The sequence below is a fragment of the Amphibalanus amphitrite genome, unplaced genomic scaffold (genome assembly GCF_019059575.1).
Source record: "Amphibalanus amphitrite isolate SeventyFive unplaced genomic scaffold, NRLGWU_Aamphi_draft 001634F_arrow, whole genome shotgun sequence".
NCBI classification, from domain to species: Eukaryota; Metazoa; Arthropoda; class Thecostraca; order Balanomorpha; family Balanidae; genus Amphibalanus; species Amphibalanus amphitrite.
Window position 1 is genome coordinate 27,494 of NW_024883127.1, and position 71,354 is coordinate 98,847.

General features: G+C 46.5%; 5 protein-coding genes across 5 annotated transcripts; 2 read left to right on the plus strand and 3 right to left on the minus strand.

Moving 5' to 3' along the window:
• Positions 1-8,035: 8,035 nt before the first annotated feature.
• Positions 8,036-16,633, plus strand: LOC122374278. Its single transcript, XM_043352921.1, has 7 exons — positions 8,036-8,181; positions 8,401-8,501; positions 9,151-9,378; positions 10,051-10,114; positions 12,999-13,037; positions 15,943-16,043; positions 16,402-16,633. The coding sequence occupies exons 1-7, from the start codon at positions 8,173-8,175 to the stop codon at positions 16,631-16,633; spliced, it is 774 nt and encodes a 257-aa protein (XP_043208856.1). The 5' UTR covers positions 8,036-8,172.
• On the minus strand, positions 10,683-12,046 carry LOC122374279 (cuticle protein CP14.6-like). The gene is made up of 3 exons (XM_043352922.1): positions 11,941-12,046; positions 11,637-11,737; positions 10,683-11,325 (listed from the first exon to the last, which is right to left on the minus strand). The coding sequence occupies exons 1-3, from the start codon at positions 11,947-11,949 to the stop codon at positions 11,094-11,096; spliced, it is 342 nt and encodes a 113-aa protein (XP_043208857.1). The 5' UTR covers positions 11,950-12,046; the 3' UTR covers positions 10,683-11,093.
• A 3,880-nt stretch (positions 16,634-20,513) lies between the features above and the next one.
• On the minus strand, positions 20,514-21,621 carry LOC122374281 (cuticle protein CP14.6-like). The gene is made up of 3 exons (XM_043352924.1): positions 21,595-21,621; positions 21,191-21,291; positions 20,514-20,893 (listed from the first exon to the last, which is right to left on the minus strand). The coding sequence occupies exons 1-3, from the start codon at positions 21,601-21,603 to the stop codon at positions 20,662-20,664; spliced, it is 342 nt and encodes a 113-aa protein (XP_043208859.1). The 5' UTR covers positions 21,604-21,621; the 3' UTR covers positions 20,514-20,661.
• A 6,312-nt stretch (positions 21,622-27,933) lies between these two features.
• LOC122374280 (flexible cuticle protein 12-like) lies at positions 27,934-30,795 on the minus strand. The gene is made up of 3 exons (XM_043352923.1): positions 30,662-30,795; positions 29,749-29,849; positions 27,934-28,439 (listed from the first exon to the last, which is right to left on the minus strand). The coding sequence occupies exons 1-3, from the start codon at positions 30,668-30,670 to the stop codon at positions 28,208-28,210; spliced, it is 342 nt and encodes a 113-aa protein (XP_043208858.1). The 5' UTR covers positions 30,671-30,795; the 3' UTR covers positions 27,934-28,207.
• A 35,017-nt stretch (positions 30,796-65,812) lies between these two features.
• Positions 65,813-66,959, plus strand: LOC122374284 (cuticle protein CP14.6-like). The gene is made up of 3 exons (XM_043352930.1): positions 65,813-65,908; positions 66,257-66,357; positions 66,529-66,959. The coding sequence occupies exons 1-3, from the start codon at positions 65,858-65,860 to the stop codon at positions 66,758-66,760; spliced, it is 384 nt and encodes a 127-aa protein (XP_043208865.1). The 5' UTR covers positions 65,813-65,857; the 3' UTR covers positions 66,761-66,959.
• Positions 66,960-71,354: the final 4,395 nt, after the last annotated feature.

Genomic DNA, 71,354 nt, shown 5'->3' on the forward strand with positions numbered 1-71,354 from the left:
TCAATCAATCGCTCGTCCGAGCGAGGCGTTCAGCTGCATTATTCATTAGATGCAGGTCATTGGGTGCAACGGTCCGCGAAAAATCACCCTATCTCTTGATGTCGCGGGCGCATTTTGTTATCGCTTTATTGTTGCTGTGCATTAGGCCAACCTTTGGTTTTAGCTGTTAACATTGAAACAGTATTAAACGATCAAGCATCGTTAAATTGCAATTCTTTCTGGTCTCCTTAAGCCCTTAGCTTGTAATAAAGTCAGCTGTCGATGTTTTTTATTATTTTAATTTCAAAGTAACTTGAACTCGATGTACGGATTGACATAGGTAGCCCTAGCCTACACCAACACCAAGCAGGCGCAGGCCCTGCTACCACCAACGTTCGGGCAAATATGTCTTGCATCGGGAGACTGGATGCTAAGATTTAACGTGCCAATCAAAGCCGGACACGGTTCGTCCCACTTGACTTGATTTCTACTGGCCGGTCCCACCAATCGCGACCATCCCCGTCTGTCTCAGAGACGAGTGACCTCTCACTGCACTCTATGCTGTACCAACCATGGGCCACGGACGTATATCTCTTTTTCATTCCAGTGGCTTCCATCTAGTTTCTAGCTTTAATAATGGGGAATTGGGGATCATATTCATAGGTGGCGGAACGGACGGGGGGGGGGAGTGCACCGGGGCACCGTGTTCCCCTTGATTTTGCCATTTTAATAGCCCTATGGATATTGGATGGAAATAATGGGACCAAAAGTCGGCAGTGCTCGCCCCCTTAATTGAAGGTGTTCCGCCGCTACTGTCATATTATCCTAGCACTGCACTTTGACGCTATAATTATTTGTAAAATGCAGTGATATTAGTGAAATAGCATTGGCTCCAATGCCGTAAGATGAGTTGAAAATCATAATCTCCTGGCCTATGAGCCATAACGTAATGATCCCGTAAGTCACGTCGAGTCTGAACCATTCGATTCGATATGTTCAATAATTCGTGCACCTGAACTCCCCGACTAAGACGCAGCCTGTCAGGCCCGACACCTGTAAGGCCGCTGTAGGCTCACCGCAGGAACTCGGATCGCAGTCAGCCGCCTTTGTGGCCAGGTGTTCCCAGAATCTGAGCGGTTTTCGCCCGCAGCCGACCACGTGTTGTGACTGTGTGGCGGTCAATTTACGATGGTGGCTGCGTGCTCGTGGTATTACGTCCGACTCTGGGTGGATATCACGTGAAAGCGAATGTGCTCCACCGCCCACTGCATGGCCGGTCGATTTAGGAGCAGGAAGAAAACAAGTTATTCGTGATGCCGTGATGGTGAGTATTGGTGATCCGATCGTATGCTATCTGATTATTCACTCATGACTCGAATATGTTCACTCTTTTTTGTGACAAGTTATATGCTTCGATACCTCATGATGGTAGTAGGGAAGTTTCAAGCTGCTTTGCCTTACGCGCCGGACCAAAGGCCTTCATCGCGAGTATAAGGTGCTTCTCTCTACTGTATTGTTGTTTTTATTTAAAATATGCAATTTTTGTTAGGTACCAAATGCCATCAATCCATCTTTTTACGTCCTGAAGTATTCATTGTTTTTCATATTTGTTACATCCAGCCATTTTTATACAAGTCTATGGACGGTCGATCGCGGTTCGATCGCACGTCTTGTATCATTCGACCTTGTCGATTAGCGTGCCATGGTAACGAAACAATGGTCTGCGTGCCTAGCTCGCAGGTATTTGGGCCAGGGTCTCGGTTCATCAGGAACTTATGTTGTTGCACTGATATGGGGTGCACAGTTTGAAGGACCGGTGCCATTTTTTTAGAGATATGAAGTCATACCCAGGCTGGCATGGTTATTAATTATTTCATCTGTCTCGAAATGGCAGTTATTTATTTCACACGACAGCGTCATGTGGTCGCTACAGTTAGTGCAGTTACCATGCGTTGAACTTATGGATCGTCGTCAGAAACCTTGAAGATAAATATCGGAATGTTTGCGTTGACTATCTCGGTAAAAATACTTCCGATTGATAAATCACGAAACCAAAATAAGGAATGCGGTGAGTTCTCGTACCTAATTAAATGTGTCAATCAGACCGTTATTTTGGTTTCATATTTTCCCTTTCTTAATTAGAACTTTGATCATTTCACAATAGATTAACCTTCGCCGGACCTATATTGGTTTTCGACATACGCTTCGCCCGAAGGGAGGGTACGACCCCTCTCGCCGTTTCTCCCCAATGGAGCTAGAGCCTCGCGAAAAAAGAGCGTGTGCATCGCTACTAGATGCAGCGATTAGTACACAATTTTAAGGTCTCAGGTCAGCCATTGACCTCTGAGGTCGGGTCAAGTGCTTCAATGTACGGCTTCGGTTTTTGGTAAAAAAACTTTGCCAAAATAGTCGCAGAACCGCGATTTTGGCACCATCGTGTTTGTTCTATGATTAAGCGCGTCGTATGATATACATAGGCATAGGAACAGGGGGGGGCAGGGAGCTATGCCCCCCACTTTTCAGCCATTTAAAAAAGAAAAATCTTATTTTTGATTTAAATACAAAACTAAGAGCAGAAAATGGTCCAACAAGGTGAGATGAGCACAAAACTGCAAATAATTTCTTCATATGGATATTGGGCTCCCACAAAGTGACATTGAAGTTTCGCTGTCCCCCTCCCCCCCCCCAGACACACACCACTTTTCGTGAGGTTCCTACGCCCATGATGATTTAGATACTTTTTCGTTTGGGTGAGATCAACTTTAAGTGTTGACCTTGGGTCAAGGTCAGGTCAGAACCGCTCAGGTCACAAAGCTGCTGAAAGGACGTCATATTTCATATCATTCGATTCGGCAGGCCTTCCCGAGTCCATTGTTGGCTTTCCCGACTCGCTAGCTCAATTTGATCGGGAGTTATTAACGGAAAACTCTTATGGCGTTGGTGACATCATGGGTAACGTCACGCAAGGTCAAGGATACACAAGTTGAACATGAGACCTTGCGAGGAGTTCATGTTATCACGTTCCATGTGCTTGAGATAGGTAGTTTTACATCATTCTCAGCGCCAAAATAATAATTTCCATAGTTCCCCCATCGACTTATAATGGTGAGGTCATGTCACCAAGCTGACCTCAGATAACCTTTAGGAGAAATCTGAGAAAAACAAGTTGTGGGACCTCTAAAGAATACTAACTCCTCTAAATTTTCAACCTCCTGTGAAAGCTACTCTGGCTCTGAGGGTGTTTCAAAGTTGCGACATCTTAGGACCGTGCAGAGGTTTACTTACGACGACATAGGTCATTGATCTGACCTGACCTGAAAATTCAGTTGTTGTCATAAGATCCGGCTTGAGTCAAAGGTCAGGTATGCCCCGTTTCAACTCTTTATCCCCGACGTGTGCCGAGCTATTGCGAAAAAAACGTGTTGGGGTCGGCACCCCCATCGGCCGGCGAGAATTAACGATGAATTATGATATACATACTTACAATCAGGGATGCGGAGCCGTGGAAATTTCAGACGGCTCCGGCTCCGGCTCCGGCTCCGGAGAAAAAAATCGGCTCCGGCTCCGGCTCCGGCTCCGGGTGAAATGTCATGGCGGCTCCGGCTCCGGCTCGGGCTCCGAGTAAAATGATCCGGCTCCGGCGGCTCCGGCTCCGGCGGCTCCGGCTCCGGCTTCTACTCAGTACATCCCCTATGCGATCAATTAAATACGGGTGGAAGAAAAAAGGCGATGGGATTGGTACACGTTGCTTCTGTATTTGTATAACAAGGCTATTTTGAATACCACATTGTTTTACGCCTTGTACTGTCAAACCGAACTAGGTAAATAATTGTTTCCTCTTGAGAAAAGGAGCCGGAGTCGCCCCCTTTTTTGACGGCTCCGGCTCCGGCTCCGGCTCCGGGCTATATTGTTTCACGGCTCCGGCTCCGGCTCCGGCTCCGGGCAAAATATGCCGGCTCCGGCGGCTCCGGCTCCGGCTCCGGCTCCGGCTCCGCATCCCTGCGTAAGATAATCGATAATACCATGGATGAAATATCTGGTCTGCACCAAGCTCACTTGAATGACCTAACCACCGCTTGGAACTGTGCCTACCTATGAATCCAAAAGTGGCTTCGCCTGTGTGATGTCATGATTGTCCGATCCTTTTCTTTTACAGCATGCTTCGGTGTATTCAAATGCGCATAATCTGCTGAGATGTGTGCCTAATGCTGACACATTAAAGACGCGCGCGGCGGGCCGTGTCGGGCTGGGGCAGACAGGATGGCTGCCATACACACACTATTCAACTCGAGGCCGGTGATATTTATCCCCTCCCATCCCCTGCTGGATGGGCTGTCAACCAAGCCCTTACTGCGGCCCGTTTCATGCAACGTCGACCATCGATTCTACGCGCTACTTTAATTAGCTTGTTTTCTATCGCTGTCATAGGTATGTTCGTGTTGCTGTGCATTCACTCGCCTTTTATATGCAGTTTCACTGCAATGGTGAGTCAGAATGCACACAGACGTGAATGTCCAAAGGATCAGCCCTTCGGACACGCAGGCGTCCTGCACGGCTGGAGGCGGCCGATGGGGGCAGTGTCCGCTGGCCGCCGTCTTCATCAGACGTCCCCGCTGAGGTCGGCGTGCCGCCGCTCTGACGTCACTGGTCCGCCTGATGACGTCAGAGGTCGCGGCGGGAGGCCGGCCGCCACGGCTGCCGGATGCCTGCCGACCCCGGATGGCCGGGTGAGGTGAGGACGGTATCCGCCAGCGTCCCCGCTAAGGACACCTCACGGTCCCATCCCGTCCACGAGCGCGAGCTAGTGCCGTTATGATGAATTGGCCAGCGTTACCGCCCGGCCAGGGGTGCTCTGGTGTGGAGGAGCCTTGGAGAGGTCTTCACCGTGCAACGCCTTACTGCGACGCGCTTTTGATCAACAGAAAAATGAAGATTGGTTTTTTCGCGACAAGGCGGATCGCGTTGATTTACTATGAACTTAACGCGCATGACTCCATCATATATACCTACGATCACAGCAGATGAGCTTGACTCAAAGGCTCACCTGTCCGCCCAATGACTCGGGAGTCATTTCTTATGGCATTACACTGGCCGCAGTAGTGGACGTACAATGAATGAAAGCAGAGGATACACGTCTCGGGCAATTTCGCTAAGACGGCTGTGATATCATCCTCGGCAAAGTCCGACTTGTGGCGGAGCGGGCGAGTCAGACGCCGGCTTATGTCGAGGTTCCGGTTTTCTGTCATCGTCAGTCACTGGCATAGACGTCGGTCCGAATGGTATGCGGAATGCGTATTGAGTTTATAAACACCCAAATGAGGCGTTGGGAAGGTATGTGCGTGCACGAAAATTTTAATATGCGGAGCACTCACATTTAATTTTTGATTTTACTTAGCCGGTGCTTAAGTACCTATCTGTTCAATCCAGACTTTTTCCCTAAACATCAAAGACCAGCTTGACAACGAAACATACCTATATTTGCTTGTCAAGCCATTGCTTGTCAAGTTTCCTAACTAGTTACTTGTCCAATAAGTAATGGCCGATGGCAATTGATTTCTGAAAGGCAAGCCTTGAGATGTATGGATCATATCAAATATCTATAATATCATCATTCATCGTGCCATGGTATCTCGGGATTGCTATTTTCTGAAGATGGTCAGGTCAGTAATCATCTCTAGAAATAGAAATGATCCATACGATTACCTTCTGCCATCATTAAACATTCTTCCCGATAACATCTCTATTGAACATCGGCTCACCGCTGTCACCACCACCTGAGGCGCGTTTTACCTGGTCGATAATTAGCCGATATTCGGCCGCGGACGGCGGCTGAGAATCCAGTCAGAGAGGAGGGGCGTCCCACACGCCCTCCCCGTTCTCTCTCGCTCTCCTGTCGACCTTTCTCTGCAGCGGTTCGTCACGAAGGATCGCACTCCCCAGCGCCCCCTCACTTGCAGAGCACCGCGGCCGCCCCAGATTGTATCCGCCGGTAAAGAATGGTGGTACAGAGAGGCCACTCGAGTTCCCAGCGGTGGGTGACGGCTGCGGGACGGAACTGACAGGTTACAACAGCCCAGGGGCGATTTTTCGCTGATTTACACAGTGCCGAAAGCATGGGAGGTAGTACCTTGTGTCCGTCTTTTTGTGCTACGAATTTCCTTTGATGACCATGGGAATGAAGAATTCGAATGCTTTGTCGAATATGGTGAAGTTGGTATATTTACATTTGAATATGCATGTGTTTTGCCGGTTAGATGAGGTACACAGCTGCACAGTACCCCAGCTAAGAGCCTTATTCCAACTGTGCTTACCACTGTGTCCATTGTCAATCCATATAACTAACCTAATATAAAGATGGTCGATGGTTATTCAGGGGTGTCAACTGCCTATAGCACTAGTAATCCCAAGCACCAATAATAGATTACCAACATGGATGCTCTCCTTGACCTGGGCATGTAACGCCTCATCCTTAAGCTGGTTAGCTAAGGAGGGGCATTCGACATTAATCTAACGCCCCGGGTGTTCACTGTTGGTCTCCTTTCGCAACTTCAGCATGGTTTTGTCTCCCCTCGCGCATGGGATAAAACGGCCTAAGATGTGTGACACTCCTTATTGAGAGCATGTAGACTGTGGTGCGCAGCGCTCGCTAGTGTCGTAACTACTGGATCATGGTCGGGAGGACATGCTGGATACTGCAGGGCAGGACCTGCTGGATCTGATCCAGCTGCTATGGCTTGTCAAACTGCTACGAACTTCTGCGCAATGAAATATTTACGGCAGTATAACCGGGTTGATGCACCTGTTGAACCAGTCTTGCGCCGAATTAGGAGTAAAATCTTATAATTTCCATAGAGCTGTTGTTTTCTTACCTTTGTGCATCAGTTGTCTTGTTTACAAGCTACAACAGCAAACATATTCGGACGGTTTTGATCTTTATTGCAATACTTACAGCTTGAGTTGATTCAACTAGGGGCTAATATCCATCTCCCTCTTTTTTAAAACGGTTGACAAAGTCCACCGGAATAGGTATAAGTGGGCCAATACACTGCGTATTGCGAAGTGCATGTAGTCACGACTCACAAGCAATGATGCAAAGCCCAGACACGAGCGCGGTGCCCCTATGCAGAGCACAACAAGGATAATCTTGTATCGGATGGATGACCTGCTGGGAACAGTGCTGGACCCCATAGATATCGTCGCACCGAGCAACTGTATCTCGAAAGGTTTGCGTTGTCTGTTTGATGTCATGTACTTGAAGTTTCAAAAATGAAATGTTGGATCTTCTAAAGGTCCGAAACACTAATGAAATTACGCCTTAAGATATACCCAGATAGAACGTACAGCTATGGTGATGCATAATAGAAACTAAAAATCGAGCTATTAACATCACTTCATAGCCGATTATGCACAATGTTCCAAGATTTAGCTAAGGTCGGGGAGCAGGCACTTATGGCTACTTTTGCCTCATTTTTTATGCTTAATGGTTTTATTATTGTGTTGATACTGTTGCCATACTTATTGGTTTTTTATCTTTGGCTGTTTTAACTCGCCTCTGAATGAATTGAGCTGGTGAAATTTGACGTTGGGATATTTAATGGAAATAATAGAGGCAAACGAATGTTTATTGCTCATGCGCATGTGTTTATGTGTTTTTAAGAAAGATACACACAATATCATGCCTTGCAAAAGATCAAATTTGTACCCGTAGATGATTTTAGAATACAGGCGTTACTTGTATCTTCACAAAGAAGAGCGATTTGCGTGACTCACGACGGTTTGCCTTCTCACTTGGATTAGGCATGAGGACAAGTTGTTGACTCACTATGTTCAGCTAAGTGCTGACGCATGGCAGAGTCGCATTTCACACTGCCTGGTTTGGTTAGCCGAGTATCAGCGGTGTGCTATCCAACACCCCCGAGTCACCCCAGAGCCACTGCTGTGTGTGTGAGAAGAGAGGGAGCCCAGGCGGCCGCGCCGGACGGAAAAGCCCCCGACCTTAGCGGACACAGCAACCGTGCGACCGGACTCGGGCGCCAAAGGCAGGCGATGGCTTAATTCTTCAGAAAACCCGGTGGCTGACCCTGAAATGCAGTGATCTAGCTTTTCTGCGGCGGTCGGCAGTGGCGGGTATTTAAGCCATGTGCCGCCGGAGACCGGCATCAGAGCAGCAGCCGATCACCCCACTGAAACACCATGAAAGCCGTACGTGCTCCTGTGTCTACTATAATCGTTTGATAGAGCTCATGATCATGACAAGGCTGTAGTCAGTCCTATGGTTGTTGAAACTGTAACAGACTTATGTGGCGTAGCTTTTCTGACGCATTGCTGATGCCATATTTAGCTGAAGCTGAGATAAATGTACGAATTGATGACACTGTGACACTGTTGGAGTTACGGTCACCGTGATCCGCATTTTTCCAGATCGTTCTCCTGTGCTTGGTGGCTCTCGCCGTGGCGGACAAGAGTGCCCGGATTGTCAACTACCAGTCGGGCATCGAGGAGGATGGATCGTACGCCACTGAGTAAGTAAAACATGCTTATAACATGCTTGTAGTATTTAGGCGTGTTGACTTAAGTAGCTAAGTAGCTTGTGCGAAATATTTGTTTCAAAAAGCATGGCGTGTGAGCAAATAGCTGTGATGAATTTTGCAATGAATTTGTTACAAATTTGATGGTACTGTTTGAATTAAATTGGACCGGTTGCATAATGGTTCGAGCCTCGGGAAGCTAGTTGCCGACTCAGGAAGCAACGAAGTTTTTGTCGTGGCTAAAGAGTCCTCAGTTATAGAAGTAAAACTATCCAAGAAACGCAGAAAATTAGTTCAACATTTGCCCATTTTGGGCGTAAGAGATAATTGTTCCAATAAATCTGTCCCGGCCAGCAAAACTGGGCGACCACCATGGACCCCTGCACATCACCAAAAACCATCCCATTCCTCGCTTCTTTTCATTGTCCTACCGATTGCAGTCAGGCCTTTGTCATGTTCCCTTCTCTGCATGTCCCGATTATGTGCAGGTGCTATTAATATGCCTAGATCGCAATGAAGACAATGTCGAACCATATGTAATAAAATGAAAGCCTACTGATGTACATATTTAAGCTCACAACAGCTGGTTCAGTTGTATCACGGGTTCCTTCATCAATTGATGCCAACCGTTCCATCCTTACAGGTTTGAGACGACGAACGGCATCAAGGCCAAGGGAGACGGCATCTCCTACCCCGGCAACGCACCCAATACCGGCAACTACGTAATGACTGGCTCGTACTCTTATACTTGGGAGGGCGTCACCTACACTGTGAACTGGACTGCCGACGAGAACGGCTTCCACCCTGTCGGAGATCATCTCCCCGACTTCAGTCACACCCGGGAGCACATCGGCTTCGTCGACGATCATCTGTAATCACGGAGAGATGTTCCGTGGTTCTGCTCTGACCAAAAATCTATGATTGATCTACATTAGTGTTCTTTATTTATCCATGCGTAAATAAAATATACGTGAGCAATAATGTTTTATCCTGGTGATAAGCTCAGTTTTGGCTTTTGAGAGCGCCGCGAGTGCCAGCTAGCTCAGCTTTGAACCCTTCGAAGCATCATGCATATTTAAAATCAGTAGTTTTGTTTTCGGGCAGACATTGTATTTTCATGATAATGTTTGTTCCTTTGGTTTCTACCAATTGGACCACAAACTTTAAAAGGAACATCATGATGCGTACATACGAAGATATGAATAGAAGATAATATGTACGTATAGCCTTATTTTGGGTGGGTATGAATCCATACTTTTTATATATGAACTAGTTTTTTGTTAGTTGTCAAGCTCATAAACATTATTTATCTTTCTTTCTGAAGCCCCGATTGAATTCTCCTGCGAAGCTGTAGTACGTCTGCGTACCATGAGGAGCGTTTCAATTCAGCATTGCTAGATGTAGGAAGCTCTCGTGCGTCATATACTCTTTGCGAGAGGGTGGTGTCCCCAGGACAACTACTACCCTTGCTGGATTATCGCTGGCACACTGCGGTACCTAACATATCCGTTTGAAACTGGACATATACACCTGAACTGTCCAGTCGTGTTCCTGCGCTGTCGACGGATGTCAAACAGCTCAGAAAGTCTGTTCACCACTCCACTCCCGTGAGACACGCGTCTGCGCGCCGGCCAGAGGTCAAGGTCAAGGTGTTTGACCCCGCGTGCAATGACTGACAGATAATCCCACAATAAACGCCCCGGGTGCAGGACATCGGACGCACCTTTGACACACGACCCCTGCCTTGACCTCATTCCGACTGCGTTGTCTGCGAATTTCTGATAACTGCCGCCCAGGTGCGAATTAGAAAAGGCACTTAGGTGTTGGCGGGGCGCACTGTTATGGACCATGTGGCCCAGCCCCAGGTGGCAGCGACCGTACATTAGTTTGGAAATGGGCGGGCTGACAGTCATGACTGTCTGCAACGGAGTGTCCTCTAACAGAAAGTGTCCAAGGCACATGCAACACTACTGCGGGGCTGGCTGGGAAGCATTGCTGGGCTCCTGAAATCATTTAAAAGATCAGCAAAGCAATGTTTTGATCTATTCGATTAACATTTATTTGAAAGAAAGGCTGCCTTAAAGTCAGGGAAAAGCTGCTACTATTGAAATAGATAAGCTATATTATAGATATGCACGTCAAAACTAGTGGTAATAGGGTCCCGTAAATACAAGCTGGCTGAGGAAAATATATTTTGATCACTTTATGACGATAACAGTTTTTTATGGCATATTATGAAGTGCATGAAGTTCACATGTAGGACAAAGGACACACATTACGTTGACGAGGACCTTCACATATAACACGAGGGAAACAAGTATGATGCATCAGGGACGACGACAAAACATTGACACTAAGTACAGATCAAACAAACACACATGAAAAATAATGAAACTAAAAACAAATGTTAACATCATCAACACTGAAAAATTGTCGAGCTGCTTAAAATTCGGGCGAAATAAACACTATCAAATATAGTATGCAGAAGGATCGGGGGAGTGGGATGCAGGTCGGTGTCTTCTCTTGAAAGCATCGGAATCTAATATCATGCGGAGTCGTTCTGGCCCCGATTGGTGTTGTTCTGTTTTACTGGAATTCGTCAATACCACCGATGTGTTCACGCGTAAAACTGAAGTCGGGCAGGTGATCGCCAACAGGATGGAAGCCGTTCTCGTCGGCCGTCCAGGTGACCGTGTAGGTGACGCCCTCCCATTCGTACGAGTACGAGCCGCTCCTCACGTAGTTGCCAGACTCGGGGACGTTGCCGGGGTAGGAGATGCCGTCCTCCTGAGCCTTGATGCCATTGGTTGTCTCGTACCTGGAGAAGGTATAAGATAGGATAACGTAAAAGAAAACACAAGGAAAAATGACTAAAACACACACACACAAAAAACTGCGAGCTGTAAGATACAATGTAAATGCTGATGCATTTCCCATGGTAAGCGTCAATATTCGGCTTGCAAATTATTTCTATGAATTTCAAGCAAAATACTGCAAGCAACACAATATTACATTATAGGTATGTATTAATGAAATGGTTTCCAAAATTGTTCTCAACTCATGCTAGTTAGGCCGGACAGAATTAGGCATTTATTTGCTTTAAAATAAAACCCTCGGTGCGCCACTTACTCGGTTTTGTATGATCCATCCTCTTCAATGTTGGATTGGTAGTTCACTATTTTAGCCTCTTTGTCAGCCACGACCAGAGCCACGGCACAGAAAAGCAGAACCTGAGAACACCGGGCAACGCTGAGCTGGCGGCGAATGGCACGGGCATGCTCTTTTAGAAATAAAAAGGTCTATATAAAACTGCATTTTACCGAACAACATTTTAACGTTACACTTCACTTCCAACTTCCAATTTTACGGTTATAGGCATCACTATCGCACAGACAGCACACCACAAGCACAGATGCAGCGGAGTCAGACTCACGATCTTCATGGTGGAGCACTGTGGTCGGCTTTGGGGTGATCGGGTGTTGCACTGATGCCGGAGTGTGGTGTCGGTGAGCTTTTATACAGCATCCCCCGCCTCCGATGAGAGGCTAGATCAGAGAGCCCCAGGGCCGTCTGCCAATATTGCGATGTAATTAGGCTGCCTCCTGCCTATCTAAGTGGTCACTTACCCAATGGGGATGTGTCTGAGTAGGCAACACTCGATATCTGGCTCCACACAACTAGCCAAACGGGGGAGGAAGCTAATGGGGCCACGTCCTTGCCAGGTGAGACCCGCAGACACATTTCTGATCCGGGATTAACCACTGGTTACATGCATATACCGATCTATCAGGAAAGGAGGGACGAAGAGCGTGATGAACATTATTGTTTTTTATACATTTAACGTAGATCATGGCCAAAAGAACTTAGCTTGAATTCTTTTACATATGTGAGTTGTCGATAAGATAAACGATGGTTAATCAACAAAATGTTATCCTTCATTTTTCCTGTCTTACTCGTTATGTGCTCACTCTCCAGGATTCAGTGCTACAGTTGAAATTTGGATGGGTTTCAAAATGTAGGTACTGCTGTCGCACTTCCTCAGGCTCTGTATCGTGAACTTCTTTTATTTGTTTTTTTTTGTTTTGTTTTGTTTTGTTTTGTTTTGTTTTGTTTTGTTTTGTTTTGTTTTGATGTTTGTTTTTGTGACTATGTGAATACTTTAGTGCTAGCTCGATATTTTACGTAACTTTCCGATCAACAACAGTTCGATCCAGAATATCATTCGTTGCCTGTCAACACCCCCATGTCCTTCAATCCCTCGCCCCTGACGGCCACAACTCGAGCCGTCTGCCCGGTCGAGAGCCTGGCTCAGATCATGCAGTCATGGACTGCGGAGCTAATCCGATGTCGGTGTGATTTCCGGAGAGCGGAGTACCGTGTTTCCTCTCTGTGGGCTGCTCTGCTGACCCTGAATTCCTGCGCTGATCTGGTTTGGTCACCTGGCCAGAGAGTGGACTATATAAGCGCGCCTGGCCCGGTCTGTGACATCAGTGTTCCGGCACATCTGATCACGGCACCACCATGAGGACCGTGAGTGCTCCGGCTGTGCTCGTGTGCGGTGATTCGGCTGGTGCTCACAGTGCGCTATGCGTGCTCAGCGCGTGACCTGTGCTCCGCCCGTGCTGCGCCAGTGATCTGACGGAGAAACCGGGCTTATCGGACTGTGATATACCATTTGGTGTTATATACGTTGGAAAGGCACCATTGGGCGTGAAGTCAGCCTTTGATGAGTGATGATCGCTGGCCATGGTTATTTTTCAAAGATTTAAAGAGCAAAGAGAAGTGCTAAGTGGAAGTGGCTAAACCGCGAATGCTGCTTGCTACCCGTGACATGAAGTCATTTGATCAAGTAAAATAATCGTACTCTCATTTATGAGAGTACGGTTATATTAATTATAATTAATATCCAAAATTCGTAATGAAAAGGCCTGATAATTCCGAGGAGGTTTCGGCTTACGCCTTCTTCAACTCGCTTTCAACAGCCACCTCTCAACTACTTGATTATATGTTTAAGCAGGTCTCTCAAAACAATGCTGGTGCATTCCACGATAGATCGTACTAGGCCCGCCACCCTCATCTCTCAGATTTTAATGAAAATCGGTCCTAGGGGTAATCATAGGCCCCAAAGACGCCTGGCAAAATATCAGACTTCTCAGATCAAAACTTTTTGGGTTACCTATATTGCATTACATTTTTTTAACTTCGGTATGTAACGGTGAGTTTGATGGCCTATAGGTAACTCAAGAACGGGTTAAGCAACCAACAAAAAGTAAACAACACTAAGCTTGCGATGAATCAAAAATTAATATTACTATTTAAAAATTCCAAAGAAAAAATTTCATTGTTGAGCAAAAACCATAAACTTTTTTCATTTGCCTCTAATGACTTTTGGGACCAAAATTTTTCACATTTTTATTTTTTCAAAATAAACTTCATGTCATTGCAAATCGACATGCAAAAAATTAGAAAGGTGTTCTTTCTATAAGTTCCTCATTTTCCCGCAAACAAAATGGGTTTCGGAGGGGTTGATACGACCCCAGCACGCCGTTTCGCTTCTAATAGAGCTAGAGCCTCGCGGAAAAAACGAGCGTGTGTGCCGTTACAAGTCGCAGCGATTGGTACCCGATTTTAAGGTCTCAGGTGAACCGGTATTGTCTGAGGTCAGGTCACGTGACTGAAGTTACGAGTTCGGTTTTTAGTAAATAACTTCGCAAAAAAATGGCCGCAGAATCGCGATTTTGGCATCATTGTGTTCGCCTAGCTCAGGTGCATCGAATGGTATACTTTTGGCTAGGGTGAGGTCAACTTAAGTAGTTGACCTCGGGTCAAGGTCAGGTCAGAGACCCTCAGGCCACGAAGCTAGGCAAAGGGTATCATATGGCATATCATTCGATTCGGAAGGTCTTTCCGAGTCCATTGGTGGCTTTCCCGACTCTCTAGCTCCATTTGATCGGAAGTTATTGACGAAAAACTCGTACGACCCTAGTGACGTCATAAATGACGTCACGCAAGGTTAACAATCCAAAAGTAAAGCATTGAACTTTGGAAGGAGTGCATGAAATCACGATACCATGTACGTGGGATAGTTTTAGATCATTCTTGGCGCCAAAATAACAGTTTTTATATTTCCCCATTGATTTATAACAGTGATGTCACGTGACCGACCTGACCTCATGTAACCTTGAAAAATTCCCAGATATACAAGTTGTGAGACCTCTGGAGGACACCATGTATGAGTCCTGTAACTTTCATCTCGGACAGCTATGGTCATTGGCGTCCAAAACAATGTCAGAACCAAACAGCCTTTTTCACCCTCGCGCTTATATGAAAGAGGGTTGAATGAACCCTCTTTTCACTTTTTTCAGATGACTCAGACTTGAATTGAAATTTCAGTAACCCGTGATGTCACTAGGCAGCTTTACCACGCCATTTGTAAGCTCCCCTCCCGAAATCACTATTCGAAACCGTTATCGTGACGTAAAATAAATACATTTATAGAAAGAACACCTTCCTAATTTTTTGCATACTTCTTAACAATGAGCCAAATATTTTTTTAAAGAAATAAAAATTAAAAAAAAATTTGGTCCCAAAGTCCAAAAATACAAATAAAAGAAAACTCGATATGTCATATATCAAAAATAGCGTATTTTTCGAAATTTCAAAAATACATATTAATCTCTGTTTCATTGCAAGTTCAATGTCATATAACATTTGGCATTTTAATAATCCGTCTTAGAGTTACAGCCCGCCAAACTTAGCGCTGCAAAGCAAGATCCAAAAAATGTTATACACCATAACTCAAAAAATACTTATCTGATAAGCCTGAAATTGTTACAGGTGGATTCAGAGCCCCTGATTACCCCTGAGACCAATTCTCGTCAAATTCCGAGAGATGAGGGTGTCAAATTGGAAAAAAGTGGTACGATCTATCGTGGAATGCCCCGGCCCTGCTAACAACAATTCAGACATGAAGTCATTCATCAATCGAGAAGATGGTGATGCCATCATTCCCATTTCTAGTTACAACCATCAGCGCTCAGTCGTTGTGTTGTGTTGTGTTGTGTTGTGTTGTGTTGTGTTGTGTTGCTATATGCTTGTGAAGTCCTAATATTGTATCTCAAGTAAAAACAAAAAATTTCGGTGCTACATGCTCAAGCGACACAAGCAGCGCACCAAAATGGACAACAATAGCAGCGGGATCAAACAGAATGTGGGTCAAAATTGTGGGTTTAGCCTTCTCGCACGCAGCAAAATGGCTAAAGATAACTTTAGTCTTAACTTTAGCCGTTACTTGCGCTGAAGGGAAGTGTTTGAGCACCTTTCAAGAAGTCTCCTTACGTTATAAAAGTAGTTTTCATATAAAACGCAGATTGTTGGACTGACTTATACACGGTAACATTGCCCTGTGGTGTTTGACAAAAACTCTTCCTCTCAGGTTCTGCTCATTTGCTTCATTTCTCTGGCCTTTGCCGATGAATATGCCAGGATCGTGAACTACCAATCCAGAATTGATGAAGACGGGGCATACAAATCCACGTAAGTTCGCTCTAATAACGCCAATAATTCTTAAGATTTAGTCCAAATAACTGTCTCCTGTGTGCATAGTTTTCACGTTTCTTGCTATTGCGTGCTTGTGACATAAAGAAGTGGTGATTGATTATTTTTCCTATTGAAAATCGCATTTTTGTGATATCAGCGTTGCAAGCTCGCTTAGAATCGTGGTATTTTAATGTTGTAAAGCTACTTGAATCACACTGATTGTCTTACAATATTATAATGTAATATAAAATAACATTTCTTGGTACTTGTGTACCAAGAATCTATAGTGCCATAGTGGAGATCTATTCAAGAACACCTTACGGACTGATACGTTCTGTTTTTCCATGCAATACAGGTTCGAGACGACCAACGGCATCAAAGCAAGCGAGGAAGGCATCTCCTACCCCGGCAACGTCCCCGAGTCGGGCAACTACGTGAGGAGCGGCTCGTACTCGTACGAATGGGAGGGCGTCACATACACGGTGAACTGGACGGCCGACGAGAACGGCTTCCATCCTGTTGGAGATCACCTGCCCGACTTCAGTCACACCAGACAGCATATCGGCTATGTATCCGACTATGAATAACGCGTAAACAATTAGACATAAAATGGTGTGGCAGTGGAATGTTTCGTGGAACTTGTCTTCGATATGAGCTTAAGTGACGTTGTGTATTCATGTGCTGGTGTCCTGTCACGGTCAACTGTGTGAATACTGTGTGTCTTTCAATGTTATTTGTCGCCATCAATGCTGCCAATAGAACTCCGCGTGCCCCAATCTGTTTTTTTTTCATTGATGATTTATGGCTCTTTGTCCATTCTGAATAAATCATTTAGCTGTCATTATTAGGCACACCATACTTCATAATCGAATAGGTCAAACTTCCGAGTGAATCGTGTGTCTTCTATCGTAGATGGAAACATACGCAAGAATTAGTTTGTCAAAGAATATGTAGGAATCCACCTTTGACTTATTGCATTCCCTTCATTCGTATGTTTTAATGAGCTAATGTGGTTCGATATGCAACACGGAGATGTTTTACAAAGCTGCATTTCCTTGCGCCACTCGCTCCGGGGTTACGTTTTCATAAAAAATAGGGGCTGAATGCGCAATGGTTATTGTCCCGTGATGGGATTGGTACGCCTAGAACGTATGCTATACCGCAAGACACGGCGCCCGTGAGGAAGAAAAACTGCACTGCAGATCACAGTGACACATGGCAGTGGCAGACTCACCTGAAAACTACCCATGGGGATCACGATAGAATAGTAGCTGGTTCCTGTTTGTCTCGTCGCTCGTCGTGTTGAAGTGCTGCGGCAATAAGGTTTTTTTCTTGCTTTAACTTATTCTGAATTTTTTGGTTGTAGATTGACTGAAAAGCCTAAATTGCAACATTTCCGTGTTTCTCCTGATGATATAATCATTTGTGCGATTGACGGAATCATTTTGCGATTTGTTTTTTTCCATCCCATCCTCCAAGCTTTCCTATTGCCATTGAAAGCCTTCTAAAACGAGCTGTAGCTTTAATGTCATTCGATTTTCTAGAGGATTCTCACCACTGTTTCCAAGCATCCTACGTCAAGCGTGCGTTGAATTAACTTTACAAAGAACGTCACAGGGGGAACCAGGAGTAACAAGGCTTAATCCGAAGCGTACATGCCATGACCTAACCCGAAATAAATCTGTTTAAGCACTCGGATGCCGCCATTAGTCAGTGTACGGCGGCCACTGTAGATCAGGCTTACGGCGGCCTCCCAAGGTAGCGACCTTGCAGAGCCGCTGGCGCAGAGCACTAACAGCTGGGAATTTCGGGCGGCGTTAAAGGTAGTGTGCCACCTTCGAATGATTTCCCATTTTATTTTTCCTATGATAAGAAGCTTCTGTTTTTACCTAATATCGCAAAAAAAAAATAAAAGATGGGCCTAAAATAGTGCTTTTTTCGCCTAAAAGTTTATCGGTTTTTCGATATGTACAGGGATGTTCACGAAAAACTGACACATTTTAAAACGACTTTGTGAGCATGTGAGAGCTCACGGAGACTTGACTTGCATGCCATTCGAAAGTCTGTTGAAAAAAGTTTTGTATCTGCATAGCTCCTTTAGTTAGCATCACATGAGCTTCCAAATAAATAAGAAAGCGTTAAAATGGGAAATTTGACTTGGCGACAAAACTTAACGGAAAAACAATGAAGCTCTCGCGGCTGCCATCTGCCACCACGACTGAACCAGTCTACGAATTCGTCTAAAATTTGACATATTAATGTTTCGATGGATTATGTTTTATACTATTGGCATATTGTGGGCAAATTCCTAAGGAATGCCAAAATTGGCAGGCTTGGAAGTGCTGATGTCAGAAACCATGGCCGCATGCTGGCAGTCACTGTAGAGTGGTACCGTGCCATCTTTTAACAGCTTCTGTTAGCTACTGTAGCGGAAATGGGTCGGCGTCTACACCATTTGGTGGTTCTGGCACGTCAGGGCCACCCTACGTACAGTAACGGCGATCATCGGTCTCACACGAGAACAGGGGGGAGGGGGCACTTGTCTCGCGCATCACCTCTCACCCATAGCCGGCCATTTCGCTCTACCTCAACTCCGTGGACTATTCCTGTGGGGTCACGTGAGTGACATGATCTGTAGCAGCGGCCCAAAGGACATCAAACCTCCCGACGAGTGCAGTGAGAGGTGTTGCAATTCTCCAGGCACGTGCCCAAAAACGGGGAATAATTTCCTGTTTCGGGCTGAGTCGTGCACTGCTCCGTGCCAAAAACTCGTCATCTGCAAAATACGCTGTAACTTCTTAGAAACGAAAATGACATGATCCCAAAATATGTCAATACAAACTTAGAAGTCCACTCTATTTGCCCATAGCATGATCACCGTTCTGAGGGCAAGTGTTTTCTCGTAATTCGGAAATAAAATGTGTCAGTTTTTCGTGAACATCCCTGTATAACAATTATGGTGGGCTGACCTGCAAACAGGCGTCGGCAACAATCACGAATGCGGCGCACATGTGACAATAAGCAAAGGTCATTGTAGAGTTACGACGTACGGGAATGAGTTATCAGCTGTCTAATCGTAGACAACACAATGTCGAATTTAAACTGTAAGCCTGTATTGGTATTGTTTCTTTAATTTGGCTGTCGAACATTAATTTATGGTTTGAAATGTTATTTTATGTAAAATAATTGATATGAAACAGCCGTCTCTAAAGTTATGACCCCATCTCACCACATGAAAGTGGCAGAAATGACAATGATCAGCTGACGCATTTTTCTTGGCCGAAGTCAGAGCGCGCGGCCCGACGCACCACCACCGTGCACCACAAAGTATGAGCAGAAGCCGCGCCCAAAGCCAAGGCCCCGGTAACGTGAGGTAGCCGAGTCGGGGCAGCGTGCGCTGACCCAAGCCGGGGCCGCGGCTTTGGGCGCGGTCTACCGCATCCCCGCGGGCAGCCCCGGGCTATCACATGACACCGGGAGGACGCGCGGCCCCGGCTTGGGTCAGCACACGCTGCCCCGACTCGTCTACCTCACGTTACCGGGGCCCTGGCTTTGGGCGCGGTCTACCGCACCACCTAACAGGCGTGTTCGAAACCGCAGGAGATGATGATGAACGGGTTTATCGAACTTGATTGGATGAGCCTATCGGTAATAGCGATTTCAGTGTGTGCATTTATTGTTCATAGTGGTGTGAAATGTGGTTGGGGTACGACCGACAACCCGTCGGGGCGAATTTCGCACTGGGGTACTCAAAATTTGAAGAATTTAAGACGTTTCCATGAGTTTTGAAGGTATGGATAAGTTCTAAAAATCCGGTTCTTTTATCTGGGCCATTAACTCCATACGGTCCAGGAAAGCTGGCACACTACCTTTAAGCATCCTTGGTTTGTGTTCGAGTATATCGTATAATACGCAATCCAAGAGCCGAGATAGGTCTAGGTGTTTCATCTAGTTATTAAGAAGTCAGTTCCAAATATATATGTGAAATTTATATTGCCAATCTTTTATGTTTTTTTTTGTCAGTTTTTCTTCGTACCAGGATGAATCATTTTTTTTTATATCTATGACCACGTTTCCATGGGCATCACTGATCCGGATCAGTAAAAATGAATCAGCTAATCCGGTATAGTTAGACAATATATGAACATGAAAGTAAGAGATTAACTGATTATATATAAGCCTAATCCACTTGGAATTATATCATGTAACGAAGAGTTCGAGAAATATGTATAATACGATTTAAATTTGCTGATCCGGATCAGGGATGTCCATTGAAACGGGGTCTATGTATGCTTCTCTGTTGTGGACTTGAACCCATGCGTATTGCGCGCGATATTTTACCCCTATTGGCATGCGTGTGATGAAGTGGAATGACTACAAATAAGAAGTACCATTTTTCAACACCTTGTATAATCTTTATTTCGGCTGTTCTTCTTGCAACATGACACCATGGCAAGTATGGTAGTATCTGATGATCAATTTATTGAGCCTCAAATCATAAAGTAACATTCGTAAACAGACATGTCATTATGCAACCTTCAGAGATTCATCTATCACACACATGCTCTCGATGCCAACAAGTTCGCACTTCACCATTAAATAATAACTTCCTAGCCTACTCGTAATCCGACACACTCCCGATGTGTTCCCGGGTGTGGCTGAAGTCTGGAAGGTGGTCGCCGACGGGCTGGAAACCATTTTCGTCGGCAATCCAGTGCACAGTGTAGGTGACGCCCTCCCATTCGTACGAGTAGGAGCCGCTCCTCACGTAGTTGCCGGTTTCCGGTAAGTTGCCGGGGTAGGAGATGCCTTCCTCGCTTGCTTTGATGCCGTTCGTCGTCTCGAATCTGCACAGAAATATCAGTTGCCGGTAGTGTGTTGATAGTATTATGCATTAGGTCGTTTGGTGTTTATGTTAGGTCATGTAATCTTGCATAATATCGTTCTTTTTGACTTATGATTGATACAATTTCAGTATTATTTTATTTTTATCATGTATACCCTTATTTTAGCTATTGTGCACTCTAATCACCTTAGTTTCTGTATGCTTTTATTGATACTACTGATGGATTGCTGGTAAAGTAAGAACTTGCACGTGATGGAAGCTGTCCCTTGCAGTCACGTTTCGGTTTGTCGTCACTTACTCTGATTTGTAGGATCCGTCCTCTTCGATTCCAGCCTGGTAGTTGGCAATTCTAGCATCGCGGTCGGCGAAGGCCGATGCGATCAAGCAAACGAGAAGAATCTGAAAAAGTTTCGGGCTGATATTAAACCAAGCTCCGTGACGTCGGTGTGTCCTTCATCATCATAGGTTTAAGATGCAGGTGCTTACACAAATATGGTAGTTAACGTTTTAGATTAACTAACGATATTGATTATCTTGTTTACCAGTATACTCTTTAAAAAATAAAAATAAACTATACGTTGGAACAAAATTGCCGTTCATTCTCAACACCAGATCACTAATGTTGCTGTTATCGCACTTTGGACCCGCTGGTCAAACTGCACTTTATCATCACTGCACTGGGTCGCTCTGTGGGTCACTCACGGTCTTCATGGCTGCCTTTGATGAGCTGTGTGAGCGAACTGATGTAGAGGAACAGAAGCTACCTGGTTATATAGTGGCAGCTGCTGCTCGTGCACGCCCGAACCAGATCACTGGCCGGCGCTCAGGGTCAGCTGACCTGCTCGTGCGCGGCCGCCGCCCCCCGCGCAGCGCAGTGCCCCGTCCGGAAATTTCACCACCCCCTCCCGCGCGCGCCCCGGTCATTGTTCGTAGGTGGAAACGGAAACCAGAAAACACATAGACCAAATAGCTTGGAGGCTTCATTGACTGTCGCACAAGGAAGCGGAACGTCATTCCATGCCTTGCACGTGTAGGAAATACATTGAAGTAGCAGCCGCGCCCATTCAGGTGAAGTGCCATGTTCGACACCCGGGACTGTTGTACATACTTGCTTTTTCATATGGTGAAGTAGTAAGGATAGGAAAAAGGTGCATACAGGGTGATCAGTACTTGGCGATCATGCTTTTTCGTCTGCTACAGAGAAAAAAGTGGTCGACCTGCCCTATGAGTGGCAAGGTGGCGGCGTATTCACTATCAATGGATAGTTTAGATCTTTTTCGTTATGCAGGATTGACGCATCGAATAACCTATCTATGAAAGCACTTTAGAAGAACGATTAAGGATTATGACTCTACTGGAAAAGGAAATGATGCGTCAAGTCAATCCGTCTTGTTGTCATATACACATTTAAGTTGTTTTCGTTGCTCTTGCATGCGGCCGAAGGGGGGGGGGGCGGGTACGACCCCCTCGCCGTTCGCCCCTGGTGGAGCTAGCGCGTCGGGGGAAAAAAACGAGCATATGCGCCGTTACGAGGCGCAGATATTGATACCCGATTTAAAGGTCCTAGGTCAACCGGTGACCTCTGAGGTCAGGTCAAGTGTCCCAAGGTACGGCTCCGTTTTTGGTGAAGACCTTCGCAAAACACGGCCGCAGAGCCGCGATTTTGGCAGCATCGTGTGTTCGTCTTGCTCAGGCGCGTCGAATGATACCTATACTTTTTGTTTGGGTAAGGTCAACTTAGGGTGTTGACCTCGGGTCACGGTCAGGTCAGCGCCCCCAGGTCACAAAATCGAAGGAGGTCATGTCGCACATCATTCGATTCGGCAGGTCTTCCGGAGTCGGCCATTGGTGGCTTTTCCGACTCGCTAACTCAATTTGATCGGGAATTATTGGCGATCAACTACTATGACCCTAATGACGTCATAAATGACGTCACACAAGGTCAACATTGCAAAAGTGACGCATCAAACCTTGCAAGGAGTGCATAAAATCACGAATCTGTGTGCTTGAGATAGTTGGAAATCGTTCTCGGCGCCAGAATAGCAGTCTTCATTTTCCCCATTGACTTATAATGGTGAGGTCACGAAAATGACCTAACCTCATATGACATTTAGGACAAATACAAGATATACAAGTTGTGAAGCTACTAATGAATACTAGGTCCCGCAAGTTTCATTTCCCTGTAAAAGCTCCTCTGGCAGTGAGGGCGTTGCGAAGTTGCAACATCTAAAGACCGTGCAGAGGTTCACTTATGACGTCATAGGTCAGTGACCTGACCTGACCCGAAAATGCGGTTGGTGTCAAAAGATCCGGCTTGAAGCAAAAGTCAGGTATGCTAAGTTTCAGCTCTCTATTACTGGCGTGTTCGGAACTATCGCTTAACTCGCGCCCCACTGGGGGGGGGGGCTATTATAGCCCCCCTCCCGTTTTTCTGCAATAACTTCCAAACCGCTTGACGTATCGACGCCAAACTTTCAGAACCTTCGGCTGCATCAATTTGACACCTTGTGTGAAAATTTGAACTTCGTACCTACCATAGGTCGGCCGGAAATGACGTCAGAGTGACGTCATGTTCGGCCGATTTCGACGCAAAACATTGAACCACGGCAATCGCTCCCAAGAGCTTAGTTTTTAAGCTAGATCCAATTTCTTTGCTTGAGAGGACTCAAAATAGACTGCGCTATCAAACTGCTATCTCGGATTTTCGAAATTTTGAAAATTTCGAAAATTGTTAATAATAAAATTTAAAATTTATATTTTTACATTTTTTTCAAAAAGTTTTTGACTTTTCGAAAAAACCGGAATATATGTGATAGAACGCATTATTATGACTAACTGTAGCAGGTTTTAGCTAAATATCTTCAAAAATGGCCAAGTTATACGCATTATTGCAAAAAATTAACAATTATTAATTTTTCAAATCAATTTTTCAGCACGAATTTGACATCGTACGCCAATATAAATAGCACCATCGTGTTCCTGAGCTCAAACTGCATCCAATAGACACCTTTTTTGTTGAAAAATTTTTACTTTAAAATTTGACCTTTTTTGACCTGAAAGTGACCTGACCTAAGCTAAATTTGACTAAAAATGACCTCGAATGACGCAGACGACATCAAATTCGAAATGTTTGGCCTAAATGGACCATAAAACATGTGTCACGTGACCGACGGATGATATAATATTTTCGTGACCTGTGATGACCTGACCTTGACCTGAAAATCAAAGTACAAGTTTGGTACCCTCAGAGTATCTAGAGCATCTGTTCACGAGTGTGGAAACCAAAAATGAGCCTGATCTGACTTGTAAGACGGTGGCCAGAGCCCAAAACGTGAAGAAGCCAAAATGCTAATAATATTTACTTTGACCTGACCTGTGACGTCATCGGTGACCTCGAGGTAAATGAAATTAGGTTTCGCTCGACAGTTTTTCCGGGGCTATCAGACGCCGTTTGAATTTTGACGATCGGCCCAGTAGTTTCGGAGTTAGGAGGGGGGCTATGAATAGCCCCCCCCCCCCAGTAGAGCGTGTTATACGCAGACCCCAGTGGGGCGCGGGTTAACCCTCGGCCGACGAGGGTTAAGGAGGATCTAAAATGACATCAAAGTTGTGTTGATGACTGCTGGGTAACCGGCAAAATATGTTTGTTCAGTATTCAACAAATTAAGATATTTTATAAATAGACGCGTAATTAAAATGATTTAGAAAATAAGATTGACCCGAAAGGGGCACTTTTTCATTTGTCATTGATTCATAGTAGGAAGGTCGCAAAATGACCTCGCCCTCCTATGTCACGTACATTATTTTTGATACAAACGTTCCATTTCGTCTCTATCATTTGCTGAAAACGTCCACGTAATTGATATGTTAGTGTAGCCAGTGCAGAGCGTATTTGATAAATGCATACGTAGGATTATCACAATGTGACATTAAAGGTAGTGTGCCACCTTTGAAAGATTTCCCATTTTATTTTTCCTAGGATAAGAAGCTTCTGTTTTTACCTAATATCGCAAAAAAAATCAAAAATGGGCCTGGAATAGTGCCTTTTTCGCCTAAAAGTTTTTCGGTTTTTAGATATGTATAACAACTGTAGTGGGCTCACCTGCAAACAGGCGTCGGGCAACAATCGCGAATGCGGCGCACTTGTGACAATAAGCAAAGGTCATTATAGTGTTACGACCATACGACGTACGGGAATGAGTTATCAGCTGTCTAATCGTAGACAACACAATGTCGAGCCTTAAACTGTAAGCCCGTATTGGTATTGTTTCTTTTATTTGGCTGTCGAACATTATTTATGGTTTGAAATATGATTTTATGTAAAATAATTTATATGAAAAAGCCGTCTTATAAGTTATGACCCCATTTCACCACACGCAAGTGGCAGAAATGACAATGATCAGCTGACGCATTTTTCTTGGCCGAAGTCAGAGCGCGCGGCCCGACGCACCACGCGTATTTGGAAATTCCGACCTCGACGAGCATCAGAAGCCACCTAACAGGCGTGTTCGAAACCGCAGGAGATGATGATGAACGGGTTTATCGAAACTTGATTGGATGAGCATATCGGTAATAGCGATTTCAGTGTGTGCATTTATTGTTCATAGTGGTGTGAAATGTGGTTGGGGTACGACCGACAACCCGTCGGGGCGAATTTCGCACTGGGGTACTCAAAATTTGAAGAATTTAAGACGTTTCCATGAGTTTTGAAGGTATGGATAAGTTCTAAAAATCCGGTTCTCCTTATCTGGGCCATTAACTCCATACGGTCCAAGAAAGCTGGCACACTACCTTTAAAATGCGCTTTATCCATTTTCGTGCTTCTCGATTTTATTCAAAGCTATGTATCTTCAGTGCCCATTAAGGTATACATATGTATGTAATATCAAGCAGCCGTATACTAATTTACGAGTTTTCCTGTTGTCCTAGGCTCTTCTGTTACAACACTTCCTGCCATCACACACATTTTCCACTCTTTTGATTCTTTCTTAGAACCGTAAGTCTTACCTGAACGTGTCTCTGGATACCTGACCTTGCATATAAAACCTCGCACCTTTCAACACACTTAGCTATGTAAGTCCAAGTATCCTAGCAACAGGACGAAGTGCTGAGGTATGTTAATAGCCTCGTGGTTAGACACGCACAATTCTTGCACGGATTTGTGTGAGGCCAGACCCTGTTCGTGAGTCACTTACTGTGATTACTGTGACACAGGCATGTGAATGAGGGATAAGTCGGTGGGTATTATAGATATGGAACACTCCGGAAGATTGCCTTGTGTAATTTTAAAACTGGTCTATGACTCCTTCGAACCGCTAGCGTAACAAATGGAAGCTGAACAGTTTCAAGTGTTACGCAATAAAACCGGAGAACGAAATGGAGTTATCAGTATGTTCGATGCTAAAATACCGAAGTTTGTTTTGGGTTAATCGGATCGGTTAAGATAGGTACTAATTGTATTGTAAACGAGGGAGACATAGTTAATATAAATTTTGTCGCAATTAGACAAAAACGTTTTGATCGATTAATTACATATACGTGTACTACGCACATTGCCACGCGTAAAAAAGATTGTGTTGCAGCGGATTGGATAAGTGCAATCGATTCATAATTTCAAGTAATCCAGTCTTATCTGACCTGACCTAATGTATGGATCCTACCATTGCGTTGGTGAATCAAATAGGCACTTTTTCACATCGAGCTCAAGAAACTGTATTTATGAAGCATTTGTCAGCCATTGATATGAACAACAATATGTACAAGATTCTGTCTCGAAATTTTGATATCGGTGACCTAAAGGTCAGGTCAGTTTTGCGACCTCTCCATTATAAGTCAATGGGAGAAAATTGACAGGCGCCTCTTTTAGACCAACGTCATTCTAAACACTTCCAGACACCGAATTACAAGTAAGCATGACACACTGAACCGGAAAATGGGACCCGTGACCCCTCGTTATGTTCCCGAGGTCATCTCAGGTCACGAAATACGAATGGTAACTGTTTTTCGCTAATAACTTATGATAGAGGCGTGCTAGAGCGATGAGGACGTCTTAGGTGTGTTCGGCTCGACGTTGCGGATAGTGATATGCAACATGTCCTTTTCCGGTCAGGTCATGACCCTGACCGGAGGCCAACTTTTCAAGTTGACTTTTAAGATCAAATTATGGTTCATTCGACGCGTCTCAACGAGAGGAATACGATGCTGGCAAAAATAATATCGTGACTCTCTTGAGTCAAATGTTATTGAAGAGAAACTTGTTTTTCATAAAAACGGCTATTTTTAGTTTTTGCCCTCTGGAAGCTTAATGTTGAAATAAGGTTAAATCTGAGGACATATTTCAGAAAGAGGGCTAAAGGGCTATCTTGTAGCGTTATAGGGCTATCTGTAGCTTTATTGGTTCCCGATTTATGTGCCGGTGTGCCTAAAAATGTTGGAATATGCAACATTTTACCTTTATTGACCACTCAGGGCGGGGCGCGGGTTAAAGATGAAATTTTCTGGGAAAGGCCAGTTTGGATTTGGACCTCAGGTCAAGGTCAGGTCAAAGCCGCTTTGGTTAGGAAATTGACGAAGTAGGTCAGGTTGCATGTCAAAACTCTTTGACAAACTGGTACGAAGCACCTTCAAGTAACATTAGCCGCGTTTACATAGGGCTAGTTGCCAGACAGTGGAATTCCGATACCGAGACATTTATTCCACTAACGATACATTTCAGGCACATTCCGCTGGTTCTGACGACCTATCGGGCCTTCTGGCCGGATAGGTCGTCAGAACTAGCGGAATGTGCCTGAAATGTCTCGTTAGTGGAATAAATGTCTCGGTATCGGAATTCCACTATCTGGCAACTAGCCCTATGTAAACGCGGCTATTCTTAAGTAAGAAGTTAAATTTTAAGTGACCTTTTCTTCGATTAATCGTTGCAATTAATATCAAATAACAGCATGTTTAATGTTAATACAAATTACGTTCAATTTTCTTAGGAATGCCAGTCTTCTTTGCCTCACTAACCGTATGCTGCTTTTCACATCCATAAAAGCAAGCTTCTATGAGTAACAATGTATTGGTGACAATGACTACGACAACGCTTCACCACATCTCGAGACAACAAACATTGGCGGTGGACAACGACGACCAGGGACGGACCGGGACGCAAACAACACTCTCACGCGGACAAACAGGGAGCACAAGCTCCGTGACGACGACAACGCACGATGGATGAAAATCATGAGGTTAGTGTATCACAACTTGAACGAATGCTACCAGAGAATGCAAGAAGCATATAGTGTATTTGTTTGTTTTATTTTACATATATTTCCTACTCGTGATCCGACACTGATCCAATGTGCTCCCGGGTGTGACTGAAGTCGGGCAGATGATCCCCAACAGGATGGAAGCCGTTCTCGTCGGCCGTCCAGGTGACCGTGTAGGTGACGCCCTCCCATTCGTACGAGTACGAGCCGCTCCTCACGTAGTTGCCAGACTCGGGGACGTTGCCGGGGTAGGAGATGCCGTCCTCCTGGGCCTTGATACCGTTGGTTGTCTCGTATCTGTGAAATAAAAATAGGATAAATATGTAGATTCTCCCGACAATTATTTGTGGGGCTTTCTCGGTGGTTCAGCTTACGATACGTTGAATGCAACGTTTGCATTTGGTCTTTGGAGAGGAATTAAGCTCACTCTTGGGAACATGCCAACCTCCTGCGTCGCACTTTAGCACACCGTAAATTATCCTTTCACTTCGGTGCGCGCGAGGGTGGCGCTCCAAACAAAACGCGAATATGCAAAGTAATCCTTGACACTGATGCCAATTTAACGTTCCATGCGACATGTCTTTTATGGGCGGCCGGGTGGGATGCGAACCTGGCTAATCCGACGCTGGCTTTTTCTGCCGTTCAAGTTTCGCAACCGTCTCTGAGAAGCCGTCCATGAGGTCACGAGGAGGGCAAGAGAGGGGTGGCGAGGATGGAGGGTCGGGTCAAGCCCGTTATTTTGCAGTCCTTTGGGTCGCGCCCCGTGGCTAAGGTTTACCCGGGAGAGTAGGACGGGGTCGACTAACGATTGGTGGGAACAGCCGCGCTGCACCGGGGCGCCGGAATGCCGGGAAACACGCCGGCTCACTAATGACATGCGGAGGACCTTGTCGGCTTGGCATTCGGACGTGCCCGCTACTCCGCCCTCAAGTACCGCGAAAAACACGACACCGGTATGACACGGACGGGACGGCACGGTCCGCCGGGCGCGGCACGAGCCGTTCACGTGCCCCGTGTGAGCCGCTGCACAGTGGACACGATAACGTGGTAATGCCTTTATCTACACTGGAATCAGCGTGGTTAACAGGCAACCGCACTGCTGGTCACGGCAAGACCGAGACAAATGTCCACTTTACCATAGATAAACAGAATCATGTTGAATGAAACGTGAAACTGAAATTATACGCCTTTTGTACGGTATTTTCACGCTTGTAAAGGAAGGTCTCATGCAGAACTGAACTGTACTGAACTGTACTACAAAAGCAAAAAAGGAAAGAGTGAAATGCCATAATATGCTTGGGCTTGTGGGTTTACATGAACTAACTGCTGCGTGTAAGGTTTAGTTAATATGCATCAGGTAGTAAAACATGACTTCCTAGAAATTAGTTGGACAGTGAAACAGCCTATGCGTCTTTTATCTTTTGACATGGACTTTGTGCAGAAGTTATTAAGCATCTCAATCCATTGAATATGACAATTAGTATAGGTGATCGTGTTGAGCTTATTATTTTTCAGCGTAACCGAGCTAGAGGTCTCGTTTGTTCGCTCGTATGGGTTACAGCCGAAAAACTTGCTCCGTGGCTACTGTGTGTGCGGGCGCACTCGCCTGGCCTCGTACGAGCCGTCCTCCTCGATGCCGTACTGATAGTTTCTGATCCGGGCTGACCGGTCAGCGACGGCCACTGACACCAGGAGGAGAGCGATGATCTGCAACAGACGGGACAGACGTCAGCACTTAGAGAATAGCGGTGGGGAAGCGACACTATTTTCCAGAATTATACATTTTTAACGGCGCCAAAAGGCTTTATTTACGTTATAATGCCGAATACATTTATGTGAAACTTTATTCTCTTTTACTTTGGCATCTGATTCTGTTGGCTACATAGTATAGTATGTGATTCATTAATTACTGCGCACCAATTTATCCTAATTCGCCGGAATGATAGGAGCTGCTTTTATAGTTTTGACTGGCTATACATAATTTCAGTAATCTGAAAAAACAATTTTACTCAATATTCGATTGAGTAATATTATTTGAGGCGGCTGCGTGCCTTCCCAAGCGTTTTTCTCCGATGCCGCTCTGTATTTTGCAAGTAAACTGTCCGCCGAAAGCATAGCACGCGACGTATTGATTTCGCCAACACTCTGAAACCTTTTCAAAAGGTTTTTTTTTTTACAGAGTGAGCAATTTTAGTTTCTTTTTAAATTCTAAAAATCACACCGCCAGATTACTGGTAGACTCGAGTCTTCCACTCATGTGTCACTTCTCAGCAAGATGCACCGATATGCGCGAATCACGTCCGAAGTGTATGTAGCACAGAAGGAAGATCTCGGCGGATACGGCCTGGCTGGTACGGCACGGCTGGTATGTCGAGCACGGCCGGCACGGCGAGCTCGTCCGTCGGCCGGTCTGGCGCTCCTCGGTCGCCGGGGCTGGTCTCCACGCCGTCTCCGGTCGTCCGCCGGCGGGCCGCCCCCTGGCCTCGGCGCCCGGCGCCCGGCCGATGGTCGCGACTTACCAGCTTCATACTGGCACGACGCGGACGACAGGCCACCCGGGGGCAGATGCAGGAGACGAGATCGGCGGACTGGTGGCTGCCGACCGATAGCGGCCGCTTATATACGCGACACGCGGCCGGGCCTCGTCCCCGACCCGGCCGGCCCGGCCCGGCCCGGCGTGACGAGGGGTGGCGCAGGGTGGCACCGTGGGCCCACCGCAGATTATCAGAGCAAGATGCACCGTCAGTTCCTTCGGATCATGTCACATGGAAGGCTTTGGTACCCGGTCTGAATCAAATGATACAGACATTGCCGCTGTAGAGCAGCGCATACCTGCATCCAAATGCCGATGCAGGTTAAAAACACGTGCACAAATTGGACAAACGTTTTATATTTTTGCCCTTGCAAATCGGTAAAATATGAGCACTGATCAGTATTGTGTGAGTTTTTATTTCAATAGTCCCCGATATATTTATTTCACTTTTGTAGTTAGCATGATGAAACCAGAATATTGTCAATTTTATTTGGCTACATAAATTATAAGTACTTGAAAAGCTTGTGGCCCTTTCCTTGCAATACCTATGCAGACTTTTGGCGTACTGTCATTTACGCATAGCTTTTCACTGATTTTCAATGCCATTTTTTCCGAGCTGGCGACAGGCTGAAACAGACTCTTTCCGCATTCAGGAAATCGCATGCGAGAGCCTATTCAAATACATCATAATTATTCTCGCATCAATCGCCCTCGGGGGGGGGGGGGGGGGGGGTGCGTGCGATTGATGCGAGCGGGCTTCAATGTAGTTGAATAGGCTCTCACATGCGATTTCCTGACTGCGGAAAGAGTCTGTTTCAGGCTCAACTGCTTTCTGTTTCTGTCCATTCATCCTCTATGGCCGGAACGCTTGATCCGGCCTTTTTGTCTGTCAGCAATTTATCTTCGTATGTTGAGATGTTTTCATGTCATATCCCACCATAACTTTTGAAGCCTAATTCAATATACCCTGGTTCTGATGCCTTTATGCATGTCATCTTTCTGTGAATATCCTTCCCATTTTCCTCAAAATTACCAAGTCGCAACCTGAGTCGCTACCACGTTATCTTGTATCTAGCTAAATGTTGCAGATTGTTGCTGTTTTCAGCTGCAAGCAAGAGTACCTTTAAAAGATGACAAACCCCTGGGGATGTCTTTTACTCGTAATTACATCAACAATCCAAGACTTCACCATGCTCTTGTAGAAGCACCTTGCATTGACACCGACTTTGCTACTGGGTTCTAATCTCTCTTTAGGCTGGGCCCAACAGTCGTCGAAAAAATATCGACTTTTATTTTGCTGTCTGTTTCAGTTGCAGCTTTTATGCCAAAACATATTTGGGGTGTGCTTGCACACGGAAGATGACTTAAAATTACTCGTCTATTGAACTGACTAGTTGACTCATTGACTAATTAACTGACTAAATTATTCGCCTGCTGGTTTATTGGTCTTGTCAGATTCATTAGAGACGATCTCGGTGTTAACATGATTTTGCAGAGTGCAATAGCAATGGCGCTCTGCAATGTTTATGCTTAGTGAAATGGCTTGCATTCAGTGTAAATATATCGACCAATTGAATACACCACCCGTGTGGTGGCGGTCACCTCTGCCATGCAAAACCGCCGCGGTGTCGTGCTCCGATACCTGAGCCGCCGTCTGTCTGTCTGTCTGCCCGGCTCTCAGGCTGCCCGTTCGCTGGGAGCGGTACACATCGACAGACACGACTGGACATTGTCGGCTCGCGCTACTATGTCCGCTGTTTTTGCGAGCGCCTACCGTAAGCGTCGGGCATTGTTGACCCCTGAGAGCATGGCTGTCCAACGAGTCTTTCATTGCGTATCCACGTTTTTATCTTGCTGACGCAGCTCAATAGCATGCAACCGTTGGAACGTATCTACTTATCAAGTTCTTGTTAGAATGAAGACAACTTGAACAGACGCATAATCGGCTCCAATACAAGCATCTCCTTACGTGAGCGACGGAGACTTCAACGGAAAATGAAAGATATAGAGGATTCTTCATGGCTCCGAGTGGAAGATAAGGATATCTTTTACAAGCGGGTTACTGAAAAACCGAGCGACGAAGGAGCGAGGTTTTTCTGTAACACGCGAGGAAAAGATATCCGATCTTCCACGAGTGAGCCATGAGGAATCCTATATCTTTCTATGTTGAGGTTTATTCTTAATTAATTAAATATTATATTTAAATGTATTCATCTATATTGTAAAAAAAAGATTTAGAGTAGTTTGTTTTTATTTCAAATTTCATACATAAACAGCCATTAAAATGCCGTTCTGTTATTGACTCATTATCAGTTGAACTCTTGATTTTTGGCTATGACCCTCGAGACCTTATCTTTGCATCTCAGAGAGATGCAGAGATAACAAATTCTTATCTTTGCATCTCAGAGGAGTGGGAGATAGAAATATCCCTGCACTGTAGACCCAATGGCAAATAAACCTCAACTAGAAAGATATCATCAGCAGCAGTGGGTGACTGCAACGCTGCGTTTACGAATAACACTGTTATACAAACCATTGCTGCGGCGCAGTAACGGCTGAAACGGCCATTGGTGAGCTTCATTTTGCTTTGTGGCTTCCTCAACAATGTTTGCATATCTTCAGAGCACGTTTTTAACGCAATCCTGGCCTTATTTTCCGTCATCTAATATTTTGTGAAATTTGCTTCAGTTTTATGGTGCTAATTTTTTATCTCGACAGGGACTTGACTGACAGTGCTGATCGCCCGTCATGAGTTCATGCCATCGGAAGCAGTGCGTCACCGCATAACCGCATAATCCCTTGCACAGGTGATGATTTATCGGAGGTATTATTCATCACAGGTAGCGCCACGACGACCGACTAGGTAGCACCGACCACCGATGCAATCCTATATAGTATCGGTCCGAACCTCTCCACGTGCAGGACAAATAGTCTGTGTACTAAGGAACGGGAGAGGATCCGCTACAGATGTAGACCGGCCAGCCGTGGGACGGGAGAGGAGCATCGCGACCTCCAGACCGCGACAGGAGGACGGGACGGACAGTCCATCCTGCCGTGAATCAATTAATAGATGCATTGTGAATGACTTTAGGCACCTCAGGCATTGTTATAAACGAAATTACCGCGCTATTTGACGTGAACTGTCAAAGCAGGGTATAAAAACAGCTGTCATCCAATGTCCAAGTTCTGTTGCATTCTGCTGTCACATTATTCTTACACGAAGCACATAAATTACACTAATCTGCACACATGTTTAAGCACATTAACCATGAAAATATACCAAGTATCTATGATGTTAACAGCGCAAAAACATAGGTACTTCTTACTATCGTAGTTTTGCTGTACTATCTAGGATGCATGACGTCACACGTTTTACAGCCATGAGACAGCCATCCAAATCCTGCCTTTGGGCCATTGGCGAATGACTCGGTGCGGCTCCCCAGAGGTATTTTATTAGCATACGGTCGTATGACGTCATTGGCGGTGGGTCGGCGGCCCTATGAGCGCAGTACGCGGTATAAACGTATACCGTTCGGTGGGCGATAGAGCTGTTCCGGGATCACCGGTCAATGGACCTCACGTGAGCGACTACTTGGTATTTGTCATTTACACCCACTTCGCAGAGGGGAGACGGAACAGGACTTACCACGAGCAATGAAGTTAGATACGCTGTCACTAATAAGCTTACTAATGCTGCTGCAAGCTTTCACCGTTCCGTGCTTCTATCCTCAGGATACTGAAATCCTTCTTCTCCACGCTGCAACCCCCTCCGGGCTGGACAGGCAACTTTATCTCATGCGGGCTGCTCCCTTGGAGCGGCACCGCTGCTCCCGAGGAAGCGCACCCCGTAGCCGGGTGCAGTGAGTGCCTTGGGGCTTGGTGGCCTGTCCTCTGGACGGGCTCAGCCCCGGCGACTCACTAGGGTGCCTGCCCAGACCAATGTCTCCCCCTATCCTATTATCCTCCCGGCTCTGAAATGGTCTAATTGGACCGAAAGGGCCTAACCCAACAAAACAAAGCTGCAAGCTGCATGCTAATGTGGACAACTTTATTAACCTCATTTTGCACGGCGGACACTTTATATTAGTTATTTTATTCAAGCTGTAATGAATTAGGCATGAAAACAAATCTGCAGGCAAGCCGTGCGAAATGTCAAACCTAGGTGACATTTTTATGTCGCTTTCTTGTATCTCAACGCCACTTGTGACATGCATGACAACTTTCAAGCCTTTAAGAAAGCGTTTCTAGACCAGTCCAATTACGTAATACGTATTCAGTCGTACAAACGATTAACGAAAGGCAGCTCTTTGCCTCTACCTCTTCCACAATAAACGTATTAATTTCTAAACGTATGTTCCACATCAGCGGACAGTCAGCCTTCAGGTCATGCCCCGGACTTTTGCAACTCAGCGATCATTAGTGGACACGCGATGCTGTTTGCTGTTAAATCTGCCGTTTCCGCCGTCTCCCCACCCATTTGTTGTTGGTTTGACCGCAGAGCGGAGCCCGCAGACTGCAGGATGGGGCTGAGAGCGGGTGGTGAATGCCGTCCCCGTCCGGCGGGCCGTAACCGGGGAAATGCCGACAGGTAGGACTGTCCGCCGGCTCAGATGGTTCCCACTGGAGTGGGGGACTGGGTAGGAGCGGCGTGGGTGTGGGGGAGGGCTGTGTGGCCACAAGTAGCTGTTCGGTATTGTCCTATGCTGTACAGTTTGCATGCTGCATACTGTCTTGTCTGCACCGGTCCCTGTCCTCCCCTCCCATGGATAACCCAACCGGTCGCGTTGCCAATAGGACTGAATGAACTTCCCAATACCCATCTAGAAAAAGATGGCAACCAATGGAGATACGGGGAGGTAAACCGTTAAAGAAGCATTTACGCATTTGTGATGCACGCTGCGAAATATAACTAAACAAGCCGGCACTGATCGCAACCCAAAGCATGGGTTGGTTAGCAAGGTTAACCCAAAGCTTGCTGGGAGGTCCCGAGTAAACAACATGGAATGGACGACGCAAGGGTTTACTTCTGTGATGTATGGCGGACTGAATGGTCTTTGCATTCTTAGAATCGATGGTACTCATATACTTCATCGTCTCATTGATGATCGGAACTTTGGAATTCGCTGGGTAACATCTTAATTTTGGCTGTCCGCCGGTCATCTTCTTAGACAAATGCTTCAGTAATTCAGCCTCAGTAGCAAGTCATCGAGTAAATTTGACGTGCTTTGACATCTCAATCACTGCAATGCAATGTAATGGCTCTGTGTAGTGTTCCGGTTCTTCAGGCGTGCTCAGTGTATCTAGGTCGGTGGCAGTTTGTGGCAACTATGCTTATTTTGTGAGGATTTGCGGCGAGTTTCCGCAGAATGTGATGGTGGCTGTGAACACAGTTTAACCCAGATGTCAAGGCGTTGTTGCGCATCCCATTGCGCCAGCATTTCTGTGACATTTGTGCGGCTCTTCTTTGTGTGTTGTGACTATTAAGCATCGTTTGACCATAGTGTAATAAATAGCTTGTATTTGAAAGCCATATTTCAGCATTTAGTGGGCTTCAAGAATGATAATCACTCGCTGTCATTATTTACGACGCTTAAAGGACGTAGTGTTGTTGGTTCCGACGTTGAGAGCGTCAAATTCTGCAGTATCAGTCGGGTGGTTGCCGCATGTGATTTAACATGCTGTGATTTACGTTTACAAATATCCCGCAATACCTGGCAAAGTCCATCATGTGACCAAGTTTTTCATAACATATCTGAAAGAATCATACCAAGCTTGGCTCAGCTCGCATTCCATGATGGATTGTGCAATGTTACCGCTAAATAGGGAGAGATTGGCCTCATGTGGCCTGGCATTGATGGGGACGTAAAAGTCGGCATCCTTTTAGCAGGGGTCCCGACGTGTCCTCCCATCCGCTTTGATCGCCGGAGATTATCCTGAGACGAGCTGGGTCGGGAACGCACCAACCGACTGAGTGGCTGCCGGCAGGACGGTGTCGCAGTGGTTAGAGGGTCAGCAAGACAGTGCCGCAGTGGTTAGAGGGTCAGCACTCAGCAGGGCGGTGTTGCGTTGCAGTGTTAGAGGGTCAGCAAGACGGTGCTGCAGTGGTTAGAGGGTCAGCAGGACGGCGTCGCAGTGGTTAGAGGGTCAGCAGGACTCGTCTGAGCGGCCAGAGGGTGAGAAGGACATATCTGAGTGGTTAGAAGGCCCAACAGACAACTACAGTGCTTCGGGTTTAATGGGGTTTAAAAGGATATTTGAGTGGCTAGATGAGTCATGAATATGGTCAGTTATGCATCACTACATCCAAACACGATACAGGGAACGTGCAACGCTTTTTTAAGGGTATGCATGGGTATGCACACCGCACTGTGCAGAGGCATGAATACAATGTTAGCGATTTATTATCTTTTTACAAATGTGTTGTTAAATTTAATATAACAGCATGAGTTGTTGTTAAAGTTGAACACAATTTATTTAAGATTTATTTCTCTCCAGCACTTCTGTATTTTTGCCGGTCAATTTTGTACTCTAAATGTAGATACCAAGAATGACAGGGCTTGACCGCGATTAGGCAATGCCCATGTCATTTCATCATACGTCTGAAAGTAGTGAGTAATATCACAAAGAACTCGTCCCGTTTCCGGCGGCATTAAGAAGTGTGGTGTTACCGTACTAAGGTGGTCAGTCCCTGCCCTGTCAGCTTCTAGAGGTGTGCCGGAGAGTCCCCTGCCTCCCCCCCACCACCCACCCCTTCCGTTCCCCTGAGGCCGGGGGTCACTAGCCAAGGTCAGTGGCGGCAGAGAGCAACGGCGATGACCCACCTAAACCGTCAGAGACGGATGTCAGCCGAGATAGCCGGGGCGGGCCGGGGGGCGTCTTTTCACACCTCGGGACCGACAGTACGTCCTCCACTGACGGTCGAATGGTGCGACTTCTGCCGCCGCCGGTAATCCGACCAGCAATGGCAGTTCTTTCTGTGGCGTTTGCGGTGTGCTTTGCTGCGCTGTGGCGCTTGCAGCCGCCGTCACTTCCTGGGTAATCAGACAAGGTGAATTCCTGTGCTCGTCGCCACATCTCGTGGAACAGGGACGGCAGCTGCGGCAGTTCTCAAATTCAGTTGGGTAAGCGCAATGATAAAAAATGCACTCTATAATGTATGGCGCGGAGGCAATGCTGGTACTTTTTAGTTTATGGGGGTGTGGTGTGAATAGCGATAAGATGCAGATCGCAGGCATTATATAACGGCCTAAGGTCGTTATGGCTTTAACTGCGCCGTCAGAAACTTAGTTTTGCATTCCTTTCAAAATTGCAGCCGTGGACAGTACAATGTGCGAATCATCCCACGCCATATTTGCCTGTCACATCGCGACTCAATGAGGGTGGGGGTGAGGATGGGGGAGGGGGGCCGTTTAGGTGCCTCATATCTGCCGGAAACTGAACTATCCCCGCCAATTTGTGAACTTCCTTGAGTGGTTTTGTATGAGACAGCATAATGATTTTTGGCCTGCGATTATTATATCATTGCTTAGACGCTTCAAATTTTGATGCACTGCGCAGTGCGCGGGCAAAGATTGGCGCATCGATTAGTTGGAAGGCCGTCACGGCCCAAGGCTACGTTTAATCAACTCAATCCTAAATAATTAAGATACTCATCTTTTGCTCTGTCTAGAACAAATTCCTCTGATCTTGACATGCGTGCTGTCCAAGATGAGCTATGACCAAGCAAATCATAATTTTCACGTCTTTGTTGAAACATGGTTCAGTTAATGCGAGTTGCGTGCATGGATGGAAGGCAGATGAAATCGGTTCGGCCTAAAATGTCTCGATGGTGATTGATACTTATTGCAAAGGAATGCATAAATCAATTTTTCAGCCATATTTGCTGATTGAAGGAGCACTGACGATAATTGCCGGTGAAATGATTTCCTTACAAGATGTCATTCCGTTACATAAGATGAATTGGCGCCGACTGCACTGTCCATTTGCGGCCATGTTCTGCCCAGTCCGGGATAGTGACAGGCCCAGTGGCGTGACACAGAAGCTCGTGTTAATTGACTGGGCACGGAGATGGGTCAATGCCGACACTCAATCACCGCCGCGGCGCACCGGACTGAACGCGGTCTGTAGCGGCCTGGAATGCCGCCGACGCCCCCCATCACTCAGTTCCCGTCAGCAGCGCGGCCTGTTGAGACCGATCGCGATTGATGCGTCATTCGCTAATCCCTCTCCGGATAATCGCGGAAATGTGATCTCGGAGGGGCAAAAATCGCCGCAGTGGCTGACGAGATAAGGCGAGGGTGACATCAGGCAGCCACATAATGCACTGTTGGGCAGGAACGATAAACACTTGAAAAAGAGGCAATACAATCGATGCCGATAAAGGGGAAACCTATGAAAGAACGCTGGGTGGTAAGCCGGCTGTCGCCTTGAAAAGTACGCATACCAGCATCTGACAGAGGAATTTCTGTCTGTATCGGAAATATTTGCAGCCGTATTTGTTTTCATTATCTGTGATTGCAGTCGTTATTGTCACCGTACCGGTACGACACTGCTGTTTGTTAGATGGCCATGACAAGTCCCCACGTTTGTACAAAATGGGAAACAATCAGACAGGACATAAGCAGCAAGGAATTTGCACCAAGGCTGTTAGTTTTGAGATTTCCATTGCGCAGAAACCTTTCCGTTATATAATCGATCCTTCTTTCGTCTTAGGAGATGATTTTAGTGGAACTTGACATATATCCGTAATAATCGCATGGTGAAGACATTCCAAAGGCACCTCAATGACATTGGATGAGTCTACTCATTGCCAGATAAAGATCAACAGATAAAGTTATGACAGAATACGAACATTGCAAACTAAGTGTCAGATGAGTAACCGCAGACTACTAAGAAATAAGTTATAGTGCCTACAACAGCTGATCATTACTTTACTCCTTACACAAGCGAGATCTCATTTTCATAAACGGATACCTATGTACAATTTCTGTTTGGTTTTATTGTGTGTGGTCAGAACAATTTTAGTTTGCTCACTGATTTCCGATAGAATGATAGCCCGTGAGGACGTGTGCACCTCAATGAAGGTTTCATTCACTGGCGGATCCAGGGGGGGGGGGGGGGCCACCGGGGCCATGGCCCCCCCCCAAAAGCCTGAAAGGGGGGGCCAACATATCTTTTGCCCCCCCCCCCCCAAAACGCTTGAAGAAAAATTAATGTGAGATGGTTGCGTAGTAGATACCTACTAGAATCAGCAGCGTGATTCAATAGCGTAGAGAAACTCAGGGGTGCGGGAACTACTTTCAGACTGGGGGGGGGGCACACCATAACAGAGATCAACCTAGGGTCCCCCCGAATCTAGTTTTCTCACCGGTTTTGGGCCACTTATTTTTCATCTCTTGGCTTTTTTCAACAAAAAAAGAAAACATTTGCAAAAAATGGGGTATTCCGTCTGAAAGTTGTGGGGGCACCGCCCCCACGGCCCTTTAGTTGGGGGGTGGGCAAGCTGTCCCCACTGCCCCGGTTCCCGTGCCTATGGAGAAACCATCGGGTTTACTAGCTTCCTTCATAAAGTGTCGTCATGTCTTGTCGTCACCCGAGAAGGTCTTATTGCATACATATCGATTGAACTGTCAAGTTAACAAACTTGCTCTGGCAGCCTGACCTGACATGACCCGGCAATTTTTCATTCACGGAATATGCGCAATAATTTTTTTAGGAACACTCACTGAGTTGGCGTTGAAAAGCTTGTTTTGTTTGGTAATTGTACAAGAAGCATATCAGGGACCTTTTTGTCCCTTCCCGTGAAACGGTAAAAGACTTATTTCAGTCAGAGCTCAGGCCAATCTCTAAGGGGTCAGTCGGGTCACTTATTTCTTAAAAGGGTCCTTACGGCATCCAAGGACCAATTCCGGCTTTTGAGTGCACCACATCAGCATTTGATGCTGCGACAGATGGTGAAATATGAATATATGTTACAGGCCGTATGAAAATTGTCCGTTTGCAAACGGCCTGGCCCAGTCAGGGCATATGAAACAGCCTGAAAACACCGGCCGTTTGCAAACCATGACCTGAAATATCAGACCGTTTGAAAACGGCCTAGTTAGTTTCAGCCTAGCGGATCCAGGGGGGCCACGGGGTCATGCCCCCAAGCCTGAAAGGGGGCAACATGTATTTTGGCCCCCAAAAACACTTAAGAAATATGAATGTGAGAAAGTAGCGTAGTAGGTAGAAACTACCGTATCATTAAAAATATGTGAGCTTGAGTGTTGGTCTCGTCTTCACCCAAGAAGTTCTTATTGCATACTTTACCTCTCGATCGACGCGTGAAGTTATCGTGTAAGTTATCATGAATCCGATCGCGACGAAACTTTAGCACCCTCATGTTGACAAAGGCTGAAAATTTCATGACCCTGACCCAAGTGACCTTTGACCTGTGGCCTATTTCTCGAGACTATCCGTGCGTTCGCCGTTCGGAGAGCATGGAATATTCACCGTCCCCTGGAATATTCCCCGTGCCGCGTTCGGAGGCGTATCTCTCTGAACGGCCAATCTCCGGGAATGTTCCGCGCGCATGGAGTATTCCACGGATTCCACGTGGAATGTGCCTCTCCGAACGCACCATATGTTTGGCCATGTTTGAGGCCATGTTTGGCCGGAATCGCGATTCCGCGTATGTCGGCTCACATTATCCGCTCGTTTACAGTCTTTTCGTGGTTTAAAACGCTCAAACATGTGAAATGATGTTGGTCCCAACCATTGTGGTAGGTGTCAATGTCACCTTAGGGTCAAGTCAGGTCATTGACCTTTGATGACCTCGGTGCACTTTTCCGAGTTTAACATGTTTCTAGGATAGTTTCGTTTAGCTGATTTTGAATTTAGCATTTAGCAACCATTTGAACATTTACGAAGTAGTTTTGAGGCCTTCGTATCATGTTACGTAGCTGCCAGTGGTAGTCGGACACCTGCTACACGGACGCCCATAAGTACTGGTTGACCTGGTTGACCTGACCTGGCCTGCCCCGACATGGCCTAAAGGCATGAAGACATCATCTATGATCCAAACTAACTAACCAAACTAACTGTGATGCGTGTGTGTTGTATGTAATGTTGTGCCCACCTCATTCGTTTCACCTGACTCGGCAGCCAATAATAGCCATTTTCGGATGGATCGGCTTGCCACGATAAGTACAATACAATACAATAACATGAAATTCGTGATCAGCACAAAAAAATATATTACAGCCTTACTTTAGGAGGTTCTGACAGGCCCTGATTTTCCCGTCTTTTGGGTCTGTGACCTGACCTGGGCGGTGTTTCACGGCACGCTGCCAGCGCTGTTGGCACTTTTGGTTTCCATGGAGACATCAACTAGCCTATACCTACAACACTACCGAAGGTTGACCTTAGCTCGCGGAATGCGCTGGCAGCGGCTGGCAGCGCGACCGTGAAACACCGCCCTGGAAGGTCAACCAATGACCAAGGACCTTAAAATCGGGTATCATCGGCTTCCTCTCGTCACTCACAGGCAACACACTCGTTTTTTCCGCGAGCTCTAGCTTGATCAGGGGCCGAACGGCAGAGAGGTTCAACCGACACCTCCCAGCCCGCGAAGGCTGCGCCAAGCACCGACCCGGAGCGGTGGTCGACAAAAGCAATTTGAAGTGTTTTCAAAGTAATATTAAGACACGGGTTGAGTGGGCTACCATTTCTCTCTCTATTTTTTTTTTTAGTTTAAAAAAATTATCGTTTCATGGCTGTGACGAAAGATAAGTGGCCTAAATCCGATGAGAAAACAGGATTTGGGGGTACCCTAGGTTTGGCTCCTTGCACGAGTTGGCCCCCCCCAAAACGCAAGTCTGGATCCGCCAGTGGTTTCATTCGTGTTTTGGTGCAAGGCAACTGTTAACAACATACTTATTTGCATTATCCAGTGCCTTCCACACGCGTTAGGAAGCCTATTTTATCTCTGTGCAGCGCCTGGCGCGGCAGCGACACAACATTCCATCTTCTCCACATATACTGGCTGTTTTGACACGCTGATCAGGCATGTGTTCGCCGGGTGCGGTTTCCAATCGGCTCGACATTGACACCGGATTAAAGGGGTATAGGTAGCAGCCCGGCTGGGTTGGCAGATGGGTGGGCGGTTTGGCTGGGCTGGGCTGCTGGGCTTCGATGCTGGGATGGGCTGCTGCGCTGGATTGGTGGGATGGCCTACTGGGCTTGTCTGCTGAGGTGGGCTGCTGGTGCCGGTGCTGGGACCAGCTGTTGTGCTGGGCTTCTGGGATGGGCTGCTGTACCACAAATGCTGGGATTTCTGCGCCCTTGGTGCACGTGTGGAGCTTGGGCCGCCGTGCTAGCTTGTCGCCTTTTGGGCCTGCCGTTCTGCCTTATCACATTTACCTACCCTGCTGATTTTTGTACTGGTCTGTCCTTACCTATATGCCTGCCTTGCTGGCCTACCTAAGTAGCTTGCCTGTCGTACATACATACATACATACCGGCCTGCCGAACTGACCTGCAGTCCCAGTTACCGCCGTGCCGCACTGCTGGAACGTGAACCGGCCCCCTCGAATGGGTCACTCGGAGGCCCTCTGCCGTCGCTGTGCCACTGGGGTGTGAGTGTCGGCCGGCGGATGGTGTGATCGATCACTGGTGGAAGCGGGCCGGTGTTCCGGGTGCCAATCACCGGCGCGGTGGGGACCGAACGGCAGCCCACCCGATCGGAAGGAGTGCTGGGGCCGGCCCGCTGCCGGCAGAGGCCACGGCGCGGTCATAGAGATTCCTTATAGAAAAGCGGCGCTGGGACTTTCTTCAAATGATTGATTGAACAAGCAACTGCACAGTTTATGCCAGTGCTCCATTTGTTCTATACGGTAATGAATCCCTGTGTGCACGTCGATGAGCTAAGCGTTGATATTTTTTTCCAACGTTGCTTCCTGTAGATTGACTATCCTAGAAACCAAACTCGCACAACGTTCATCGTAGCTACATACTTGCAACTCGTCCAAGGGCATGTTCTGACTAGCCAAATCCCGGTAGCCAGTAGGTACTAATTGAGACGTGACGGCGCCTTACATCGTCTGGCTCGGACGAACAATGTTCTGATATGATCAGACTCTAATCGCCACCGCTTGTGCCGGCAGCCGTCTCCGATCCTGTGTGAACCCGCTAATTGGGATGAGGAGCGTGCAGAGCGGAGGGCGGTGGGGCTCGGGAGACGGCTAATGATCGCTAAAACCACCTCTAACTGGTTCGGTGGGGCTTCCGGTATCACGGAACATGTAGGGTAACACCGCAGTACTATACTGCACGCTGGCTGCTGCCGTAGCTGCTCAGTGGTTATACGGTATACCTGTCTCACCTCGCCTATCAGATGTCATCTGTCATCCATTCGTTAGGAGAAGGAGGATCATCGCGACAGTGGCCTGCTTTAGCCTTAACCTCAGTTTAGAATTGCAGCCTTATCGCGAACAAAAGCCGCTCGATTACAAGGAAGCCAATTTATATTCAGAAGCTGTCCCCAAATAATGGCGTACAAGTCATGACGGGCTGCTTTATGACTAGACGAGCGTGTAAGTCGTAACATTATATATTTGTAAGGAGCGCTTCCTAATTTTTGTTTTGAAATTTAATTTTAAATTTCATGTTTTTTCTTCTAAACTTCCAGCTAAATTTGATTTCACTGCTTCAGTGGTCCTCTCCCGGCTCTTTGCGTCGGCAGCGGCTCTGCCCGGTGACTCTCGAGTCGCGGGGTGGCGGCGGATCGGTCTGTGGCCCGGGAGTCGGTGGGGTGACGGCACCTCTCCGGGAGTGTGTGACGGCTGGACACGGTCGGAAACCTAATGAGGCAGGTCCCCGCTCCGGGGGCGCCGGCCACCCCATCAGTTATCGGCCGACACCGGCCAGGTGGGCACCCGACAGGACCGCACACGCCTTCTGTCACATTGTTTGCAAACCAAGTGAAATGTCATAGGGGCATCCGGCTATATGTTTGTGGATGTGGTTATCGGTGCCGCTTTTGGTTATACGTATACACGGCGGCTGTGGACTTCAGATCGTTGCACGTAGCTGATGTATGTATACGGAGCACCAAGCAAGCACCTGCTGCACAAGAGAAGCTCTCACCATTTTTGGAATTATTTGCACCTTAGTATTTGCATCTTGACCTACAGCAACGCTAGAATCATTCGGAAAGTTAATTCACGTTTCTGTCATGCTCTTTGTTTTATGAGGAGTAACTGCTTGTATCGCATTGAGACAGACTTAGACCGAACCTCACAAACTTTCTCAATTTAAAGACTTCATATTCATGGACAAGGAAGAACTGATATTTTTAACTCCAATCCTCATACCTATATCTATAGGTGCATAAGACGATGTCGTTATTGATATAGTAGTCAAGTGCAACATTGATGCATGTAGAAGCTTAGCCCTGTCGGATAGTTTTAAGGTCACCACATTCTGATGGCAAATCGCACCTATCACCTGTTCATCAGGTGATGTAGGTACCATCTCATTGCGCCAGCGTCGTGAGGTGTCCTGTGTTCGTGTAAGCGTGTTCCATTAGGGCATGGATGTGAGTTCATGCCAGGGACAAGGTCGACGCTTGTAGGGATAACTTCAGTGGGTGCAAGCTATCACAAAACATCGTCTTATCAGCATGCTCTTAACAGGGAACGTGAAAGCAACGTCGGCCTTGTGCCATGTGAACTGTAAAGTGCATATGACAGTCAGTGCAATCGAAAACATTGGACGTTTATGGGCTGCTTTATATAGGAAAATAGCCATTTACGAGTACATCAATAACCAGGAAATGCAGGAAGAAAGAAAGCCACTTTCTTTGCTAGCAAATCGCTGGTAACTAGGTATGTCTCAGAAAATCGTTGGTAACTATGTCTCACATTTAAAGGGACTATCCCACCTTCAAAAAAGTCCCGTTTAGGATTCGGAAATGTTACTCATGATATTGTGACGAATTCTGCAAGGTTTCACGCGTTTTCATCGTATACTGTTTCAGATATTGCGACTTTTATATTTCATCGTGACGTCATTTAGATCGGATCTGTGACGTAATGAAGGATTTACTTCATGTCAGTGTGGGGGAAATTTGGCAGCAAATATAGGTATTTGCTCTCAAATATGACTCGGCTCATACAATAACAAAAGTGTCTCTGATTGGCTTATTCGTAAATCAAGTGATACTTCACTTGAACAGGCGTTCAAAAGGCAAATGACGTCATCAGATTACCGTTAATGGTTAAGAGATTGGGCCTTGCGCAGGGCTCATTTTCAAATGAAGGGAACGAATTTCTTCAACACCACGAGGCCGCGGGGGTTGCAACCAAGATAGATAGTGGTTTCTGGACCTCGCCGCAAACTTGGCTATCTCAACTCAAACCTAATGCAAAGGTGGGATAGGGGGAAGGTGGGGTAAGACGGACCAGCTAAGGTTTGAGTCCGCATATCTTGCTACACTGCTCTCGTAATTCATATTATTTATAGTCTTCGGAATGCTCACTCCTTCCTCTATTGATATGTGTAAAGACTAAATTTCAAATTAAAGACATCTAGGTGGTGGATGCTCTTAAAGAGGGACATGTCAAAAACTCAGACAAGAAAAAACGTGGGGTAAGACGGACCACCCAGCAGTGCCTGCTAACCGTTCATGTGTGTTACACTTCTGCTCTGTACTCTTGTAAGAAAAAGTAACCAGAATGGTAAAATAACAAAACGAGCCTTTATTCTTTATTCATGTGTGATGGAAGTGCAGCTAAAAGCTGGGAACATGTGTGTTGATTGTCGTTTGGCATGAATGCATGCTAACTGAGCACTTGCATGCATGGCTCACATGCAACAAAGACTCCTTCATTAAAAATTAGCTTACTTAAACTTGTGTCAATGTTTTGGAAAAGAACTTTCCATATGCAGGGTACAATGGACCACCACAGGGTAAGATGGACCACAGTGGTCCGTCTTGCCCCAAATCTAAATTCTGTCATTATCATGACGTATATGTCAAATAGCCCAACATTGCAAAACCTTGCCTTTCCTAAAGTGTGACTATAACCAAGTTTATAACTTTGTTCTTCACAGTAAAGTGCAAAATAGAAGCTAATCATGCAAGAAAGGCGCCGTAATTGAATCACCCGTAGACCTCTTATATTAGATCGGTTTGACGAAAAACAACATTTTTCTCAATAACTCAAAAGCTATGCATCCTAGCAGCATCAGCTCAAGGTGGCCATTGTTACGAAGGAAAACAAACATAGTGAGTGCATAAAGCAGTAGATACCAGCAGCGGTTCAGCCAGGAGGGCTGGTGGTCCGTCTTGCCCCGCTGGGCCGTCTTACCCCACCTTCCCCTAGTCCCTTTAAGCCGCTGGAAGTTAAAAAGAGGATTAACCAGCACCTTTCTGTTAGTTTCCTTCGTTTCACATATCGATTTAATTCCAATTACTAATTATTCCACGGTGATCTTGAATTGAATATCCACCTCCTTGAGCTGCCCCTCTATAAGTCCCGTCATAACATCTTTACTAACTGCGCAACTTATCATCCAACTTGCCTAGCGTAATCTTGCAGTGACTTGCCAAGTGCACGGCATTAATCGGCTAATTACCACTACAGACAATGATCCAGTGTCCGATTCTGGTGTTAAAGTGCAGCAAGCTTGCAGGAGTGAGAATTAGCAGAGATCTACAGACCGATTCACACTGGCATAGCAGTGCTCGGGGTGGTTTCACGTCTGCTCCGACTTGGGGAACTGATGGGACCGGGTCTGAACATGGACGTTGAAGTGATGTCATATGGGCGTCCTGCTGCCGACATATGGGTGTCCGACACCCCCGCCTACGCTGACGGAATACCACGGTGCACTTTGGCGAGTGGTGGCCCCTATCTGTGACTTTGTTGGGCCCACCCGTACTGCGTCGCCCCCGCCGCCGCCGCCCCGCAAGCCGGCCCGGCCGCCGGCGACGGCCGATGGTCGGATTTGCTCGCCGTCTCAGGGCGGGAAGGCCGCCGAGAGGGGCGTCCTTGCGAGGACACCTAGTCACGTGATCGAGCATGGCGTCACGCCTGTTGAGCATGGCAGGGTGGGAGTGAGGGCTTGGGGGTTAGGGGTGAAAGGGTGAAACCATCAGGGAGGTCTGCAGTGTTGACTGATCTGACGGTGTGGGCTGTCGCCGGTGCCAGGGTGGGTCAAGGGTCCTGAAGCAGCGCTCGGGGGTGCGTCCGCTGCAGTGTGGGTACACGGGTACTCACTGAGTTGCAGTCGGTGGGCCGGTAGGTCACGGCTGTGGGCGCTGGCCGAACATTGCACAACCGTCTGCCGAACGTATATGTAGCTGGTGGGTGAAGATCTTCCGGGTAGTTAGAGGAGACTTTTCACACATAAATACTCTGATTCGGAGTATGAATTCCTTACGGAGTTTGTTGTGGAAATCCAGAGCTCCGAGCTGAACATGATACTGTTATTACTGCTGTAAGTCTTTCAGTGTAACTCAATGATAAGTACCCGATCATCCCATGACGTGAAGGCCGCTTGGCAGAGAGTCAGCGAAATGACAATTATCTTTGGTCCGGCCGCGACAAATGAGTCACAGACGGCCGTGAAGACGATGGGACTGCCTGGACCCATTGTCCCGTGACACTCAGTCCAATCTGTTGAATATGTTTTGTCAGTCTAACCAGTCTGTCCCTACCGCCCGTCCAGTTTGACCAGGTTGTGCGTGAGGCAAATAGGAGTATAAATGGGCTACTCTGCTGAAAAACTCTTCATAATACTTAAATTTGGTAATATCATTTGTATTGTTGATCAATAACGAACATAAAACGTTTAGCATGAAAAGTTCGTGGTGTATTGATGAAGCCTTTTTTAGAGCTTTTACAAATCGCAGCAAATCGTTTTATAACGTTGTCTTAGCTTTCATTTTCACTTTAATTGCCTAACTTACGTGCCACATACGGTATGCAAGTACAACATACATATACCAACCGTTCAAGCCTGCTAAATGCTCCTAGACCTGAAAACAATGCGCGGGAATGCTGTAGCCACTGGTAATGCTTCACTTGATGTCTGCTTGACTTGCATATTTTAATTTTCCTGACTTATAACATGCTTGTGGTAGCCACTGATCATGTCATGATGTGTAAGGCTTACGTAAGTCTTTTTTTTTTAATTGTCCGAGACTGTCACAAAGTTGTGACAGTCTCGGACAATTAAAAAAAAAAGACTCATGACACTTCTGTCATGGGTGTTGGGTATCCGTGTTTTTGTAAATGGTACACATAAGTGTAGGCAGTGCGTCCTCTATAGTGCAATGATTTTCGGGCTGTTCTGCCGTCAATCATATAACCTATTTTTTAAGTATTCAGCTTTTCCGTGCAGTTTCGTGACTGTATTTTTGTAACTTCGTCAGCGGTCAACTATTTCTAAACATACCTACCTAAGTGTTTTCCTTGTGATGAAGTATCAAATGGGTGATAAATGAATAGGCGTGGGCTTGCAGTTAGCCTTCGTTCATAAACGAAATGCGATGCTAAAGAGTTGGGAACAAGAACAGCTCATAATAAATAAGTACAATTGGTCGGCAATTAAATTAGCTGACGCTTCTCTTTCGTCATCGTACTAATATCCTCACTAATCCTGCATAAGTTGATTACAATGAGGCTCTGGCAATTACTCAACGGCTGGCGTGTGACTGGCCATTTGACACTGCTGAGCCTTCTCAAAGCTCAGGTGGAGACAGTCGCCCATGGCCAAATACCATGAATTCGTTTGTCTGTCCACCTATCACTGGCCAGTGTGGGGAAGCTTACCGGTCCACCGCGCCAGGAAAATCGTCCCCTCCCCGCGGCTCTGAGCGGGGCCTGACCCGGCCCATCGGAGGGTTGCCTCACCGCGCGAGGCGTGTCCGCGGCCGGTGTCCACCGTGCCCTTGGTGGCCGCCGCCGAGGAATGCATTGTTTGCAGGATGACATAGAGCAATTAGCCTGCTCGCGGCGCCCGAGGAGGGGGCGTCTTCGGGCTGGGGGACGCGCCGCGCTACCAGCCACCAGGCTTTGCATACGCTTAGCCTAGAATGCTCTGGTGGCGTATGGTTTATGTTTGCTAACTGTTAAGTGCGGCCGCCGCGTCTTCTGAACTGATGCTGAGGAATGGCGCAGACGGTGCTAATGAGGATGTTAACTCTCAGCACTGTTTCAGGTGACCGCTAAGAGCTGCAGCGCTCCGTTTCGAAAAGGGAGCTTAAAAGTCTCTCCTACTTAATAACCTATCAGCAGGACATGCGTGATATAAAATTGCTATCAATAATCCGTTGACGTTTAAAACCCATAATATAACAAAACAGAACTCACAACCACTTCAGCACGGGTATGATGGCTCCGTAGCTTGTAACTCTTGCTCTCTTTTTCATTGACATTCAGACCCAACACTGCCTATATTAACCCTCGCACGACCAGGCCATTTCTCATAACACGAACGACCAGGGGGGGGGTTGTTACGACCCCCCCCTGGCGTTTCGAAACGGAAGGTCGTAGAGCTTAGCAGAAAAAACCAACGGATTGCTCTCAACGAGATCTCGCGATTGGTGGTATATTTTTTGGTCCTAGGTCAACATTTGACCTACTTTTGACCGGTCAAAGGTCAAATTTTCGGAAAAATAGACTTTTTTCAACTTTCGGCGGCGATTGCGGCAAAACGGTGGGAGATATCGACTTGAAACCTTCACTATCGTGTTCCTTGATCAATTCTCTATCGTTTGGTATGTATTTCGTTTCCCTAGCTCTAAAAATGGCGCGTTGGGAGCGCCGGAAGTCGGCAAGGTCACAGTCGGCGGCAGAAATTCGAAAAATCAAAATTTAAATTTTTGAAATCTGATTGTATTTTTGGATTTGGGAGGTCCATTTGCTCCCTATAGAAGCTAATATTGCTGCATATTCCCATTGAGGTGACAAGAATTAGCAAAATAGTGGTTCGGGCGCTTTTCAAAAATAGTACCGGACGCTGTTCCTCTTGTGACGTCATAGCTCCGTGACCTGACCTGACCCGGTCAAATTTCTTATACCATATGATAGCCAATACTTGCCCCAACATGCATGGGAAGTTTCATCACGATCCATCAACCGATGTCCGTACCACCGGCAGGAAACCTCGGGCGTTGGCACTCAGTTTGTGAAAATCCGGCCGGAGGCTGTACCTCTTATGACGTCATAACTCCGTGACCTGACATGACCCGATCAATTTTTTTCGGCAAAAGATGCGCAAAGGTTGCCCCAGAGGGTATTGAAAATTTCAGCCCGCTACGACAAGCCGTTTAGCGTGCACTTCGAAAAAACCTCAGGGGGGGGGGGGGTTGATACAACCCCCCCCCCCTAGGCGTTCTAGGGTTAAGTTTTACCTCGTAGAATGGAAGCCCAGTCCTTCTACCAGCCCCCGGTGATCTATCGATCACACTCGCACTTGTGTTCTCCGCTCCGGTCGTTTTCCGCTCTACATATACGCCGTGGACTGAGGCGAGAACTCGTCGGGTCCAGCAAGGCTGCTCTACTGACACAGTGATGAAGGAATGCCAGCCTTCGCGCGCCGAGACTAACTACTCTGGGGAGCCATAACGGGAATCACCGGTACGACCAGTATACCATTATACAGAGATCAGTTTTTGCCTCTTCATTTGGGTCACACGGAACCCAGACTGGCGGCGCGGGCCTTATCCCCTGCTCCCTGCTCACGAAGAAGACGTCTTCCTCTGTGGGACCCACGCACCAGGCCGCGTCGCATGCTAATCTGATTTACTGCGAATTAGAGACGAAGGCCGCCCATTGCCGACCGATCAATACTCTGGAGCTGCAGGATTGCGATTGCGCAAGTGATAAGACGAGCAAGTCATTCGCCAATATATCGGTTTTGGCAGTTTGATCACCAATAACGAATTGCCTTTTGGAAGCCGATTCAATTAAATGACGACAAGCTGAGATATTTGATAGCTGTGCTGATAGGTGCCACAAATCCGAACCATCTTCGAAGCACAAGTCCAAAGGGCAGGGACGCTCCCATCGTGGATAAGCGTCCGACCGATGTTGGCTTATGAGCTGGACATGTTGTTAGTTGTTGCCCAATGCTCTGTGATTGATGCTTCATTGTTTTCTGCTGTTTGTGTTCGTGATGTACTAGATCTTCAGATTTAATGATGATAGTAGTTTATTTTATATATTTCATTTTTTTATTTGGAACTAGATTCTGACAGTTTCATCATTCATGTCTCTCCCATCACATTTGCTTATTAGTAAAAAACTTAGACATACATATTTCTGTTTTTATGCTTCCTTTCTTATAATGCGTCATGCAAGCAAGCTCAAACTATTGCTGGATTCAAATGTCACCTCTTCGCAAGCTAATCGGATCGACGTAGAAGAAGCTGAGTAGAGCTTCAGCTTGACAACACGAATGGCACGTTTTCCAATTCCTCTTCCGCATGCTGTCATATATTCGTAGCCACCCAGGGTCTGCATTGCTGGGCCGATTTTACAAGCCCAGTGCCGATCGGGTAATGTAGTAAGGCAGCGTCGCTCGAGCAACGTGGAGTGAGGTGCCGATCGGGGGCATTAGCAGGAGCGCAGCCAGGTCGTATAGCTCTCGCAGAAGCGCCGTGCCGATTGAAGGGAGCCGTAAGAGCCATGTGGTGACCTATCCTCTCCTATCGCAGTTGGCAGGACGCCCCCCCCCCTCCCCCGACCCGGCGACTGTTCTGAGTCCGGCGCCACAGCGGCCGATCCCCGGCCGACACGACTGCAGATCTGGCAAAGGACCCGCGAAGCGGCCACTCCGCCGGCCCCCGCCGCTTTACAGGCTGCCGGAACCGTTTACGACACGCTCGTCTATTGGATTTAGCGGGCAGTGCGCCGACCTGCCTTCAAAAGACTTGTCATGTTTTTACGACTCGGGCAGCGTGACTCCTGAAGCCCTATTGGCAATAGTGCACCCTTCGTGACCGCTTCACTAAGCGATAGCGATCTCCATCTGCACATTGGGCGCGTGCATCCGGCCAGAAAAGGCATTAGCGGTATTGCCGAGGATCAAAATAATGGGATTGTGCATACGAGCTCAATTTCTTTTACGCCCATTGGACGTTTTCGCCTTTCGGCTTCAGGCCATGGTTTGGCTTGGACGGCTTGGACGTTAAAAAAAATATTGATGATCTGTGCTCTCTGCTGGGGTGGGCAGCTCAGCTCTATCAAAGGTTAAAAATAATTAGCTGAAATGTTTGAATGGACGGATTGCCAGAGCCGGAGCCCATGATTAAAGGGACCCTTCCACCTTAACATTAGATTTGAGTTGAGATAGTCAAAATGGGGTCCTTGGCTCACAATTAGGTACCGGTTTCGGCACTCACAACATCGAGAAATGCCTTAAATCGGAAATATTGAATTTCAAAATTGCAGCATTTTGATTCAGAGGGGCTAATGCATAGGAATACCCCTCTGAATGTGTGACGTCAGCGCAGATATCTAACGATTTTTTAAAGGTTTGACTAAAACGTTTTGTAGCACGCGGTGGTATATGCTGCTTTGCGCGCAACAAGTGCCGCACTTTCAGCTGCCAAACTATTGCTTCCAAATAAAGTCGCTAGGAACAGCGGAGATCCCAAAAAGTAAACAAAAGTAAAAGTCTAATATCTTGAAAACCGGTGAATATTTTTTCGGTGAAATTTGGTAGATATTCGTTTTCGCACTTTCTGAACCGAGCGACATCACTTTCATGCCAATTCATAAACTTGGAAGGTGGGAGGGTCCCTTTAAGCAGAGCTTGTTGCGTAGACCCCGATCTCTATCGTCCGATCGCGCAATTCCGGGTAACGGGAAAACTTCAAAGCTTAATCGTGAAAGTAATCTTGAATCGTGCCCATCAAAGCCGGACACGGCCTTTCCCACTCAACTGACTTCAACATGGCCACTGCTGCTCTCACAAACTGCATACCATCCCCGTCAGTCAGGAGTTTGGAATATCGAGCACCGGAGCGACTCGAATCCGGGCTCCCACCACCGGGAGTCTGGCACTCTTTCAACTGAGCTATACCGAAGACTGCCTCGGTTGTATTTCAACAGAAAAGTACAATTCTAACGAATAGTGTTTGTATTTTTCAAATAACTTGCGGCTACAGGACAGGCAGGACAAGTTAAAAGTTTTTTTTTTGTTGGCTTTGTTATTGTTCGTGTTTTTTTTTCTCTCTTTTTTTGTCGCTGTATGGTGTAATAGTGGTGAAGGCGGTTGACAGGGTGTGCAACTTCTGAAATTTGATGTTAGTCTGATCGGAACCATCCCCAAACGGTAAACATTTTCATGGAAACCTGATGCAGAGAGGCGTTTGAAATGGCCATTGGCTGCACTTTCAGTGACGTTGTAACTCGGGGTCATCAGAGCTGGGTCTGTACCTAAATACTACCGAATGTTGTACACTGAAACAACAAGTCTATAAAAAGAAAGTACACCCTTTATAAGATTTAACTAGTAGCTGAGTGAGAATGGGTGATTAGACAAGCCGTTTCCCTCAATTTAAAGCCTGTGGCGGAGCCCTCGGTGCTAGCCGTCAGCTGTGTGCGTGCCTCTGGCCGGGCTGGCAGTGGTTAGTGGCGCTACCTGTGGACGTCTGGCCTCACTCAGCCTACAGAGGGAGCCAGCTGCAGGTCTCCGTGGACAGGTTTGCAGAAACGAGGGCTTCTTTTAGAACAGAGGGAGCCAGGAGTCCTATGGACCGCTGCTGCAGAAACGAGGGCTTCTCTTAGGCCGGGGGGATCCAGGGCGTCGCAAGTCCATCTACGACACGTCGCAAGTTACGACACATGTCCCGTCGTAAGTTGTGTCGTAGCGAAAAAGGAGGGATGTTGAGGAAAGAGGGGTTTGTCGGAGGATACGACAGAACGTAGCTGCGACAAGGCTTAAATACCCGCTTTACTCGAGAATTTAAAAGGCTACACGATCAGCTGATCCCGTAGTAAGCGTCAGTAAGGTCGAAAACTCTATCAAGCATAAAGGAACATTCGCCCTTCTGGTTTGCGAGCTTATGAGACAGCCACTTCAAGCATGTTCTCTGATTCTGAAGCTTTGTCTCAACTGGGTGACTTGTGGTTGCTAACGCTCACGTGAGTTGCCATGCATTTTGGGATCGATCACAGGAGATTCGTGGCGCTATAGGGCATCTAGAAGCGATGCTTTAGAAGAAATGAGTTAAGAGAGTATGAGGTCACAGAGAGTTAGTAGAGTTGGAGATTGAGGTCACAATTGGAAGTTACAGAGGTCATCTGGGACACTTCAGGTCACGGAGGTCAACTTGGGGTCATCACAGAGCTCAATTGGAGACCACGGAAGTAATCTGAGACACGTCAGGTCACAGAAGGCAACTTGGGGGCACGTCAGGTTACAGAGGTCAACTCGGGGTCATCACAGAGCTCAATTGGGGGTCATCTGGGACACGCCAGGTCACAGAGGTCAGCTTTAGGTCATCAAAGAGCTCAATTGGAGGTCACGGATGTCATCTGGGACACGTCAAGTCATAGAGGTCAACTTGGAGTCATCACAGAGCTCAATTGAAGGTCATGGGGGTTATCTGGGACACATCAGGTCAGATAGGTCAGCTTGGAGTCATCAGAGGGGTCACTTAGAGGTTACAGAGGTCATATGGGACACGTCAGGTCACAGAGGTCAACTTGAGGTCATCACAGAGCTCTATTGGAGGTCATGGGGGCCATCTGGGACACATCAGGTTACAGAGGTCAACTTGGGGTCATCACAGAGCTCAATTGGAGGTCATCTGGGACACGTCAGGTCACAGAGGTCAACTTGGGGTCACCACAGAGCTCTATTGGGGATCACGCAGGTCATCTGTGACACGTCAGGCTACAGAGGTCAACTTGGGGTCATCACAGAGCTCAATTGGAGGTCATCTGGGACACATCAGGTCACAGAGGTCAGCTTGGAGTCATCAGAGAGCTCAATTGGAGGTCACGGAGGTCATCTGGGACACTTCAGGTAACAGAGGTCAACTTGGGGTCATCACAGAGCTCTATTGGAGGTCATGGGGGCCATCAAGGGACACGTCAGGTCACAGAGGTCAACTTGGGGTCATCACAGAGCTCTATTGGAGGTCACGGAGGTCATCTGGGACACGTCAGGTTACAGAGGTCAACTTGGGGTCATCACAGAGATCAATTCGAGGTCATGGGGGTCATCTGGGACACATCGTTTTTAGAATTTGGAGAATCTTTTGGGGGATGCCCCTCGCAACGTCCAAGACCGCCTTTCTGGATTCGCAAGTAGTTGCTGGAATGGCGTTAGGCTACTTCATATCCCTGAATACCCCAATAAATGTGAATATAACATATTATGCACCATGTTCAACACTCTCGCTGGCGCGGATTGAGGCCTCATAGACGAACCGTTGGTTCTTGCTTTATAACTCGCGTTAGCGGCAACAGATTGCAACGAAATTTTCAGGATCTCAAGTTTCAACAATTTTCCACGTACCATGCAAATTTCGTGACCATGACCCCAATGACCTGTGACCTGTGACCTCTCCCTCAAGGCCATATCAACTTGCGACACAACTTACGACTGCTATTTCAAATTCGTAAGTTGTGTCGTAAATCAGGCACTTTGCGATAGACTTTACTTCTTAAGTAACGCTACTCATCAATTGATCCCTCCAAAAACGACTTACTACACAACTTGCGACACGTCGCAGCTGCGACGAGGCTTACGACGCTCTGGATCCCCCCAGCCTTAGTCTACAGAGGTATCTGCAGGGGTCCTATTGACCGCTGCTGCAGAAACGAGGGCTCCTATCAGTCTACAGATGGAGCCAGGGGTCTCAGTGGACGAGGCTACAGCAACGAGGGCTTCTCTCAGTATACAGAGGGAGCCAGGGGTCCCTCCGGAACTGTGGGACATGGAGTGAAGGCTCGTGGGGGTTAGATATTTCTGCCGAGCGCTGGTACAGGGGAAGGTCACTCAAAAGTGACAGAGGGAGCCAGTTAGGTAACCCCTTAGAACGCTGCGTCGAGGGAGGGGACCTCGCTGAATTATTATTCAGTGGGAGCCAGGTGTCTGCAATTGCAATAGGCACTGGCTGGAAGGGAGGCGAAACTGCATACGAAGCCAGATGACGCTGCGGTATAGGAGAGCCTCTAAACTATAACAGAGGGAGCCAGGTGCTGCTTTGAAACGCTCCTACAGAGGAGATATGTAAGCATAATTATGACAGAGCCAGGTATCCCTTTTTAACGCGGCACAGATGAACTTTGGCTATTACCGCTTATACATAATAAGAAAAAAAAACATAATTGTAAAAGCTTACGTAACTCTTTTCCTTATTTCATTGCAGTGATTTGCGATTATATGTAGATCACTTTTGGTGTTACCTATCTGACGTGACTATTCCTCCGCTAGATGGTGAAGATAAAGCTTAGGAAATGGAGAAATATTTTTTGCACCTTTTCTTCATTAAGAACCTAACCCAACAAAACAAACAATTTTTCCCATATGTGGATGGCGAGCTCATGTTGATTCTTCAGGTCGCCTGTTGCGCTGTGCGCAGCGCGTGACAGACTGGGACTCTTCTGAACAATATTGTCTCGTATTGATCGGGTCTATGAAAGCAAACAATCCACGGCTCATGGGATGAGCGGGAGGATGTTTAAAAGTGGCTTAAAAGGCTGGCTGAAAGGCTGCTTCAACACGAATCTTGTAACACATTTCAAATCTCTTGGTCAGCTCAGAACGTTGAAATATGGGGTAACATGCAAAACTCCTGTCGTAGACTATATATTCCGTGTTTTAACCATTTCATTCAACCAGACACACTCGACAATACAAGTTTATTTACAATGTTGGTTGCTGATATTTGGCGAAATTTTCATGCTGAAGGATAGCGATAGTTTTCATACAATAGTGAGCGTTCTGCGTTACCTAAGCTGGCGCCACCTCGGTGCAGGCCTAAAATCTAATACCAGTTCATCCTCGCTGCGCTATTGCAGATGGCAGCAGACGAGCTTTAGCAGGACGATGTCGGAGCGACTGATTCGCAAAGATTCGCTGAAACCCATACATTGTACATACATGAGTTGCAGATTGTACATGAACTCTTGCATGTATAGATATTCAACCTTGATTCCGGTGGCGTCGAATTGAATTGAAATGAAACTCACCCACGACAGGCCCCATGGGGCGGAAAAACGTGACCATTTGGCGACTTCCTCAGCCGTTTGAATGAGTCAGGTCAACAAAGATTACGGCCCCAAAACTAGCTCAGCAAATGGTGACCCACACAGTACCTAGAGGTAGAGCGCTGAAAATGGCACTAAAAGAAGCTTCGTTGTCCTGACACTACTAGACCACATGCCGAGATATCCCTTTAGCATTAGCACATGCTTTTGGGAAATGGTTTCGGCCCGCCTCGGCTAATGTTGAAGGTATTTGGGAAACGATTTGGACCTAGGGCTTTTTTATTTACCCACACCGGGGCTAATTTGAAGGCCGTGACCTTTGTTTGACCTCTTTATGTCAAACACCTCGGAGTGCAGTTAAAGGTTGTAGGCCACGTTATTCCCTAACTCAAGGAGTCTGTTGAGTACGAAATTAAAGTCGATACGAGATGTCCCGAAGCTGGGCAGAATCTCAGCTGTATACTGTCTTGACGAACCTGAAGCTCATATTGTTCTGAATAGTTTTTAATCGTTCTTTTTCTTTATAGTTTTTAATAGTTTAATAGTTTAATAGTTCAATAGTTTAGTAATAGTTTGATAGTTTAATAGTTTAATAGTTTAATAGTTTAATAGTTTAATAGTTTAATAATAGTTTAATAGTTTAATAGTTAATAGTTTTTAATCGAATTTCAAAAAACTCAGACCTGATGATGACAGTGTTGTCGAAAGCTTGTCTCTTTTGTTTTTCTTTGGTAAACTAAAGAACCAATACAATTTTTGGCATGTTATTGATCATTTTCACATTAATTTTGACTATAATGTTCTGTATAGCATGGGATGTACTGTGCAACTCTCCACGGCGCATTCTTGCTGCATCCTTTGCCACCAAGATGGATGGTTTTATACAAGAGCTTTGCAAAGAAGAACATGTTGCATTGAACAAGAGAAAGCCAATGTTGACAATGCTTAGATCTGAAGCCAACCGGCAACATCACAAATCAGGTCATTTATAAAAGAAGCTTTTATTTCTATATGTGCAGTTTTGGATGCATTGTTTTGAAATAAAAACATATAGTTGCTGAGCAAAACGTAACGGTAGTTGCGTGCTTGGTTCGTCACGACCCGTCCAGTGTGGTACATTTTCTATGAAAAGGTCAAGGTCAAGGTTGACTAGAGATGATCTTGCATGACCTAGAGTCCTGGACACGTGACTGATCGCCTTTTCTAGATATTCTTGGGCGTTGATCTCTAATCTCTCATCTATTTTGTTCTTAACAACATTCCTGAGGTCAGAATATCTGACATGAACGATGAATGATTTGTATGAGCTCAGTCTTGAATAGCTGAGTGCAGTCCCTAAGATGATCTCTACATTTTTTCTTCTGTGCATGGCCTTGCATGACCTCAATCACGAGGCAACACTTGCATGGACCCGACTAGGCTACTAGCACTCTTGCAATGCTAGCAAGAAACCCACGCCAGAAGGCAGGAAAGCTCAACGATCACACAATCCGCTGATTGGGCCAAAATTTATCTGTCATATGATGTCACAGTCCATAACTCAATGATATTACCTGGCAATATATAAAAATAAGAGTATCCCCCCCCCAAAAAAAAACAAAGAAGGTTAAGCTATGCTAGATTTTAGCTTATCCGTTCCCGCGCTCTCAATATGCATTCGATTTAAAAGTCCTGCTTTTTTTTGCATTACGAGCATCAGCCCCACCGTCAACGTCTGCGACCTCACCCGACACCGTTCAGCCTAACTAAGCCGTACAATGTTCATTGTTTATCACCCGACACCGTTCAGCTCAACTAAGCCGTACAATGTTCATTGTTAAACACCCGACACCGTTCAGCTCAACTAAGCCGTACAATGTTCATTGTTAAACACCCGACACCGTTCAGCTCAACTAAGCCGTACAATGTTCATTGTTAAACACCCGACACCGTTCAGCTCAACTAAGCCGTACAATGCTCATTGTTTAACACCCGACACCGTTCAGCTCAACTAAGCCGTACAATGTTCATTGTTTGTCTTGTGTGGCTGCACAGACTGGGATCATCGTACAACCGCCGCGCCGTCGCTGAGGCACGATTAGTGTCGTATGGTGGCATTGATGGCTCTTTGGCTGAGATATTGCCGTCTTGCGGGGTCCATCAGCAGTGCCGGGAGGGTGCAGACGGCGTGCATGGCAGACTGTGAGAGGGCAACTGAGACCCCGAGCAGCGACCAGCTGGGAACTGGGACCGAGACCCAGTGACGGCGACCGGCTGGCCGAGCGTCCGACTGGGAGCTGCAGGATCGATTCCCGAGACCGGGCCCTGGACAGTGGACAGCACACTGAGCTGCGCTCAGAATCCGAGCCAACCTTTATGTGAGCGGAGATATGAGCTTCGCAGACAGCGGAGATGAGCTCCGCAGATAGCGGAGATATGAGCTACGCAGACAGCGGATATGAGCTCTGCAGACAGTGGAGATCTCGGCACACTGTGGGTGGACCAGTGAATTGCGACATGGTCCACTCGACGGCGGCCTTCGGCTCCTCAGCTGATAGGGATTTCCAGTTCGTCTTCTGCCCCGAGTCCTGTCAGCCTTCGGTAGGCTGGGCAGCGGTGCAGACTCGGCTGCCGGCGCCGCCGCGCGACTCGCAGCCAGTGGAGACTGGGGAGCCGATTCTGCGTCCCGAAACTCAGGATTAACCCGCGGTGTTTGCAACATGTTCACTGAAAATCAGCTTGCTTCTAGTTATTAGCTAGGTAGATTTGGCTATTTCTGGAACACACTGCTAAACCAGCTAAGGAAGGGTGACTGCGATATCTTATCTTCATCAGGAATCGGATATCCCTCCAGGTTACGCAATTTGACGGAAAACGGCAAGCTGCTTTTGAAAATCCGCACTAAGGTTAACTAAATATGCTAGTACAGTACTGAATATGTATTCCTATTTCAAACGGCAAAGCTGGTGAGATCTGAGCTATTTAAGGGCATTTTCATCAATCGTTGCCTAAAATGGAGACAAGAAATAGCTGACATTTTAGGGCCTGGGAAGTGCAGCGTTAGGGAAATGTAGAACAGTAGAAGCAGGAAAATTGTTGGAAGCTGCTATCCGATGCTGTGTAACCTAATACAATGCTTTCCACGTCTGCATGCAAACTATATGATACATTTTGACATTTTGTGTTGTATAAGGCATGCTTCTAAGATCTTCGTATCAGCTGAAAACTGAACAGGCTCGGGCAGCTCTAAATGACACTCCTTGCCGTACAGGCTAGTCTTGCATCGCTTGCGTCAGACCGGTGCACTATCCCCATTCAGCCTGTTTCGTTCGCGGCACTTCTCACTTATCGCAACATCCTTGGGACGTCCCGAATAAGACAAAAGTGGCATTTACCTTCCAGTTAAGCACTTAATCTGGCAGCCGGCCATCCCAACGTTGGCATTCCTGTTCTGCGGCCTGGGCACGTGCTGGCTTGAGGGTCGAGGGGCGGCACGTGCTGACTGGAGGGTCGAGGGGCGTCACGTGCTGACTGGAGGGTCGAGGGGCGCCACGTGCTGACTGGAGGGTCGAGGGGCGGCACGTGCTGACTGGAGGGTCGAGGGGCGGCACGTGCTGACTGGAGGGACGTGCTGACTGGGGCGGCGGTGGCACGTGCTGATGATCGGAGGGGCGTGTCATGCACTGTGCTGACTGGATGGATGGATCGTGCTCATCAGGGAAAATCTGTGGCAATAAACCGTCGGGAAGATTTCATATTCGCGCAGAGCCTTACGATAAGGATGTAAGCATGTCAGAAGTTCAGGAGCATCTATCAGTCTCACTGCGTAAGTCCTTCTCCAACCTCCAAACCAAGGAGCCTCACATCTACAGCCCAGACGAGCGCCAGCTTGACATTGAAGACTACATCGAGGTCGCGTGGGAGAAAGGTTTCCTGTGCCTCCGCCGGTATCACTCATCGCAATCCGCGGCTCGTCAAACATGGATTATATTCGACCGGTTAGTCGATGCTGAAATAATGCTAAGAAGAAGTACCAGCATTGTTGTGGTTATCGAAGTGGTTAAAGTTGAAGATTTTTGGGGAACAATATATGAGATTTGCTCTTACTTCCGATCTGTTGTGTTTTGTTATCCAATAACTTTCTCGCAGCCTTGACCTAATACATATTCTAAATAATCAGATTTTAACATTTTAATGGACCCGTAAACAAAACAATGATTTAACAATGATTTAAACAATGACTTCTCCGGTCCCGTAGCTCAGTTGGTTAGAGCGTTGGACTCCGCGTGGTGAGAGCACGCGTTCCCGGTTATGACAGTCCGGGTTCGAAGCGCGACGGGCGCTCGACATTTATGGGCCTCCTGACAGGTATGGTTGCGGTTGGTGGCAGGCCGTAGCCAGGCGAAGTCAGCGAGGGGACCGGCCGTGCGCGGCTTTGTGCGCACGTTAAACTTTGGACTCTAAATTCTGCCATAGAACCGGAATTGCGCGATCGGAGGGTAGAGGGCAGGGTCATCGCAACAAGCTTCGCTTAGCGGTGGCTCTGTCCTTGTGAGTCCTTCCCATCAAAAGGTTCGGACTAAATTTAAAAAAAAATTAACCCTCGCACGTATAGGGGGGGGGGGGGGTCGAACGGACCCCCCCCCCCTCAGTTTTTCGCAAATAACTCGCGTAAAAAGCGGCTGATCGCGACGAAACTTTCAGTACCCTCGCGTTAATCAGTTTTACACCTACCCTGAAATTTTCATGACCCTGACCTTAATGACCTTTGACCTATGACCTACTTTTCGAGACCATGTTTGGCCGCAATCGCGATTCGGCGTATGTTAAGCGTTCAAACATGGGATGTGATGTTGCTCTCATGCATTAGGGTGGGTGTCAAGGTCACCGGAAGGTCAGGTCAAGTCGTTGACCTTTGATGATCTCGGTTCACTTTTTCGGGTTTTACATGTTTCTAGGCCAGTTTTTGGAGCTGAATTCGACTTTAGCAACCATATGAACATTTACGAAGTAGTTTTGGTGCCTTCGTAACATGTTACGAAGCTGTCAGAGGCGGTTGCCACCTACTACGAACACCCTTACTGGTTGACCTGACCTGACCTGACCGGACCTGGCCTAAATGAATGAAGACATCATCTGTGATCAAAATTAACATGATATTCGTGATCAGCACCCCGAAAAATCCCATAGCAGCTACGCTTTACGACTTTCTACAGGTCCCGATTTTCCCGACTTTTGGGTCATTGACCTGACCTGGAAGGTCAAGCGATGACCTAGGACCTTAAAATTGGGTATCATCGGCTTCCTCTCGTCACGGGCAACACGCTCGTTTTTTCCGCGAAGCTCTAGCTCGAACAGGGGCGAAACGGTAAGGGGGGTCCAACGGACCCCCCTTATACGTTCGCGGCGTTCGCAGCTGGAAAAACACCAATACGGGCGAGGGTTAATATGTAAAGTTATTCAAAAGGAACTATGATTGATTATACAAAGATGATAAATATTACCGGGTTTTTATTTACCTTAATACTGGAAGGCTTTTGAATAGGTGCCACGAAAGTGGCCGGGGGGGGGAGGGAAGGAGGCGTGTGGACTGCCTCCCCCTCCGGAGATTTCGTGATCTTTCAAACCGATTTTCAAAATTCAAACGTTAGTCGATAGATTTCTTCGTGATCTTCCAGCCGTAAAAAAACGAAATTTCTAAAGTTTGTATTAAGGGGATGGAGAAGGGGACAAACCCACTATTTATCAGTGGCATCTTTGATCCATCACTGCCGTCTGCCGCCACGCTTATTAGTCGATTTTAATGGAAAGTGGGGTAATACGGTCAGGGTAGGTAAGACGGGCACCCCTTCTGCAGACCAAACCAATAGCGCTACGAGCGAGAAAAATTAGGACCAGAATTGCCTTTCCCACTACACACCACCATTGAAGTCTGGTGAATTTGTGTTCAGTCGATAATCTTTTATTTTGATTTCTTTAAAACACTCATTTCTTTGAAAACATCCATAATGTATTGTGCAAGCTTTTGTGTGCAGCACTATAGAGTAAAAAACTCGCATCACTTGTGTTACACTCATATGCCACCAGTGTTCATATACCGCGAATTTGCTTTGTCTGCATCAAATTGTCTACAGAGAAAAATCGTGCTGAACTTATGACATTGAGTTTGGGGTAAGACGGGCAACTATGAATCGAATGGGTCTGTAATGGTGAAAATATTTTTGTTGCTGTAGGAAAAAAAGAAGCATTTCTAATAAGAATATGCTCGATTCCGATACTCACAGACATGTTAGCAATATTCCTTCGGCACAGTTTATTCTCGAATAATGAATGTGAAAAACGGTTCTACATGGCTTCTGAACTAGGGCCTATATACGAGCATACGCCTTCTGCACGAATCTCGTATACTGCCATTTCCGAAGCACTTGAGACCAACGAGCGACTGTATCAATGCGGCTAATCTCGGGCATTTGTTGCGAGCTGTGCTGGTCGGTGAAAGAAGCTGGCCGTCTTGCCCTACCCATGTGACCGTCTTACCCCATGGGGTGGGGTAAGACGGGGTTTTGCAAGGTTTTGCAAAAATAGCTGCAGTTTATGTGTTGAATCAGTTCTAAGTCTCATCTTCTGGCAAATGAAAGTAAAATGTCTAAAAAAAAGGTTTTCACTCAGTTTTCCCGTTTCTATGATGTTTCTAACCGGCCGAAAATGGCTCCAAAGTTAAGGTGCCCGTCTTACCCCACTTTCTCCTATCATTCGATAGCTATGTAATACAGAGCAATGGCACAGAAAAAATAGCAGACATAAAAAAGCATGCATGCAATTTGATTGGAAAGTTAAAAAAAATTAAATCAGTCACGCTTACAAGTCATTTCTGTCAACGATAAAAATAACATAGGTGACATTTTTTTGGAGTTTGTTTTTATATTGTTTCCAAATCACCATAGACACGCGTACGGAAAATTATATACGCGGATGCATGGAGGGCAATGCTTCCTGATCCTTCCTCATGCCTGGAATCACCACTGTTGAATGGTTTTTCTATATGTATATATTTCTATATGTACACAAGAACTGCCGCAAACATTAATGCATCTGTAATTACTACTCATAGCGCGCCTAACACACACAAAGCTTCTTCAAAACACGAATACAAAGCTCTTCCTTTTTTGAGTACCATGTGATCGACCTTGCGGTACAGTTTTGCTTGCAATTTGAAGTGAGTAACTTATAATTACAGCTAAGCTATTAGAGCTACTGACTACTAATGCTTTAAATGATTCGCATTTCGTCGCCAATTAAACGTCTCATGTCTTTTGAACACTGTCGCTTTCACTGTTCCGGGTTGATGGTCACCCCGCCAGACAATTGCATGAGGGTAGCTTCAGTAGGAGCGGAAACCCCCGGAATGACCCCTTCTGTCGCCGGGAGGTCTGTTCAACTGAGACACTGGTCTCATCGGATTGGCTCATCCAGTATGGTTCATCAGATAATGTCTCCATATTTTCCCCTTCTATCCTACTACGCTGAAATAACTAGTGTGGATAAACTGAAACAGCCTTACCCAAGAAAACGAAGGACTTATACTACATTTCTAGTATAAAGGGTTTATTTTGCACAATTAGCACACCGGACCCGGCACGATTGAGGCCGGAGTAAAACAACTAGGCCAAAGGGCTCGTAAATGACCGCTGTGAGCACCGGAGTCACAAGACACGCTGTTCACTCCTTCCATTGGATGTTGCAGCCGTGCGCGTACCGGGTACTCTCTTCATCCGCACATGTCCTTGAATTGAACAAGTTTTGCATGTGAATAGCCATATCGGTCAGAGTCGTCATCTGACCGGTGCTGTGGGTGTCACAGTTCAGTAGTCCTCTAAATCCCGGCGCGGCGGTCGAGGTCGCGGCCCGGCGGGACGGCATTTTCAGACGTCTGGATTACTGCATTGGTGACGCAGAACCGATACGACCAGCTATATAAGCTGCCGATGACGGCTCAGAGGCATCAGTTGATCAAACCCACCATCGACATGAAGACCGTAAGTGAACTGCCAGGCGGCTTTAAATAGTCTGCAGCGTCTTATGCAGATGAGACTTTTCTGAACAACGTAGACAAAGTTTATGCAACTTAGGCACATCGAGATAGAAACTAAACGACAGCGAATGCTATATGTTGCAACGTGAAATGTCCGAGGAACCGTGCAGTGCATACTTTGGAAGACGCACACATACAAACGGGTATAAAGTCGTGATCATGCTTTGCTATGTTAAATGCTTTCTCTTTAGTTTTAATACACGTTCTTTTCCTGTAAATTTTTGGACTTCTCTGGTTCTTCTCTAACTCCTGTTTTATGATGTCTTTAAATGCTCGCTTGTTTTGCCTCCAGATTCTCCTCCTCTGCCTGGTGGCTGTGGCCACGGCCGACCAGAGTGCACGGATCGCCAACTTCCAGTACGGCATCGAGGAGGACGGATCCTATGCTGCCAAGTAAGTGCAAAACTGCTCGGAGGCCAATTCTTCGTATATGTGTCAGTTTTTTTGCATACATTATGAATCCATGATTTGAAATTTACGCGAAAAAACATTTGAAGTCACTTAAAAAACGTGTTTTCTTTTGACGTACGTTTCACTTGCTAAAACACGCTCTTTTCCCACCAGCTACGAGACAACCAATGGCATCAAGGCCCAGGAGGACGGCATCTCCTACCCCGGCAACATCCCCGAGTCTGGTAACTACGTGAGGAGCGGCTCGTACTCGTACGAATGGGAAGGCGTCACCTATACGGTCACCTGGACGGCCGACGAGAACGGCTTCCACCCGGAGGGGGACCATCTGCCCGACTTCAGCCACACCCGCGAGCACATCGGTGGCGTGGAGGATCATCTGTAACTGATGAACTTGCATACACATAAAATCATCTCCTCAGCATACCTGAATCGTTGGATTCTCGAGTCATTGTAAATCATCTATCTGTTGATGTGATGTCCGTTGTTTCCTTGTGTGTTGTCGTTGTGTCCATCCGTGTTCAATGTGCATTTCGTCGTCATGTCCTTTGTTTTCTCAATATGCCAATACACATACACATTTATAGCGATATTTACAAGAAACTGATGCAGGCACAGAACAGACATGATAAGATTATACAAGGTGTTGCAGCACAATCGGGAATGCTTTTTGGACTCTGATCATGAGTATGCATGGTAGTATTTTGATAAATCATACCATGGCAATGAAACGTCCAAAAGTTGTGCATCATCCTACATAACTACGTCCATGACCATGCATGCATGATGCAACCCCCTGGAAAAGAGCAGGAGCAGAAAACAGCTCGGCGGTGCTCCAAGCGCTTTGAGCGCGCCCATAGACACTAATGATAAACGAGTAGAACAAGATGAACCCTTTGAACCTCTGCAAGTCCTCGAAGAGGCCGCTGGACACGTCATCGTGTTTTCAAGGGCGATAAGTGCTGTGTGGGAATGCTTAGGGCAGAGGTTTTACGTAATCCTTGTAAAATAACTCTTAGCAGAAGACATAAAGACGAATCGCTTGAATATCGGGAGAAGGCTCGCAAATTGAAGAGAAACAATTTTCGAAACTTCAGAGAACAAAAATCTCACCACCGACTAGAATACGGTAGAAAAAGAATGGCATGATATATACATAGGGTATTGCATCGATGATGTCCCAGCGGTCATGCGAAGCAAACATCCTGGTGGGGTAATGGTCCTGTGGGTGGTCTTTAAGGGAGGTACACGTGGTGTACCCTATGCTTCATCGAGCCGGGATAAATGAGCACCTCTGATAAATACATCTGCACTCTGGCAGACTCACGTGAAGCCATTGGTACAGAGGATCACTGAAGGTCCAGAATGATCAAGTCCAGATTACGTCTGACGAGGACTCTGTCCTTGGTCGTACTGCAGTGAGGACGACATATTATTGTGTGGGGCACCTCCAGCTGAGATGCCGCCTATTTAAATCCGATGAAAGTATATAAATAAATCGCTTTTTTTTAATAGAAGGCTAGTGAACAACTTATCATCAGTAAATACGGGTTTCAGTGCAAGATACGAAGCCGATGGGTGACCATGGACAAGCAGGAAGCTGCACGTGCGTGCACGTGCTTTTGGGCCCGCCTTGAGAGGGTCTTTGACGTGGAGGGTGGTCAAATGGGATGAGGGATAGGTAAAAGGCGACCGATTGATGGCTTGTTGCTAAAATAGTGCTTGGAGCTGTATCTTTTTATTCATGACCAAATAAACCGTTTTATATTTATTCCCGATTATGCTGCCCCACCCTGAAGTCTGAGCACACGTGAAGTAGAGTTTATTACACATTTGCTGATCTTAACCGCAAGATGAGCCTGTAACTATATATAATATTTTATTTAAGCGATTTTCGTATACGCATATTCAGGTATACGGCCGTCCGGCTCACTGAAAACATCTGAAGTCGTGCAGGAATTGCCACTGACGACACTGTCAGTATCTACTATCTAGGAGCAGCCGAGGAAGATTGCCCGGTAGGCACGGCACCATGAGCACCGCGTGAGCTGTGTGCAGCGGTCCTAACTGACTACTTCGAGCCGCTCCGTAGCACACAACACAAAACTTTATACAAACTTTATAGCACATGGTGATCGAGCTGCCAACTATGCATAATAGAAAATTAGAAACACTTCTGAGGATACACACAGGCTTTGTATGGCATCGCACGTGCAACAATATATCGAATAGCCCTCCACTCTGATTCATTCATTCATTCATGAGCACTGCGGTTTCTTTTTTCGTGACACTGATTTATTCTTACGGGCTTCGTTAATTTACACTATCATTATGCATTCGTATGGCATCCGTTAACCCGCGCCCCGCTGGGCTATTCAGCCATACGCGCCCTGCTGGGGGGGGGGGGCAGATTCTGCCCCCCCCTGTCTAACTTCCGAACCGATGGTCGTAGAAAGACGGGGAAAACGGCAATCGAAAGCTCTCAACAAGGCGGATCTTAAGAGCCCATTTTTTTTTGCTTAAGTAGGTCAGAGGTCAGGTCAAGGTCAGGTCAAGGGTACAAGATGCAAGTTTCTACAGTATCGGCCTTGCACCGTAGTTGCCGAAGAATGGACTGAGACTGATTGCCCAAAACGTGTTCTTAGACTACCAAGACAATATTCGTTGCATACAATGTCATTCAAAGGTCAAGGTCAAGGTCAGGTCAGGTCATGTCAGGTCACCAAAAACAAAATATAGAAAAGGGCATGTGCGACACATGTTTTATGGGTCATTTTACTCATAGAATTCAATAGGCACACTCAATAAGTGATATGGACCACCTCTGGATGAATTTCAGGTCGAGGTCAGGTCAAGGTCAGGTCAAGTGAGGTCAAATTTTGAAGATGGTTGTTAAGGCCTAAAAAGGTGTCTATCTGATGCAGTTTTTCACGGCGAATCAAATGGTGCTATTTTTGTTTCCGTACGAGGTCTAGAACTTCCAAAAAATTCATTTTTCAAAAAGTTTGTGTGTCGTGACGTCATAAAATTTTGAATAACTTCCACATTTTTGAACCGATTCTTCTAAAAATTGGTATGTAGGTGCACATAGACCACTTCTTTGACATATATTCCGGTTTTTTTCGATACACTCAAAATTTTGGATTTTATAAATATTTTCCCAAAAAAGTGAGTTTTTTGAAAAAAATTTGGTCCAAAATCCAAAATTTTCAAAAAACCGAGATAGCCATTTGATAGACAAAGTAGAATCACGTATAACCTTTTTTGTTACGTCTTGATTCCTTTAAAAATGAAGATGTTAGCGGCGTTTGAAATTTTGCCATTTTTGAGGCGAAAATGGCGAACATGACGTCACTAAAACGTCATTTTCTCAAAAATTTTCCGACGGATTTCGCTCAAATTTTCAGGGACCGTGTCAAATTGATGTATGATAAGGTACTGAAAGTTTGACGTCGCTAGCGTAACGCGTTTAGAAGTTATTGGCGAAAAACGGGAGGGGGGGGGGCAGATTCTGCCCCCCCCCCCCAGCGGGGCGCGGGTTAAGCCACGGCTTTTCAGCACAAGTGTGCTCGCTTATTGTCGCACATTTTTCTCTGTCGTTCTGCTGGGCAACATTTTTCCATTGTTTATGCATCCCTCAGCTGTGATGAGTGATGACAGTTGTTGACTATTCGTCGTATAGGGTATCCGGGGCCCATGGTGGCAAATATGGAACTTCGATTGGTTTACGATCACTACCATAGTCGGGAAGATGGTCTCCTCGCGGTTGGAAGCCATCCTCGTCGGCCGTCCAGTACACTTTGTAGGTGACGCCCTCCCAGTCGTACGAGAAGAAGCCGCTCCTCGCGAACGTTCCAGACTCGGGTTCCGGACCGGGGTAGAAGACTCCCTCTTCTTCAGAATTGATGCCATTCGATGTTTCAAACCTAAGCAGATAGGAGGAAGGTGTCATGCGTGTTGAAATAATTACACTTGTTATAATGTTCGTCGTTGCACGCATCATGCACAGTATCACATCAATTGAATGACAGCCATACTTGTAACTACATATACCTAGCTTTTTCAAAAGGTGTTTGGCTCCAAGCACGTTTTTAACTAAGCACGCGTTTCAGCCAGCGAAACGGGCAAAAAAAAGAACCTAAGAAACTCTAACGTCGCCTCATTTTAACATAGCCGCTTTCACGACGGAATAGCGGGTACCTACCTAGATGCCTGTTTGGTCCTTTGATACCTCAGGAATTTTAGTAGTTTCCTTTGATGCCTCAGGAATTTTAGGAGTTCTTTGTAGTAGGTTTTCTACCTTTCGAATAAGTGACCCGTTAATTTGCTGTTTTTCTACTAAATATTACATTAAATTATATTATCTAAGGGTTTACCACTCACGTAAACCTAAAGCGTAAGCACGTTTATGAAATTAGCATATCTATATAATGCTTAAGGAAATTTACTCAGCTGCCAGCTGCGGGTGACCGAGCTCTCCCAATTCCACGCTGGCTTGGCTTTGGAGCCGCAGCAGACGGCGGAAGTCAATGCCACTGCTAAGGCGGCGGCGGATTTGTTGCGCCCGGTCACCACCAGGGCGCGCGCAGCGTCGGGCCGGTGAAACAGAAGCCGGGTATCTAATTGCCAGACTGATTTTACCCTCATAGTCGAAAGGTGGGCTTCTAGAACCGAAAATTGACTTGTTTGTAAATAAATAAGCGATTTGCTGGCCAAAATCGCCTGGATTACTTTTGCCAAATTGTCAGGGAACTCAGATTTGTTTTTTTTCAATAGAAAAACACAATTCTAAAGAATAGTGTTTTAACTATTGACAACAAACCTTCGGTTACAACTTTTAAAGGTATTTTGAAGGCAAGAGACATAAGTTGTAAGGATTCTAAGGCCTTAAAGGGTTGGTATGTACTTTCTTATTCCCGATAAATTCCATGCGTGCGTTTTTTCATGGCATAATACCATAATCACTCGGAATGGCTTAC

Excerpts from the sequence above, each read along its gene's own strand:
- LOC122374278 (XM_043352921.1), top strand. Across the intron at positions 9,379-10,050 it reads GGCTTCGTCGACGATCATCT|TCGTGTTCCTGCGCTGTCGA; the intron begins GTAATCACGGAG and ends TGAACTGTCCAG. Across the intron at positions 13,038-15,942 it reads ACGGCACCACCATGAGGACC|GTTCTGCTCATTTGCTTCAT; the intron begins GTGAGTGCTCCG and ends TCTTCCTCTCAG.
- LOC122374280 (XM_043352923.1), bottom strand. Across the intron at positions 28,440-29,748 it reads GACGGCTCGTACGAGGCCAG|ATACGAGACAACCAACGGTA; the intron begins GCGAGTGCGCCC and ends TTTATTTCACAG.
- LOC122374279 (XM_043352922.1), bottom strand. Across the intron at positions 11,326-11,636 it reads GATGGATCATACAAAACCGA|GTACGAGACAACCAATGGCA; the intron begins GTAAGTGGCGCA and ends TACCTTCTCCAG.
- LOC122374281 (XM_043352924.1), bottom strand. Across the intron at positions 20,894-21,190 it reads GACGGATCCTACAAATCAGA|ATTCGAGACGACGAACGGCA; the intron begins GTAAGTGACGAC and ends ATTTCTGTGCAG.
- LOC122374284 (XM_043352930.1), top strand. The coding sequence starts at position 65,858 with ATGACGGCTCAGAGGCATCAGTTGATCAAACCCACCATCGACATGAAG. Across the intron at positions 65,909-66,256 it reads CCACCATCGACATGAAGACC|ATTCTCCTCCTCTGCCTGGT; the intron begins GTAAGTGAACTG and ends TTTTGCCTCCAG. Across the intron at positions 66,358-66,528 it reads GACGGATCCTATGCTGCCAA|CTACGAGACAACCAATGGCA; the intron begins GTAAGTGCAAAA and ends TTTTCCCACCAG.